Raw genomic sequence first — 72,089 nt, forward strand, 5'->3', positions numbered from 1 at the left:
GAGACTTACATAGCTGGAAGGGGCTTTAGGTGATTGATAAGCTATTTTTATTTATTGAATGGGACTCTGAGACTCTGGGAAGGGGTATAGATTTGCTCAGAGCCACACAGATGTCTTGGGTCAGGCTTGAAACGATGTTTTCCTACATGCATGCTGTCCTTTCTTCCTATCTGAAGCCAAGTCAGTCCCTGTAAAGCTTGGGTTTACATCTTAATTTTCTAGTAAATGGGCTGAGTTTGCATTGTCTTAGCTCCCTAAAATTACTGATGGTGCTACAAATAGAAAATACCACTCCCACCTGGAGTAATTGTTGACCCCTTCAAGGGGGTGAATAGTGGGGGATCTTGATGTTGGATTTTGTATTCTGTGTTAAATGAGTCCTATAACCGCGCTAATGATGTGAGTTTATGAAGTGTGGCATGTTCAATACAAACCTGCAGAATCCAGTCTTATCATCTGAGTTCAAATTTTGGCTCAGTTACTTACTATCTGTGTGACCGTGGGCCAATTAGGTAACTTTTCTAAGCATGAGTGTTCGTATCTGAAGTGGGGAGGTAAAACTGAATCTAACTCGTAGGGTGACATAAAGATGAAATGGAATGATGTGTGTAAGTAGTTGAGCACAATTTTTAGCATGGAGAAAACACTGTCTAAAATAAGTGCTATTATTGTCACTGTCGTTGTTATTGGTAGTACTGTGATTAAGTTGAATGCTTTCCAAATGTGCGTGGAGAGATGTGAGTATTCTTTGTAGAACACAAAACACAAAGATGAAGTAAAAAATAAAGATGTCTGAATTAACAAAGTTCTCAATCCCGGCTAGGATTGAAAAAAACTATGTAGGAAATGTCCAAGAAATCTAATTCTGAGAGAACGGTTTTAAGATACAAGGCATTCTCAGAATTGTTACAGTTTAAACTAGACTTAACTACAGAGATAGTTTTAATATGATGCTGGAATAAGACAAGCTTGCACAAGTCTGTGTGTATGAATGCGAACAAATATATGATCTTGTATGTTCTTTTTAAATCTCATGTAGTAAATGACTCCTATATGCCAGGTGCTGCCCATCTCCGTGGCTCACAGTCTTCCCAAAGTTGAGTTGGTAATGAGACTCAAATATCATGCAGATTGCCTGATACCTTTGCCCTCACCAATTCAACAACTGTGGGATTCTGAACTATTAATAAAATATAATAAAGGATTCCAACATGAATTGTAGCTGGAAAAGAGATTTTAAAATGTCATGCCTTCTCTGTGAACGCTTCGAAATGAAAGATGAAATGATAGGTGGGAGAGAGGCACAAGAACAACTACAGTTTATAGACTTTGGGATAATTTCAGAAGCTTCCTGTTATCTCAGATCATTTTTGATAATTAAAATAGACAATATTATTGATTTCATTTAGTCTGCTGGCACTGCTTGTGAGCATATCTAGGCATGTAATTTGGTTGCCTTACTTATTAGGCTTCATTGGTATCCCTTTGAGAGTTCTCGACTTTTGATTTTTGTGCAAAATATAGGCCCTGTGTTTTCATTTCGGTTCCTGGGCAGGTTTTAAGGATGCCTTGACACTTTATTATAAGCAGCTAAAATACTATGCTGCATTTATATATACAGGGAGCAATACATTATTTAATATTACTTTATGTATTATATGTATATATGTATTCACCACGGTATTGGAATGAGCAACAATTGAAATCCTGCTGTTCACAAGGCAAAGTGCCCTGCTTCTCTGCACAGTAAATAGCAAATCCTCATTGTATGTCATCTGATTGCTCACTGTTCTGATAGCTTCTCATGTAGAAATCAATTAATCCATGCTTCCCTTTAAAGGAGACAGTACGATGGAATAGAATGAGCCCTGGATTTGAAGTTTAAAGAACCCAATCTAACCCACTTACTGGCTAGCTGAACTTGAATAAGACACATTTTTTGAGTCTATCAAATAGAGGTAAAACTATCCTGCCTGCCTCCCTCTGAGAGTCACCTTGAGAATCAAATGAGATAACATATGTGGAATACTTTGTAAAATGGGCAGCATGATGCAAAGGTGAAGTATTATTGGGAGGGGCGAGGGATATGGAAACTGTCTATCACCAGGGTTCAGACATGTCTGAGAATGACTGCTGAATGGTGAAGCAATTCTCCCAGGAGTCTGTTTGCATAAGAGACCTGGCACCTGCTTGAATAGAAGTCATAATAAGAGATGATAAGGCAGGCAGTAAAAACAAAAACAAAAACAAAAAACAAATTTTGATCGCTTGAGAAAGTGAATGATTATGAAACCACTGCAAGAACTGTCATTAGATTTCTCTTCTGGTTCCATCTCTTTGGCCTCTTCTATGAGTCACATGGAAAGAGGGTAGGGAAGTTCTAAAGAAAAGCTAATAGAGCCTGTAAGATATGTGGAGAAGCAGCAGCTCTTGGAGACCATTTATACCCAGTAAAACTTTTAAAGTGGAAAGAGGCATTCTTCTCACATAGCATAAGAGAACATCATTTATCTTTGACAATTCAGATACTTCATCATTGACATGGCAGTACCTGGCATTGCAGACATTCCAAGGTCATTACTGAAATATTGCTGAGCATCTGTACAAGACCTTGGCAGCCACCAAACCTATCTGATGTAATAGAGTTCCCACTCAGAGACGGCTACCTACCTCCTGGTGAGTTCTGCTTATGTAGAATAGCCCTGACACCCAAGTTTGGGCTATCTGTGGTTATGTCTTTGCTTTCTGAACGTCTTCTTCTTGTGGTCTGTTATCTGGGTTTGACATGATTCAGGCAGACAATAAGATTTGCTTTACATTAAAATTAAATTTTATTACTCAGCCATAAAAAGAAATGAAATGGAGGTGTTTGTAATGAGGTGGATGGAGTTAGAGTCTGTCATACAGAGTGAAGTAAGTCAGAAAGAGAAAAACAAATACAGTATGCTAACACATATATATGGAATCTAAGGGAAAAAAAAAAAAAAAAAAAAAGAGGTCATGAAGAACCTAGTGGCAAGATGGGAATAAAGACACAGACCTACTAGAGAATGGACTTGAGGATATGGGGAGGGGGAGGGGTGAGATGTGACAGGGTGAGAGAGTGTCATGGACATATATACACTACCAAATGTAAAATAGATAACTAGTGGGAAGCAGCCGCATAGCACAGGGAGATCAGCTCGGTGCTTTGTGACCACCTAGAGGGGTGGGATAGGGAGGGTGGGAGGGAGGGAGATGCAAGAGGAAAGAGATATGGCAACATATGTATATGTGTAACTGATTCACTTTGTTGTAAAGCAGAAGCTAGCACACCATTGTAAAGCAATTATACTTCAATAAAGATGTTAAAAAAAAAAAAAATTAAATTTAATCTAATTAAAAATGTTGAAAAAAGAGACAGAGTTTCAAAGTCATGGAAGCTTCCTCACATAATTATCAGGGTTTTAGAGAGAGCCCAGAGTCTTTTTTGCTGAATTTCTCTGAATATGTCTCAGTTCTTGCTCTTACTGAAGCTGGTTTGTTCAGTGATTCTTTTTATTCCTAATACAATGATAGAATTATTCCAACAAATTCCATTAGAAAGAACTAATTTCTATTGTTTCCCACCAAGAGAAGCTTAACTAAGACTTGAGGGAAAAGGACTTTACCGGTGACTGGGGTTCAACTTTAGTAAGTGAGGGGAAAATCAGTGTAATATGAATATGAGTTATTCAGTTGTACATTATTCTGGCAGTTTCTGTGAAGGTTGGTTTGTTTTGTTTTTTGTTTTTGGAGGAGATTAACATTTAAATGGGTGGACTGTGAATAAAGCAGACTGCTCTCCTTAATGTGGGTGGGCCTCATCCAGTAAGTTGAAGACCTGAATAGAACAATGACTGACCTTCTCAAAAAAGAAGGAATTCTGACAGCAGACTACATGTGGATTTGAACTGCAACTTTCCCCTGGGTCTCCAACCTACTGGCCTACCCTGCAGATTATAGTTTTGTACCTCCACAATCATAAACCAATTCTTTAAAATAAATCTATCTCTCTATATATACACATGCTGTTGGTTCTGTTTCTCTGGAGAACCCTGACTAATACATGTACTGTTACCTGACTAATTGGCATAGCTATTAGGCCCTCTGAAATAGCAGTTCTCAGCCTTATTGCTGTAACATTGGTGGGAATCAGTTGAAGACAAAGGAGTGAGGCTATTGAAAAATAAATTGGAGATTTTATAAAACCCTCAGCCTCTCTTGTCTATACAGCACACTGGGTTGTGAATGCTTTATAAATGGGTGTGTGCCTATATTATTTTCTATTTCTGCTGTAATGAATTATCACAAATGTATTGGCTTAAGACAACACAAATGTATTATCTTACTGCTGTGGCAGTCAGAAGTCTAAAATGAGTTTGCAGGGCTGTGTGTCTTCTGGAAGCCACAGGAGAATCTGTTTCGTTGCTTTTCCAGCTTCTTGAAGCTGCCCACACTCCTTGGTTTACGGCCTCTTCCTGAAATCACTCCACTCTCACCTCCCGCCATCACATCTCCTTCTTTGACTCTGACCCTCCAGAGTGCCTCTTATAAGAATCCTATAATTACATTGGATTCACATGCATAATCTAGGCCAGTCTCCCCAACTCCAGATCCTTAACTTCATCATATCTGCAAAGTGCCTTATGCCACATAAAGTACCATATTCACAGATTCCAGGGTTTGGGACGTGGACATCTTTGGAGGGAGCCATGATTTTGCTTTCCATAGTTCCACATGTGGGAATGTGATTCTACAAGGGTGTTATAGCTCAGACAAATGTTGAGGAGTATTTTTTTTTTTAACTTTTAAAGGCCATGTTCTTTTTTTTTTTAATTAATTAATTAATTATTTAAAATTTTTGGCTGTGTTGGGTCTTCGTTTCTGTGCGAGGGCTTTCTCTAGTTGCGGCAAGCGGGGGCCACTCTTCATCGCGGTGCGCGGGCCTCTCACTGTCGCGGCCTCGCGTTGCGGAGCACAGGCTCCAGACGCGCAGGCTCAGTAGTTGTGGCTCACGGGCCCAGTTGCTCCGCGGCATGTGGGATCTTCCCAGACCAGGGCTCGAACCCGTGTCCCCTGCATTGGCAGGCAGATTCTCAACCACTGCGCCACCAGGGAAGCCCTGAAGAGTATTTTTATTGAAGCTAAATGAAAGAGAATCCATTAATTTCTTTGCTCGTATTGTCTTCAAAATTTAGATCCAAAATCTTCTTCTCTCCTAACTTGGGATAAGGTAAGTAGTGAAACCAGCCATAGAACAGAAGACATATCACTAGGAGCATAAGAATGCTTACTAATTAGTGAGAATAAGTGCATGAACACAAGGGAGAGAGCCCTTGTTTGTGTGGAAATTAAATTCTTTGTGAAAGCAGAGAAATAATAAGCACACAACAGATTGGAATGTATTTCAAGAGCGGACCCCACAGAATTTGCTGGTAAATTAGACATGGGGAGTGAGAGGAAGGGAGAAAGTAAGACCTTGAGCATCTGCTATGTGGGTAACACTGCATTAGGCTCTGCAGGGACACCAACGACAAGACAGAGACCAGATCCTCCCTCAATGATCAAAGTTTAGTAAAAGGATAAACTCAAAAGTCTAAGAATAGACATGGAACTAGCATCCTGTTATACACAGAAAAGAACAAACCAATGGCCAATATACATTTGAAAAGATCTTAAGTCACTGCTCACCAAAGAAATGTAAGTTAAAATTATGACTTTTTCCCCAGAATTGGAAAACATTAAAAGACTGGTAGTAAAAATGAACGGCATGATGAAGCTACCTGAAAGCCTATCTTGGTCATTAAAAAGACATATCAAAAAAAAAAAAAAAAAGACATATCAAACTTTGGCAAAGTTGTAGGGAATCAGATATCTTCCAATATTGTTGGGGGGAGGGGTGGAAATTGGTATTAGTTTTTCAAAAAAAGTGTTTCTATATCTCTTAAAATTAGAAATGTGCCATTTTCGTGGCCCAGCGATGACACATTAAAATGAGAGGAAAATCACAGAGGTGTACAAAGAGATAAATTCAGGAGGTTCACTGCAGTATTGTTTATAATAATGGAACGAATCAGACCAAAACGTCTCTTAACAGAATACTCATTAAATGGACTATTCATATCCATGTAACAAGTATTCCTAATGAAAAGGAGTAGGTAGATTTATATGCACTGATATATATATATATTAAAAACACATTGGTAAATGAAAATGCATTGCACTGATATATGCACAGTATTATATGTGTCTGAAATCTTTAAAAAAAACAAAACTTTATAATCTGTATGTACATAGGTAAATAGGAGCAGAATTCTATTTGAATGGAGAGTCAAGAACTCTCTATATTTTTTGATTATTGTAAAATGATATTGTACTAATGTAACATTTGTATAATTAAAAAATTCAAACAGAGGGATTTCCCTGGTGTCCCAGTGGTTAAGACTCCATGCTTCCACTGCAGGGGACATGGGTTCGATCCTAGGTCGGGGAAATAAGATCCCCTGTGCCATGCCGCACGGCCTAAATAAATACGTAAATACATAAATAAATAAATAAAAATTTAAGAAGAAAAATTCAAACAGTGACAAAAACTGTTTAAAAAGAGTTGGTTCAATAAAAACAATGGATGGCAAAGACACTGTGCTGTATGGCTACACAAATTTGTCAAAGCTTTGCCCATTGGATAGCCCTAGATTCTCTTGATCATTTAGTGCTTTTTGTATTGATATGAAAATCAGATATTTTTCCAAACCAAAGGCAGTACAACATCTTTGAAATGCAAGGCAACATAACAGTGCAATACTTAAGGGTTTTATTCAATGCGAGGTCAGTAGAAATCAACCCTGTGATGAGGCTTCCTACAAAGATACCTCCATCATTAACTGCATTAAAAGAGACAGAGCCTCGAACAAGAGAAGGAACAGCCCCTGTCTCCTCTATGCTGCGCATGGTCAACCCGAAGCCTTACACGCAGGTGTGTATGCCACATTTGAAGCATGTGCAAAGGAAGAAACCGTGGCTGTTAAAGGCCTGGAAATGATGACTATAGGGAATAGTAAAATGAATGGGGAACTACTTAACCAAGAGAAAAGGGTCCTCAAAGACATATGGTGGTTGACTCTAAGCATTTTAAGACAGCTACGCAGAGGATAAAAGGAACTCATTCAGTTTGCATGCAAAATATGAAAATAATAACTAGTATTTCACAAAACACTGACATGTGCACATCTTCTCAATCCTGTGAGGTATTATTGTCTCATTTGGCAGCTGTGGCAGAGACTAAAAAAGTTTTTCTTTTCATAGTGCTATCCCTCAGAAGTGGCCACCAACCAGAGACAATGTTTCCTAGCCCCCGTTGAAGTTAGATGTGGCCCTATGAATGGGTTCTAGTCAAAAGAACATTAATGAAAGAATTGGGAGCCATTTCTACATGTGCTGTATTTAAACAGACACACGTGTGTGTGTCCCCCACCCCTGACACACACAATATCCTGTGCGCCTGTTTCCATGTGCTTTTCCTCTTCTGGTTAGCTGGAATAAAGAAGAATTGCAACACAACCTTGGAGACCAATGCTAATTATAATGGAGCCTCCATCATCCTGTGTGCCTGACTGAGCATGTGGAAAAGGGCTGCCCCATTAACTTGTTAACCCTGCCTGTACTGTGATGTAGTAAGAACTCAACTTCTAATGAGCTTGAGCCATTGCACACTTTGAAGTCTGTTGTTAAAGCCCTCAGCCTACCTTGATTCATTCAACCGACTCAGAAAGTGAAATTCAACAGATGAGTGTAGAGTCCAAAAACAACTAAGCTATCAAGCAGTTCAATCAGACTTGAACTCAGGCCATCTCATTCTGAATCCAAATCTTTTTCTCTTGCACCACTCTGCCCTGCAACCAAACTAGGATCAATATTATAAATGAGGGGGACAGAAATTATGGCTGCAAATGGCAAAACTAAAACAACTTAATAATGAGGATGATGTACTTCATTCAAAGGAAAACAATCCATGGACTGGGGAGTACGGTGCCTCACAAGCAGTAGAGCACTGTCCCTGAGGGATTTGGGTCAAGAGCGAATTTATAGAACTTAGAAGAAGCAACATGGAAATAGGGTGATTGGTGAGGGATTGTAAGGAATTTCCTTATAAGGCTAGCAGGTTCTGTTTTCTGGGGTAAGGTAAGCTAGCTAAAGTTGGGTTAGAGGATTGTGATTGTTGTATGTTAGGTTTCCTTGACAGTTTGCTTCCCATAAGTGCAGGCTTGGATTTGTGATGTGGGCTGGGCCGCTGGGGTGGCCTCCGTTTTGTGGGTCCCGATATACAAATTAACTTGATCACAACTCAACAGAAGAGTTGTGTAACAGGCCTATATTTGCATTTCTTTTTTTTTAAATAAATTTATTTATTTATTTTTGGCTGTGTTGGGTCTTCGTTTCTGTGCGAGGGCTTTCTCTAGTTGCAGCAAGCGGGGGCCACTCTTCATCGCGGTGCGCGGGCCTCTCACTGTCGCGGCTTCTCTTGCTGCGGAGCACAGGCTCCAGACGCGCAGGCTCAGTAATTGTGGCTCACGGGCCCAGTTGCTCCGCGGCATATGGGATCTTCCCAGACCAGGGCTCGAACCCGTGTCCCCTGCATTGGCAGGCAGATTCTCAACCACTGCGCCACCAGGGAAGCCCTGCATTTCTTCAAGAGGCAGTGTGTGCTCCATCTCAGGAGGTGTTCAAAAGGGAACATCAGAGAAAGAATCAGTGGACGAGTGTCAGAGCTAGATGATTTAATATTTTTTACAACCTGAGATTCCATAATTCAGTGCACATTTGAAGCACTCAAATCATATTTATTATACAAACACTATGCGCTCAGCAGCAATTTGGGAGCCCTGTGGTCTCCTTAGCAAGGCATAATGGAAATGCTAGGAACTGAGCCGGAAAAAAAATGAATAAGGACCTGAACTAGTGCAAGTTCTAACGAATTTTTCATTTGGAAAATTCGTAAGATTGAGATTAATAAAGAACTTCATTACAAACTTATGGATGATTCTTTGAACAAATAATGTTCCTGGGTAATTTGTTGACTATGGAAAAGCTTACACAAATATAAGAACCCATGCTTTTGAGTATCTGTCTTTACTGGGATGAGGATCATGTCCAGGAGACCCTGAGTAAGGGAGTGAAATGTCAGAGCAGATCTCTTTGGTCGACAGTAGTGGGGTCGATACAGGGATAAGGGTTGCAGGAGGCAGATGATGATTTCAAGTCTGAGTAGCTGGACCGTAATAATTTCCACAGGCTCTTATAATACATACTGGGTTGGGTTTGAAGCAAATTCATTTGCGCATGCAACTTCCCCTCCCCACAGCAAAGCTGAACATGGCACCTACTTTCTACCTGTCACCCTGTTCTCTAGAAAGGAAGGGGGAAAGGAATAGAAGAAGAAGCCAGGAGATATTGAGGTGAGCACAAAATAGGCTTATCTCAAGTCCAGGTAACTATCCTAAGTTTTTTGTACTTTTTTGTCCAGACTTCACCCAATAAAGAGACAGCTGCAAATACTTTAAGTTACTTCCATTGGTGCTTGCCATATAAAATTCCAAGGGGATTTATTTGTTCAACAAATACTTTTTAATCTCCTACTATATGTCAGACACTGATCGAAGTACTGGGGAGGCAATGATAAACAGAAAAAAACAACACAGAGCTTATATTCCAGTGGAGGAGAGAGACAGTAAACTACATAAATACAAGGTGCACCGTGTGTGATAGTGATAAATGCAAAAGAAGAACTTTAACCAAGACATGTTGGAGGAAGTTTTAGTAAAGGTCGTCAGGAAATGCCCTACTGAGATGGGGAATTTTGAGCAAGTTGTGAAGGAAGTGAGGATGTGAGCCAGACAAATGGTTGGGGAAGCTCATGCCAAGTAGAGGGGAGAACAAGTACCAGGGTCCTAAGCTGGGTCTAGCATCAGAGCGCTGCATGGCTGGAGGAGAGGACAGTTGGGAGAAGGGATGAGATAATGACATTAGAAAGGTAACAAGGGTTAGAAAAAGTAGGACCTTGAAAGTCCTAGTTAGAACTTTAACTCTGGTCTCAATGAGAACTCTGGTAAACCTTAAGCAGAGGATTGACAGGATCTAACTTACTTTTTAAGGAGATCACTCTAGCTAGTGTGTCAAATAGATGTGGCAAAGGTGGAAGCAGGAAGACCAATTAGATTATTGCAAGAATCTAGGTCTCGTGGTTTGGTCAGGATGGTGGCTGTAGGAGCCGTGAGAATGGGATGAATTCTCAATGTTTTGAAGTTAGGAGTGATAAGATTTCCTGATAAACTGAATATGGAGTGTAAGAGATAAAGAAGAGTTAAGGAATATGTCAAAGTTTGGGCTTGAACTAAAAGAATAGACATTAACCAAGAAGAAGGACCCTGCAGAAGTTTTGACAAGGGGAAAGGGAGTTTGTGAAGAAGCAATTATAAGCTTAGTTACAGTCAAATTGGACTTACCTCTTAGGCATTCATGTAACATTCATCAAATAGGCAGTTGGACATACAAATGTAGATTTCAGACGAGAGGTTGTAATGGAGATAGAAATTTAGGAGACGTCAGCATAGAGATAGGTATTTAAAGTGATGTTACTGGCTGAGATCACCTAGGAGTGACTGTAGATAGCAAAAGCAGAAGAGGTCCTAGGACTGAGCCGTAGGCTCCTACAACATATAGAGGTTGCAGAAATGAAAAAGAACCAGCCTAAGAGACTAGAGAGTAAGTGATTAGAAAGGTAGGAGTCAAATAAGATAAACCAGATGTCTTGGAAACAAAATAAAGAAACTTTTCAAGGAGAGAGAAATCAACAGTGGCACATGTTGCTGAGAGTTTCACATTATGTGGACTGAGCTGTGATCTGGGATTTAGTAACAGTGTGGTCACTGTCAGCATTCAGAAAGTCAGTTATGGTGGAATGGTGGGGCTGAAAACTGACTGGAGTAGTGGCAAGAGAGATGGATGTAGAATAACTGGTCACATAGAATATAGCTAATCTTTCAAGGGAAGAAAAGAAATTGGGTGATAGTTTCAGGGGGAAGTGAGATCAAGGGAGAGAATTTTCTTTAACATGGGATAAATGGCAACATATCAGTATGTTTACGGGAATGATTTGGGACCACCTTGAGGGTTTTGGTGAATTAAAAATGATATCAATCAGAATATTTTGTGTCTTCTCCAGCCAATTTCAGCAGTGCTGGTGGAGGTATTAAGTACCCAAAGATGTGAATTTAACCAGCAGTGTGGTTTTGCCAAGAGAGTAGAGAAGCGTGATGCAGTTGCAAGGAAATGATTGTAGTAGGTTAAATCATAAGAGAAAATAGTAACTGACCATGAAATTTAAGCAGAATGTAGAGGGAAGAGAAGATTTAGTGGGGAGGCAGAGAAGAACAATGAAAACTTGGTGGGATCAATTCATTAGATATTTAGGAGCGGTTGAGTATTATTGGAGCCTAGGTTCTACAAGATGAGAACTAAAAAGTAGAATGGAATGTGATGCCATTAATGGTAAATAACATGGTCAAGAATATGCCAATGATATAGAGGCTCTGGGATAGGGTGTAGGACAAAATCACTGGAGCAGAGGCCAAGAATTTAGGAGGAGGGCATTGGAAAATCATCTGTGTGGCTACAGAAATAATCAAGAATTATGATATCAGTAGTGTTGAAGAAAGTGAGCGTAATAGAAGAAAATTTTTCTAAAGAAAGAGGATGGATGGAACATAAAGAGGAATATTGTATGAGATAAGATTCAAAGCTGAATGTTTAAGATTCAAGAAAGAATGGTCTGGAAGTGTCAGTGCAGAGCAGTAGGACATCTATCCTGCCTCCAGGTGCTATGACAAGAGAATTGGAGGAGGGAAAAGAGTCACCCCTTGAAAGTGCTACAGGGAAAATGGTGCCATCAGAGGAGAGCAGATTTCTATGAGCAAGAAGAAGCGGATGTTTGCGGATGAAGCTGAGAATATGTTTGCTGATGATTGACCTAGAGTTTCACGGCGCTCAATGAAAGGGTTTTAGGAGATGGGGAGGTAGGAATAAAGGTCACAAAAGGCAATGGGGATAGAGTCTGGAGCCTGGATGATGAGCAACAATGTGGGAAACATGGACATCTTGTGATGGTCAACCCAACCCGGGCAAAAGGCATAGTGATTAGCCCCAGTGGTCCCAAGGCAGAGGGGTGAAGAGGCTGCCAGCATTGAGGGAAAAGAGGGATAAAGGGGACCCTTGCCAGAAGGAAGAAGAATTCTGGGGTTCCCATTTGATTCATGCCATTGGAGGCAAGATATCCTGCTGAAGGATGGTCTTCCTCTGAGATTGCAGGCACCTGCTTGGCCCCTGCAGGGCTTGGGGCTTCCTTCAAGCATGGACTCTTTCTGGATTTACGCTTATAGCAGCCTACAAGGGGATGCTTAACAATAGCATATTTGATTCAGTTATAACGAACTATAGAATATCAGACAGAAAGGCATATACCCAAATAAACTCATTAAAGAAGAAAAGATGATATAGTTGATGGGCATATTGGTCAGTGTGGTGAAAAGGAGTAGAACAATTATAATACAGTAAGTCCCCTACATACAAACCTTCAAGTTGCAAACTTTCAAAGATGTGAATGTGGAGCTTACTAATGAAGACCTGATGAATTGGAGGCCCAGAGAAAGGAAGAGAGACAAGAGGAAGAAGAAGTAACTGAAGAACCGAAGAGATTCACCACAAAGGAAATGGCAAGGGGATTTTCTTTATTTGAGGAGGCACTGTTAGTTTATGAGGCACTGGACCCTAACAGAGAACGGTACACAAAGGTTGCAGCAGTCGTTCAGAATGCAATCCAGTGCTACCGTGTGATCTATGATGAGAAAAAATGACCTACTACCCAGACATCACTGGATCGTTTTTTCAAGAGTGTAGATAGAATTGAATCCAGCAAGGAACCAGAACCTGTGCCATCAGCGTCAGACGTGAGTGAAATTGCAGTTTGCCCTCCGTCTCCTATTGCTGACGATCCTTCAGCTTTACCATCTCCCACCTCCTCTCCCTCCTCCAGCCAGTAACTCTTCTTGCCTGTTCACTCGTTGCCAGACCCTGTAGGCCAGCTGTTGTACTGTACCATTGTACTTTTCAAGGTACCGTAAGATTTAAAATCTTTTATTTTTTGTATTTGTTTGTTTTGTATGTATTATTTGTGTGAAAAGTATTATAAACCTATTATAGTACAGTACTATATAGCCGATTGTGTTAGTTGGGTACCTAACTACCCAACTTAGGAACGCGCTCTTGGAACAAAACTCGTTCGTATGTAGGGGACTTACTGTAGTTTATTATATCCTGCCAGCTGCCTTGTTTTAGTCATTTGCTTTGCCTAAGTTTCGACACCTGCCTCATTAATTAGCTGTTGTGACTCTGATGATTCTGATATTGAAATAGACCTAAACTTTATGACTAAACCTAAACATTATGTTTTTTTTCTTTGGCTGTTATTTAATTCCATACAGAAGTTGGACACTCTCAGGAAAGCTGGAGAGTTTCTAGGATGATGTAGAGAAAAAAAACGTGACAAGCACTATTGAGTGATGGAGGAACAAATTACAACATGAAAGCCTTTCTCCTTTTCCTTTTTTTCTGAGGCCTGCAATGTTATCTTTACCATCTTAAATATGATCCTGTATGGCAAAAAGCTTTCTAACACCTTCAAATTATGATTTTGTCAAACTGTCAGAACTGTCAGAACTTGTATGGATACCTGGAATTCAAACCCCAAAACCTAGCAAATAGTTCCATCATCTGTGTTTAAATGGGACTATAAAAGTCAATGGGACTTTTATAGTCCCTTCCCTGGAAGCAAAATTCATGTTCTTAAAGTTCAGCTTACATTTCATGCTAAAAAATTGCAACAAACACAATGAAGTTTTTTACAACCATATAAAATTGAAAGACCAAAGAGAACAGTATTTCAAAGTGTTTGATATAGTGTTTGATCATAACCTGAGGGAATCAATGTACCTTTAAAAAGAAACCCTTGGGGCTCCTCATGCAGCAAATCCGATCATCTGATAATCTCATCACGATTCTGTTGTACACTTACCATGTGCTGTGCTCATCTGAAGGAACTAAACAGGCTCTTGAAAGAGTGGTAGGTAGGAGTAAAACCTATTCCATTTTGAAAAGTCAGTATAAAACATAATACAACACATGAACCATGTATTTTCCAGGTTTCTTTCAGGACATGACTATCATATTAAAAATATATAGTTACCAGTTGTACATCAAAATAATAATGCCATAAAAAATAGATGAAGAGATTCTCATTTGTTCATGAAGAATTTAGCAGACTACTCTATTAGACTTATTACTTAGATGTTATCAGAAAGCCTGCCCAAACTAGTTTAAGTGAAAATAACAATAATAAAAATAGAAGAATACATTGGCTCCTAGAACTGAGAGATCCAGAAGTAGAATAGCTTCAGGCACAGCTCGATCCAGAAACTTAGTGCTCTTTCTCTCTTCGTTAACTTCTCAACCAGTCTCCACTGTTATCTTATGCTTATTCTCCCTAACCATAGGTAGGTTTCTCCCAAGATACTTTGGAAGCTAGCTTCTGAGAAATAATGGCCCACATCAACATAAGTGAGTAACACTAAGGAAAAGTGATAGCTTCCCTACCTCTCCCACTCATCCCCGTCATCTACATAGAAATCCCCAAAAGGGCTCTGATTTTACCTGAGTTATAGTCTTAATATTAGACCAATTGCTTTCTCCAGAAGATGAAATATTAATTCATTCAAGGTCACCATAGCCAGGGATGGGCAATAGATTGTGACTAACATCGCTCCAGAATTAAGGGAATGGCAGCGCCCCAAAAGAAATAATACTAGGGAGGAAATGAAAGCAACACACAACCACTACAGGCATCATGGCAAGAAGAACTGAAGCAACCTAGATATCCAACAGATAAATTAATTATGGTACAGCTAAATAACAAACTCATATGAGTTACTATAATTAGGTTGTCAAAGAATGTCATGTCATGAAAAATATTCACAATGAATGATTCTGTTTAAAAGGTAGTTTACAAAACAGTAAATATAATAGGATCCTAATTGGATAACATTTTGATGTTAGATGAAAAACGTATATATTGTGTATCCAGAGAAAAAATACTGTAAGGAAATACACTAAAACATTAAATGTGACCATCTTTGGGAGACGAGGTTATAGAGATATTTTATTCTTAGTTGTGAATACTGAAATATTTGCTGAGTTCCTATGATGTCACTGGGTTGGATACTGTAGGATACCAATTTAATATTATGAAGGATTCTTCTTTATAGTAAGTTTTCCTATAGAGACTTATTCAAAGGTAAATATCCCTTAGAACAGGAGACATTTTCAGCCATTTCACATCTATGCAACTTTTATTTTGTCTACCATATGCAAAGTGCATGTGAGATAGGAATATGAAGATGATCTAGTTATTTCCACACATGTGAGAGTTTGGAGAGAATGATAGTTTATTTTGTGATGCAATGTAGCTATGGTAATAATGCAAAAACAATGTGTTATATGAGCAGATTGGAAAGAGGAGTCAGAAGTGCATTAGCTGTAAGTAACAAAAGTCAAACTACATTGGCTTAAGTGAACAGTAGTTTATTTTTCTTATATAATACGAATTCCAGATATTGTAGTTAGGGATTGGTTCAGTAGCTCAGTGCTATTAGGATGATGATGCACTTTTCCCTTGGCCTTTCCCTCAAGCCTAGCTCTTCCAGTTCTCAAGATGATTGTTAGATGTCATTTCCACCTTCACAGCAAAAAGAAGACAAAAGGGAATGGGGTAGAACCAGTTGCATTGATTTCCTTTATCAAGGAAGCAAGCTTTTTCTCAGAAACCTCAGCAAACTGTTGCTTACGTCTTAGGTTAGATCTTTGTTTTTTTGTCTTATGTCTTTTGAGCCATTACTGAGACAATTAACTTCACGCAGGTGTGAACTTATAGTACCCCATTTCAGCGGTGCTATGTCTTTAACACTTTCTATCTGGACATGATTAACATAGGGCATAGGAATCCTATGGAAATCTGCCACTTACTCATGTACAAGCTGAAACTATGAAGAACAAACAACCTATGAGAACAATTCTTGGCTAATGGGGACAGAAAACAATGGATAAAGATGTGGTGCTTGTCCTCAAGTCACTGTAGTCAAAAAGGGAGAGTAGAAAAGGAAACAGATATTTTTGATCACTTAAGGTGAGTTCTCTGGGGTAGGCTAACCAGGTGCTGTGGACTGAATTGTGTCCTCTCAAAATTCATATGTTGAAGCCCTAACCCTTAATGTGACATTTGGAGATGGTGCCTTTGGTAATTGGAGTTAGATGAGGTCATAAAGGTAGGGACCTCATGGTGAGATTAGTGGCTTTATAACAAGAGGCAGAGAGTGAGATTGCCCCCTCTCAGCCATGTGAGGACACAGTGAGAAGGTGGCTGTCTGCAAGCCAGGAAGAGAGGCTTCACCAGGAATCGGCTAGCACCTTGAACTTTAAACTTCCTGCCCCCAGAACTGTGAGAAATAAATGTCTGTTGTTTAAGCCACCCAGTCTGTGGCATTTTGTTATAGCAGCCCAAGCAGGCTTATATACCAGGTCTGCTCTGAGAATGCAGAGTAGAAAAAGCTAACCTTATCAGGGACAATTTCCTGGAGGATGGGATACCTGAAATACTTCCTCAAAATTGCATATGTCAAATACAGTTTCCTCTCAAATATGTTTCTATATTCTCTAGTCTTTTCTTCAACACACACACATTATCTTCTAATTAAGTGACTATGATTGTGTGTTTATCCATCTCCCAACCCCAACTACCCACAAGTTCCTTGAAGCCAGAGTGCCATATTGTTTGTGGTCACCTTTGTATGCTGCTTGCATAACAAAGAGTTACTACTCAAGAAATTATACTTCATTGAATGAATGAAGGCATGAATAAATGATTCAATTAATGATCAAATGAAGCATGGTTTGGAGATAGTCAAAGAAAGGAGAACTTTGATACAGACAAAGGAAACAGCTTAAGGAAGGGCATGAACATAGAATGCGACCTGGTACATGCAGGAAGTGACAGGTAGATCAGAATGTTTAAAGCAGAAATTTGGGGTCTGAGAAACATTTATGGAGGGCTTATTCTGTATTAGGTAATATTCTAAGTTATTTACCATATTAACTCATTTAATGCTCATAACAACCTTTTGAGATAAGCAGTATTATAATCCCATTTTATAGACAAGAAAATTGAGGCACAAAGATGTTGAGAAACTTGCTCAAGTTTGCACAAGCAGAGAGTAGTGAAGCCGGAATAAGAAGCCAGTCAGCTTCTAGAGTCCACTCTGTATAGATGAGCCTTGTGAGAGAGGCAGTGACCACACTACTCAGGCCCTATAAGACCATGCTAAGGAGCTTGGATTTTATTAAGTAGATTATTATTGGAAGCCATTCAGTTGTGAGAGCTACTTGGTCAGCTTTCATTTAAAGAGAGATTCGGGGGTTTAAGGCAGAAGGCACAATACTTCGATTGTGAAATGTTGGAAAGCCAGGAATTGTAAATGAGGAGACAGATTTCAGAAATACTTATGGGGTAAAACTGATAGAGCACTGTGCCCATAGAGTGTGAAGAATATAGAAATAGGATGAATCAAGGATGATACTTGGAATGATAATTTGGGTGACTGGGTAGATAGTGAGGCAATTAACTAAGACAGGGGGTCCAGGAAGAAAAGGTGGTAAGGGGAATATGATACATTTAGATTTGCCTATGTTAATTTTGAGGTGCCCTGGGGCATTCACTTGCAGATATCTGAAAAAGTAGTTGAATATAGAAGGCTGAGATTCAGAGAAGAGGTCTCTGCTAGATTTAAAAAGTTGAGAGTCATCAGCATGTAGGTGGTAGTTGAAACATGAGAGCAATGAGATTGTTATTGTCAAATTTATGTGCATGAATATTACCTGTCAGTGCACACACAATTCTGGAAGCCCAATTATTAAAAGCCTTCCACTGGGGCCTGCTCAGTTAGCTGCATCTGCAAAATATATTATAAGATGACAAAGTAGCTGTATTGGTTTTAGTCTCTGCATGTGTCCCTAAAGACCTCTACAGGAAATAGGTAACAGAGTCTGCCTCTCTACATGCCCCTAGAAAAGCGAAAATAGAATAAAAACGAAATAAAACAACAATCTCTTCCCATCTGCCAAACATAAAGGATGCCCAGATAGAAGTTGAAATCTGATGGCTTTTCAGTACTCTATTGCACGAATTTTTTCTTCCATGTATGAATATAGGTTGCCTCAGTTTGTCTCAAATCTTTATCTTTGGTTGTCTCTTATAAAAGCTTTATATGTGGCTTTTAGAGAGGGCCTTGAATAATTTCTTACAAGAGCAGACTTAATTAACGTTGCCAGTTGCATGGGACTTTCTAAGCCCCAGGCAATGAAGATGAATATACTCAATAGGAGGTTGCCCTGTCTTCATCCTTTCAAGCTTAATCGCTCTTGATCCCAGCTCAGGACATTGTTGAATTTGGGTAAAAACCGAGTAACGTTTAAAGCCTTCACCACCCTTCCATGACTCACTTCTTTTTCAGCCATTTTTGAAATTAAATGTTCCATTCAATTATTGGGTTTTATGCTCCGAACAAGATGTGTACTTACAGAGAACAGGGCACAAGACCTGGTAAGGAGAATGTTTTCGGAGTAAAAAAAACATGGGGGTTTGAAATCAAGAGATGTGTTTAAGCCCAATGTGATGCTGATTTGCATGTGATTTTGAGTAAGCCATTTAACTATTTAGGCTCTCTGTATTGTCTTCAGTAAACCATGAAGAGTGCAACACTCCAGCCTATTATACTGCAGAATCTGTTATCTATTGCTAATAGCAATCCATCCCCAAACTCAGGGGGTTAAAAGAACAATTATTTATTATTATAGTTCCTGTAGTTGCAGGGCAACTGAGAACTCCTTAGGTTTGGCTTGGTTGGGAGAGCTTTGTGGGTCAGTTCTGCTCCATATGTCCCTCAGCTGTCTTCTGAAACCAACAGACTAGTCCAGGAATGTCCTCCTCATGGTGGTAGCTGAAGCACAAGAGCACAAGCAGAAACTCGCAAGACCTCCTGAGGTCTAGGCACAGATTAGGCATGTATTCACTCCAGCCTCATTCTATTGGCCAGAGCAAGTCACATGGCCTAAGTCAGAGCCACTCCAGAGTCACATGGCAAAGTGCATACAGACCAGCATGCATACCAGGAGGGGTGGAGAATTAGGACCAGTCATGCAATCTACCATATTTAGGATAGCAGTTAAAATATAAAAGTACTTTGCTAAGTTTGAAAAACTGTTTGAATATTATATATTACAATTAATCAAATTTCAAAGGAGTATAATTAATTAAATTTGTATACTTATCTTTTACCCAAACTTTCAACAAACAAAAAGTTCTAATTTTTAAGATCTACGCTGTTAATATAGATGAATGGAACAAGATAGAAAGCCCAGAGATAAACCCACGCACCTATGGTCAACTAATCTATGAAAAAGGAGGCAAGGATATACAATGGAGAAAAGACAGCCTCTTCAATAAGTGATGCTGGGAAAACTGGACAGCCACATGTAAAAGAATGAAATTAGAACACTGCCTAACACCATACACAAAAATAAACTCAAAATGGATTAAAGACCTAAATGTAAAGCCAGACACTATGCAACTCTTAGAGGAAAACATAGGAAGAACACTCTTTGACATAAATCACAGCAAGATCTGTTTTGCTCCACCTCCTAGAGTAATGGAAATAAAAACAAAAATAAACAAATGGGACCTAATGAAACTTAAAAGCTTTTGCACAGCAAAGGAAACCATAAACAAGACGAAAAGACAACCCTCAAAATGGGAGAAAATATTTGCAAATGAATCAACGGACAAAGGATTAATCTCCTAAATATATAAACAGCTCATGCAGCTCAATATTAAAAAAACAAACAACCCAATCCAAAAATGAGCAGAAGACCTAAATAGACATTTCTCCAAAGAAAACATACAGACGGCCAAGAAGCACATGAAAAGCTGCTCAACATCACTAATTATTAGAGAAATGCAAATCAAAACTACAATGAGGTATCACCTCACACCAGTTAGAATGGGCATCATCAGAAAATCTACAAACAACAAATGCTGGAGAGGGTGTGGAGAAAAGGGAACCCTCTTGCACTGTTAGTGGGAATGTAAATTGATACAGCCATTCTGGAGAACAGTATGGAGGTTCCTTAAAAAACTAAAAATAGAATTACCATATGACCCAGCAATCCCACTACTGGGCATAAACCCAGAGAAAACCATAATTCAAAAAGACACATGCAAAAAAAAAAAAAGACACATGCACCCCAATGTTCATTGCAGCACTGTTTACAATAGCCAGGTCATGGAAGCAACCTAAATGCCCATCGACAGACGAATGGATAAAGAAGTTGTGGTACATATATACAATGGAATATTACTCAGCCACAAAAAGGAATGAAATTGGGTCATTTGTAGAGACGTGGATGGATCTAGAGACTGTCATACAGAGTGAAGTAAGTCAGAAAGAGAAAAACAAATATCGTACATTAACGCATATATGTGGAACCTAGAAAAATGGTACAGATGAACCTGTTTGCAGGGCAGAAATTGAGACACAGATGTAGAGAACAAACGTATGGACACCAAGGGGGGGGAGCGGGGGCAGTGGTGGGATGACTTGGGATATTGGGATTGACATGTATACACTGATGTGTATAAAATGGATGACTAATAAGAACCCGCTGTATAAAAAAAAAATAAAATATAATTAAAAAAAAATAAGATCTACGCTGTTTAATTATCTGCTCTGTTTCAGAAGCAGAATAAGTATTCTTTCATCATCATCATAACACCTCTAATTTATATTTTAAAAACAAAACCAAAAATTCTTGATATTAAAACAGAAAGTTTTGTGGTTTTTAGTAGGCAAATACAAGGTTGCCAAGGGCTGTACAAAGGCAATCGCAAAAATCTCTTGAGTCTGTCTCAGGCACTTTTACCTGGGTGAGCCTGGTTAAGCACCGCTCAGAAACTAGCTTTAATCTGTAACCAGAGTTCTCTGTGCACAAAGCACTTGTGAAAAGATAAGGTATCACAGACAGAAACAGGCTGGGCATTTGTAAAGATAGCTGGAAAGAGTTTAAGTAGCATTCAGATTTCTTATCAGCTTGCTTATAAAGGTTCATTGTTAATTAAATGCATATTTTTTTAAATTAAAGAAACAAATAATGATCCAATTAGAAAATTTCTTTATTTTGGATTTTTTATTTTTTCATTTCCTGAGGCTAAGGTGTGGATATGGGCAGTTTAACCACCCCCATAACCAACCAGTTTTATTTGAGGGTGGCCTTGGAAACCAGCCAGATTGCATTGTTATCCTTCTGTCAATTACAAATGTGCCAGACACCCAAAACATTGGGGAGGAAGTGCAATTATTAGAAGCTACCCAAGAGAATATGCCCAATGTCATCCCTGACTTGCCAGGCAACCTTTAGGAAATCAGATGTGTAAAAGAGGGATGATAAATTGTTCTCTAGGCCAGTCATGCAAATGAGTAGAAGCCCCAAAGATGGAAAGAAATTAGGGCAAGGAGAATTCCAAAGAAACCAATTTTTGTTCATAAAAGAAATGTCTTCTAATACAAAGAGAACGTAATCCAAATAATGGCTAAAGTCCTTCCCCAGATATTGGTCATAATTTACCACCCTATCCCTATTCATGTGTGTTAATCCCAAATACCTTCCTCCTGCCCAAAACCCATGTCTTTAACACCTGTTCTTTCATTTGTTGGTGAAGCACTAATGACTTCATAAAATAAGTTCTGAAATTCCTGATCCCAGTGCCAGAAAAATATTCATTTTCCTTTGGATGTAGGGCTGTGGGGCTCAGAGTGAGAGCAGAAATGAGAATGCAGGGCTTCCCTGGTGGCACAGTGGTTGAGGGTCTGCCTGCCAATGCAGGGGACACGGGTTCGAGCCCTGGTCTGGGAGGATCCCACATGCCGCGGAGCAACTAGGCCCGTGAGCCACAACTACTGAGCCTGCGCGTCTGGAGCCTGTGCTCCGCAACAGGAGAGGCTGCGACAGTGAAAGACCCGCGCACCGCGATGAAGAGTGGCCCCCGCTTGCCACGGCTGGAGAAGGCCCTCACATAGAAACGAAGACCCAACACAGCCAAAAAAATAAAGTAAATAAATAAATAAATAAGTCAGGAGCTCTTAAAAAAAAAAAAAGAAAGAAAATGAGTTTAAAAAAAAAAAGAAATGAGAATGCAGATAAATCCATTTATACTATGTCTCTCTGGTGATAACAACGCCTCTGATCTGATTGGGGTCCTCCGCTGAGGGGACTATATTGTCAGAGCACGTATTTAAAAGGGGAATTTTTCTTCATCGCCAAAGGATTTACCTTTTCAGAGTGTGTGCCTATTCAGAGATACCTATTCAGAGATGCTTTTAGTTATCAAAAGGGTCGAGTGAGAAGAAAGCCAACATGAACTGAGCACTGCCTATGTACTGACCACTTTCTTTGGAGCCTTACATATGTATCAATTGATGAACAACAAAACGACTTTGTAATAACATTTAAATACAAAGTGAAAGGCATTGACTGTAAATCTGTATCATGGACAGAGCCAATCTGGGCATTGTACATTGTTCTCAAAGGATCTTGATAACTTAAAAGAAAAGTTATGTAAAATATTGGGCATTACAAGAAGACATTATCTTAGAATCCCATGTGTCATTCATGTTTTCAGACCTTCATCCTTCGGGTAATGTATACTGAAGCACTACAGTTCAATTCTGAAACTAACCCACTTGGAGTTAGCATCAGACTACCACAGGTTAAAGGGCATGGTCCCCAATAAGACTGTCCTCATTTAGATGCCAGCAGTGATTTTGAGGGTCCCCAGGCCACCTGTACTTCTGATCGACCGGTTACAAAACTAGGAATTTCTTATGATCCCTCCCCATGTTCAATAATTCATTCATAGGACTCACAGGACTCAGGAAAGTGCTATGCTTACAGTTACAGTTTTAGTATAAAGGATGTAAATTAGGATCAGCCAACTGAAGAGACACATAGGGTGATGTCGAGGAGGATCCCAAATGCAGAGCTTCCATGCCTTCTCCCCATGGAATCAGGGCATGTCACTCCCTTTGCACACCGATATGTTCATCACCAAGAAGCTCCACTAAGCTCTGGTGTCCAGACTTTTTAGTGGAGTTTCATTTACATAAACAGTATTGATGGAATCATTGGCTATGCGCTGGCACTCAATCTCCAGCCCCCCACTTCCACCTCTTCGTGGAGGCTGGGCTGGCTCAAAGCCAGCATCCTGTAAGCAAAGGCTGATCTTTCTGATGACCACCCCCCCATCCTGACTCATCTCTTTAGCATCAACTGAGGTGTGATCCAAGGGGCTCATGAATAACAGAGACACTTATTGTTTGGGAAATTCCAAGGATTTATAGCCTTTCTCCAAGTAACCAAGGACAAAGGTCAGTCAAATTCTTTATTAAGCAACAATTAATGTACACATAAATTTACACATATAAACATATGTAAATCTGTACCTGTGTGTGTATCTCCTTTAATATCTATACATAAAATTAGGTCCTATTAGCAAATTATCAGGAAAAATAAAGAAGAAAGCAGTAGAGTTACCAAAAGAGAATTAACCGCAATTAACAAACAGATAAAAATCACTATAATATTTCTATCAGCTGAAACAAATGTTAGGTGGTGTTCCAACAGTCTTACTCCATTTCAAGTTTAGTGATTTGCTAAAGGACCCAGATTAGCACTGTGACTGATTAAAAAAAAATAGCCTGTAAAATAATAAGTTTTAAATGACAAGGGTTTCAGGCAGGTAGAAGCCAAAGCCTGAAGACAGTGAGCTCAACCCAAATGATTAAAATAAAGACAGAAACTGTCCTATCACTTAGAAAACATACCTGAGGGCTTTTATAATTGGAGTACCATAACTATTCAGCCTTCCTTTCTGTCTGTCTGTCTTGTTAAACCCATCTCGTATTATTTTATGCTTATTCCTTATGAATACTAGCATCACCTGGTCAAAGGCCACACCCTTCACATTTCATAATACTTACCGTACTGTACTGCAGAATCTCTTTCTTTCAGTTACCCTCACTGAGCTTCCTGAGATGGGGACATCATCCATAAATGTTTAATTCTCCTGCACATATTACAGAGCTTGACACATAACAGATACATAGTAAGTATATATTAAATGAATGAATGATGCTCTAAGAAACTGGTCTGGACTGTCCTCTGACCTGACTGGAAACTCTACCAGAAAGTCATATTCTCAGAGACTGTAGGAATGAGAGGAGATTTCCTTTTTCATTTTACAAGGATTCATCCTCTCAAAATTAACCTTCTCCCAAGTTGAGTGATGATCTGAACGCGTGGTGAGAACGTCACATAATTCACTTCTTTCTAGCCTAAAAATTAGCACTTTTAAATTCTAAAGTCTGCCAGGCACTTTTCCATGTGCTAACAATACTGATAGAATTAATTAATGAATTAATATTGATAGTGAACTAAAGAGACAGAAATCACTGTCCTCGCGGATCTGTTCCTCTAGAAACAAAAGAAACAACATTATGTTCTTGCAACCTGCTAATCCTTCTCTCTGCCTTAGTCTCTCCCTCTCCCTCTGTTTTTATCATAGTTAAAATCCCCGATATGTGGGACAACTTTGCGTCTGCTAACTGTTCTCAATATCTGGAACTTGTACATTTTTAAAAAGTAGAGAAATACTCATCATCAGAAGAGAAAATATAGAGTAACCTTTGTTTAAATCTCCACAAAAGCCTCAGGTTTTAATGCGGTATAAAAGCCGCTGATGTAATGCTTATATGATTTGCTTAGCAGGAGCACAACATGGAAATTCCTTGAGCAGGGAAAACAGCTGGTTTGCCAAATCTGCACATTTGGCTGTACAACTGGCTCTATTGGTAGCTCCAGGCTAGCGATATTTTTTCCTGACAATTTACATGCTGCTCCAGCCCAAGGTGTCTGAAATGAAGTCTTTGCATACACATAGAAAAGAACTTGGCTCCAGACCCTGGTTGGAACTCTGCTTTGAAAAGGAAATTCACACTGATCAATGGTAATGTGATAAGGCTGTGCCTTTTCAGCACAGATTTGTATGCAAGGCCCATTGTTTTATCTGGTTTTATGTAAAATATAATGTCAATAATCTGTATTGTCTGCATTAATACCATTATTCACATTGCAGTATCATGCATACCTTAGCCACTTTGCAGTCCAGAACCCCACACGCACATTAAAGCAGAGATAACTGTGGAGGAACACGGTTGCATACAAATCGTACTGTGCTGGCAGGCAGTCCGTTCTCTGCCCCTCTCAGACAAAGGTTTTTAATTCCTCAGGTTTTGTTTTGCTTTGGTTTGGTTTTTCAGAAGGAAAAAACCAACAGATCATTTTCTTGGATCTCCAAATTTCCAACTGCTTGAAAGGCAGATTTCATCAAACTAATGAAAATTTCTTTGTGGCTAATCACTTTGGGGACTCAACTTATGGGGAATACTTAAACAGAATTTTCATTTTATCTGATTTCACTCTAAACTGGAATTAAATAGGCATATTTGAAACCAAATATAAGAATGATATATGCTGTCACAGGGCTTACATTTCATTTTGTTAACAGTTGATTTTCCATATTATCCTTAGGTCCCAGGGTACAATGTGTAAACACATCACAGCAAGATATAAAATGAGCTAGAAAAATAATTGAATTTTATAGAAATTCTCTAGGGCGGTAAAAATCTCTGGCATCTATTAAAATTCGGAGATTGTAAAAGCAATCAGAATTATTACAACAGTCTTTAAATTGGGAGAATAACAAATTGTATTGTGAGAAACTCTGATACAAAAATTGTTATCATTTTAAAAAATTTGCAACAACCATAGATTTACAGGAAAAAAAATGCAGGTACATTAAAAGAGAACCTTTTTATGAACCATTTGAGAGTAAATGCAGACCCTATCCCCCAGAATCCTATAAACAAAGACATTCCCCTACCTCATTAGAATACAACCAGCAAAAGCAGAAAATTAGAATCGTTTCATTAACTGGCATCTAATCCTCAGATCCCATTCAGATTTCACCAATTGTCCCAATTATGTTCTTTGCAGTTAGAGGATCCAGTTTGGAATCATTTGGGTGATTGAGCAAGCCACATTTGGGTGTAGAGCAATCCCTCTGTCTTTGCTTGAATTCATGACCTTGACACTTGAAGATCACAGGCCAGTTATTTGATAGACTGTCCGTCAATCTGAGGATGTGTGAAGGCTCGTCATGATTAGATTTAGGTAATGCATCCTTAGCAGGAATATCACTGGACTGCTGCTATGTTCTTCTCCCTGCATCCTTACATAGCTTGTGATTTCTGTTTCTCTCATTCTGTTTGTTCATTTGATCCTTCTTTTAAGATGGTATATTCTATATTTCTCCAATGTAAAGTTACACTTTTTTCTTTGTAATTAATGATTATTTTATTGAGAAATACTTAGAAATTGTGTAAATAGCCCATTCCTTATAAAACTTTCAATTAACTAATTTATTTGTATCTGTATAATGAACTCAGTTTTCTATTGTATTCTATGGTTTACAATCTGTTGTTAGGTTTATTTTGATGCCTAATTGTCTCATTTTGCCAGTGGGAATTCCTTATAGCCGGCTTCTGCACCCTCTTGAAATGTTCCCACCTTTATTTATTTATTTATTTATTTATTTATTTATTTATTTATTTATTTATTTTTGTCTGCACTGGGTCTTCGTTGCTGCTCACGGGCTTTCTCTAGTTGTGGAGAGCGGGGGCTACTCTTCGTTGTGGTGCACAGGCTTCTCATTGCGGTGGCTTGTCTTGTTGCAGAGCACAGGCTCTAGGCACGTGCGCTTCAGCAGTTGTGGCTCGTGGGCTCTAGAGCGCAGGCTCAGTAGTTGTGGTGTACGGGCTTAGTTGCTCTGCAGCATGTGGGATCTTCCCGGACCAGGGATCGAACCTGTGTCCCCTGCATTGGCAGGCAGATTCTTAACCGCTGCGCCACCAGGGACGTCCCTCCCACCGTGTTTTGAGTGTGTCCATATTTTCTGGCATAACAAGATATTCCAGGATCACATTGTACTTTCTTTTCCTCCTTCAGCCCTGGAATTATCCATTTCTCCAAGGAGCTCAAGAGTGATATTTAAAAGCCAAGATTTGGGTGCTCTTAGCTATTGGTGTGTCACTGTAAATATATATACACACATATATACAAAACACATTCACATTTGCATCGATATTCATATACATATCCATCATATGTATGTTGAAAACCATGAGTTCATAGCAATACTGTCAATTTCAATCTAAAACTATATATTTCAATGTAATTCTCTTCCTTATTTGTGTCACCCTTCCTCTGACAGTGAGAAACCTGGCTCCTGTTAGTTTTATATACTTATTTGATCGTTCCTTCTGTATCTAACTAATATCCTGTCTTGGCCAGCATCCTCTTCCTCACATGAATACCCTCCTCAACCCACTTGGACTGAGACACCTTATACTTGGCACCTCTTTACGTGAATACCCTCATCATGCAACTGAGCCCTAAGATCCCCACCAGGCCGCTTTTCCGCATTTGATTCCTTTCTTATCCCAGTCAGGCTCCAACATGTGCTACAGAGTAGCCCTCCTACGTAGACATCCAGTTTGCCTTGACACCCTCCACTGTGGTCCCCACCCACTTACAGTGAACATACTGACTTTGTTCTACTCTATCAAAGTCTTTAAGATTGAATTGTTCTAGAAGAGAAAGAAAGAAAAGGGGAGGAAAGGAGAGGAATAGAAAAAGAAACCGAAAGGGAAAAACAGAAAAGAAAAAGCTAAGACATCTTGTAAAATTCCAACTTATCTCCATTGTTATACATTTTCAATATACAGTACAATGTCATATTGTATTCACACACCAAACTTGTCACGTATAAAACTTCTATAACCTCAGATGTTTCCCTATGTTCCTATAAAAATCTAATATGTGTTTTTCCTGAACTTGTGGCATTAATGAATGTTTAGCTTACTCACATTGCTCTTATTTTGCCAGCTCAGTGTCAAGAAGTCATTCAGATGGTAGAGATCAAGGTGCATTTTAATAATAAATCATGAAAATATATTGAAGGGCACCAGAGTAAAACTAAGCAATTATACAGAGACATCAATTTCCACAGTTCGTGTTGATACCTATCTTACAGATACTAGGAAACAAGTCTTCATTTTCCAGCATTGGTTTGTAGTCACATGTAAAAATAATTTAAAAAAATAATAATAGTAATAATAATAAGGGATAAACAGATACAACCATGATTTACAGCAATCTGACTTATTTTTAATGTACACTAGCATGTTATAAAGCAATTTATCATGTCAAACAAAGCTATAATGTTATGGAATGGGTCATTTAGTATATTATATTATGGCATTTTCTTATTAGAGCTTTGAAACTATTAACATACCTTCTCAGAAAGCACTTTTAACTTTTGAAAGAAACTTTGTTTTCTTTTTATGGAATTTTCAGTGAAGTAAATCTATTTCAATATTTAATCACTGTCTAAAGTTAGCAGGTATAGAAAATTTACGATCTTATCTCACTTCTTTATATTTACAAAGTGTTTTTTTTTCCCTTCCTCATGAGTGCCCAGGCTGAACAAAAAAGAACAATAAAATAGCTAAGCGAAGAGGTGCTATCTTCTATTTAATTTTTCCTAGAGTGTTGGATTATTTTAGGGGGAAATTAGATTCTAATGTGATTAATGTCAAGTTCATACCACCTTAAAAAGTGTTTCTTTTATAAATTATAACTATTCTTCACAAAGTCAAGTTCTTGATTTGTGATTTTATTTTACTGGGTTTAGAAACCCTCACTAAACATGTAATTGGAAGACAAAAGCTTGAATCCCTAAGCCTTTTTACTACAGTAATGTTTTCATTCCAATTTAAACTAAGCTCACACACAAAAAATATCTCTATTCTTTCATAAACAAGGGGAAATAATTACCTAGGATAAGTCTATTGAAAATGTGTTCATAGAACTAAAATACTGACTAGTTTGTCCTCCTTCTCAATCTGTGTCTGGGAAGTTTAAAGATTTACCCCAGTCATTGACAGCATTCAATCATCTCTCGCCCTCTGCTGTCCCCTTCACAGCTACCTTGGTTAATTTTGGATTTATTAGCCATCTTATCATATCCCCCAATAGACCAGAATGTCACTGATGAAGTGATAAAATGACATTGGGAAAATGTCAATGTTTCTCTTTAACCTGTGAAACAGTAGAGTCTGTATCTGTGTATATGTTTCCTATAGAGTTTCTTGTTATTGTTCCACTTTGAAGGGCTGTCATTTTAAAATTAAAGACTTATGGGACTTCCCTGATGGTCCAGTGGTTAAGAATCCATTTTGCAATGCAGAGGACGCCGGTGTGATTCCTGGTGGTGGAACTAAGATCCCACATGTCACAGAGCAACTAAGCCCCCGTGTCGCAACTACTGAGCCCACAAGCCACAACCACTGAGCCTGCAAGCCACAGCTACAGAGCCCACATGCTGCAACTATAGAGCCTGCGTGTTCTGGAGCCCATGTGCCATAACTACAGAGCCCACGCGCTCTGGAGTACGTGTACCACAACTAGAGAGAAGCCCATGCGCTGCAATGAAAGATCCCGCATGCTGCAACTAAGACCCAATGCAGCCAAAAATAAATAAATAAAAAAATTTTTTTTAGTTAAAAAAAAAGTCTCTGCAACTCCACTGCAGGGGGCATGGGTTTAATCCCCAGTTGGGGAACTACGATCCCGAATGCTGTGCAGTGAGGCCAAAAAAAAAAAACCAAATCAAATCAAATCTTCCAGTCTTCTAAATTCATGCAGAAATTTTAGCCACACCACAGATTTCATTTGTGTTTGTGTTGTTGGTAGTGTTGGTACACAAAAAAATAAAATACTGTCTGAGAAAGTGTTTTGTAAAACAATAGGGCTTTGCTAATCTACAGAAGTGGGTGAGGATTTGAGGTAAGATTGTGGTGTTCTACATTTGGTGGACTTAAACTGTTATCACTCCCTGCTGGAACATCCCTGGTCCTGATGCTCCTAGGTTCCCCAGCTACCTTCCCCTCTTCCCATTTCACTGCTCTCTCTCAGGACCTTGTGAGGAGTTGAAACTTATTTTCCATCTTTCTTATTTCTTCCATCAAGCACTTGTTGAAATTTACTGGTACCATGACTCATTTTCTTGGAACCCTCTTTTCTAAAGCTACAGTCAGGTGTTCCCTGACTGCAGGGATGGTGTGTTAATGGGTGTTAATGGATGAATGGATGCTACTCTATTAATGGAGTAAGGTGCAAAGTGATTCTGCCTTAAATGTAAGGAGGGACAGTGATAGTGGGCATTACTGAAGGCCAGGTGGACCAGAAGGCCAGCACTTATAGAAGAAGATACTTCTGGTAGACTCAACTACTCTACTAGCAATGAAAGCCAGACCAAGTAGAAAATACTTTTTTTTTACATAAAAACTAACAGCTTTCTTTCTATCTACTATAATAAAATACATGTAACATAAAACTTACTATCTTAGCCATTTTACATGTACAGTTCAGTGGTATTAAGTACGTTCTGTTTGTGTAAACATCACCACCATCCATCTTCAGAACTCTTTTCAACTGAAACTCAAAACTAACAGCTTACTTGTTCAACAGAACCTGTGGTTGTGCTCCCAGCTGAGGCAGTAGAGCCAGAGTTCAAGTCCTGGCTCCCTACTTTCGCTGACTGACTTTGAACAAATTACTTAATCCTTTTGTCTCTCAATTTCAACACCCACAAGACGGAGAATCAACAAATAGGAAGAGGAAGTGTAAGGGTAATGTCAGGAAATATTATTTTTTAATGGGTCAACTTGTATTTGTTTAACAAATAAGGGAGGGCATGGGGAAAACACTGAAGCAGGACTGCCTAGATCCAAATCCTGGTCCATCCACTACAACATGTAAGGTGTTAGCAAAGTTACTTACCTCCTCAGTGTTTCAGTTTCTTCATTCTTCATCAGTAAAGCTAGGATTATTACAACACCTACTCCATAAGTTTACTGGCAGATTAAGGAAATACATAAGAACATTTGAGCATCGTCTGCCCTGTTCTAGGAGCTCAATAAACATTAGCAAAGACAATAGAAACACCTATATTCAAATAATAGTATCATATACGACAGTAATCAATGTAGTTAAATCTATATAACAAGGCTTCCCTCGTGGTGCAGTGGTTGAGAATCTGCCTGCCAATGCAGGGGACACGGGTTTGAACCCTGGTCCGGGAAGATCCCACATGCTGCGGAGCAACTAAGCCCGTGCGCCACAACTACTGAGCCTGAGCTCTAGAGCCTGTGAGCCACAGCAGCTGAAGCCCACAGGCCACAACTACGGAAGCCCGCGCGCCTAGAGCCCATGCTCTGCAGCAAGAGAAGCCACCACAATGAGAAGCCTGTGAACCGCAACAAAGAGTAACCCCCGCTCGCCGCGACTAAGCCCGCACACAGCACAGCCAAAAATAAAATAAATAAATTTTAAACATCTATATAACAGAATAATAATAAATATTTCTACTTAATGCGTTACATATTGTCTTTTAGCTTATACTTTTTACTTCTTCAAATTTTTCTAAAGCAAAGATGAATCAAATATATAACTCTTTAATGTAAAAGGCATTTACAACAAGAGCAATATTGATGAGGAAAAATACAGGTGAATTCGTTCAAATGCATTAATTTCAGAACTGGTTCTGAAAGGGCTAATTGTTAAGTCTTTTTATACATACGTTGTGTTCACAGGTGGTAGATGTGGCTTTAATCAAAAAGGACCACATGCAAAGCATTATGGATTCTCTGCCAGAATGAGTTTGTGTGGCCATAGTAATAGCTGAAGCATTAAATTCAGTTAAAGTATTTCAACAAGGAGGCCATTAAACCGAGGTTGCTCTAATGCCTCAGTAGCCTATGTAAGCAAACCAAACCTAAGCCAAAGTCAGTGCACATGAATCTTAGAAAACGAAACTTAAGAACAACCAATCACAAACAGCCAACCGGGATTCCCAAATAAGGCAACCACTTAAGCTATAAGCAATTAAATTTCAGCGTCTTCTCTATAAAAACCGTGTCCCCAAGGACTTCCTTGTGGTCCAGTGGTTAAGACTCCTCGCTCCCTATGCAGGGGGCCTGGGTTTGATCCCTGGTCGGGGAACTAGATCCCACCTGACTCAACGAAGATCCCTCATTCAGCAACGGAGATCCCGCGTCAGAGAAATAAATAAATAAATATATTTTAAAAAAAAACAAAAAACCCCCCGTGTCCCCAGAATTGAAGCATTAAATACCTTGCCCAAGGGTTGCCATGATACAAAATCAGACAGTCTGTCTCCAGAGCATTCTTCTGCTATTATTACTTGTCTATATTAAAGTTGGGGGATTTTGAGAAAAGACACTTTTTATTATCCTTAAGGATTGTTCCTCTTACTTCTTATAGCTGGGCACACTATACCTTCAAGAGTTTTGTGCGCGTGTGCATGAGTAAAACAGCTTGAAACAGTAAGGCTGTCTGTTTGCCATTCGGTGGTATGCGAAATCAGCTGGCTATCTTGGTCTAGTAGCTGAGACACAGGTGCTCGTATTACAAATAAATAGTGCACAGATTTAATGGGCATTTAAGTTAGCAGGCAGTAGGAAGAAAGGAAGAAAGATGGGCACACTATAAATTGAACATATTCACCCTTAGCAGAGGTCGCTGTTTTCTGGAGTTATGGGTTAGTGGAATAAGGCTGCTGTTCTTTTTGATGTAGGAGAGATTGCCTCTGTCTTTTTCTTTTTTAACGTCTTTACTTTTTAAGAGCATCTTTAGGTTTGCATAAAAATTGAGAGGGAGGTACAGCGATTTCCCTTATACCCCCTATCCCCACACATGCATAGCCTCCTCCATTATCAACATCACTCACCAGAATGGTACAGTTTTTACCAAGGATGAACCTACATGGACACATCATGATCACTCAAAGTCCATAGATTACTTTAGGGTTACCTCTTGATGTTTATATTCTATGGATTTGGACAAATTTATAATGACATATATCCATTATTATAATGTCATACAGAGTATTTCCACTGCCCTAAAAATCAGTGCTCTGCCTATTCACCTCTCTCCTCCCCAGCCCCCCAGCTCCTGGCAGCAACTGATCATTTTATTGTCTCCATAGTTTTGCCTTTTCCAGAATGTCCTATAGGTGAAATCGTACATGCAGCCTTTCAGATTGCTTTCTTTCACTTAGTAATACGTATTTAAAGTCCCTCCATGTCCTTTCATGGCTTATAGCTCATTTCTTTTTAGTGCTGAATAATATTCCAGAGTCTGGATGTACCACAGTTTATTTTTCCATTTACCTACTGAAGAACATCTTGGTTGTTTCCAAGCTTTGGCAATTATGAAAAAGGTGATGTAAATATTCATGTGCAGGTTTTTGGATGGACATAAGTTTTCAACTCCTTTTGAGTAAATACTAAGGATTTTGATTGCTGGATCGTATGGTAAGAGTATGTTTAGTTTTGTAAGAAACATCCAAACTGTCTTCTGATCTCTGTCTTTCTTAATGTATTTGTAATTGTACAAAAACATGCGAAACAACTCAGCCAAAAAATGAACAACCTGGACTAGAAAATGGACAGAGAATCTGAATAGACATTTTTTCCAAAGAAGATATAAAGATGGCCAAAAGGTATATGAAAAGATGCTCAACATCACTAATCATCAAGGAAATGCAACTCAAAACCACAATGAGACATCACTTCACACTTATTAGAATGGCTATTATCAAAAAGACAAGAAATAACGAGTGTTGGCAAGGATGTAGAACAAGGAAATTTCGTGCACTCTTGTTGGGAATGTAAATTGGTGCAGCCACTATGGAAAACCGTATGGAGGTTCCTCAAAAAACTAAAAACAGAACTACCATATGATCCAGCAATTCCGCTTCTGGGTATTTATCCAAAGAAAACAAAAACACTAGTTCTAAAAGATATATGCTCCCCCCCACCATGTTCATTGCAGCGTTATTTATGATAGCTAAATGGAAATGTGTCCATCAATGAATGGAGAGAGGATTGATATATATATATGTATATATATATATGTATATATATATATGTATATATATATATAACAATAAATGTCAAAGAAAGACAAATATTGTATGATCTCAGTTATATGTGGAATCTAAAAAACAAAACAAACAAGCAAGCAAAGAAACAAAACAAGTTCATAGATACAGAAAACATACTGGTGGTTGTGGAAAGGTGGGAGTAGGGAGTGGGCAAAATGGGTTAAGAGGGTCAAAAGGTACACACTTCCAGTTATAAAATAAATAAATCATGGGGATATAATATACAGCATGGTGACTATATTTAATAATACTGTATTGCATATTTGAAAGTTGCTAGGAGAGTAGATCTTAAAAGTCCTCCTCACAAGAAAAAAATGGAAAAAAAATTTATAACTATATACGGTGACAGATGTTAACTAGACTTATTGTGGTGGTCATTTCACAAGGTACAGAAATTAACAAATTTTTATGTTGTACACCTGAAACTAATGTTATATGTCGATTATATCTCACTCAAAAAATATTGGCATAAAAGTATATATTAAGAAAATTATGAAATTTTATTAAGGGACTTAAACAAGAAAACACTTTTATTTTCTTGGCTGTGAATTCTATTATTTGTTTACTTTAAATAATATATGAGTTTTACATATAGCTAACAAAATTGCCAAATTATTTTTAATTGAATAAAATGACTTTAAAGATTTTAAAAAGTACAAAACTTTGTCCCTATCTCACAAATTAAAAGAATGTCAAGGTAGAGATGGAGGATAGACTAGCATCTCTTAGAAACTATTAGTGTCTAATTAGTCCTGAACAGAAATATTTGTGAGGCCCACCCCACTGGCGCCTATGACCTTATGGCAATTGGCATGACTTTGGCAGATGATTAAAGAAAAAGATTTCTGGTTGACCAGAAAACTGAAGTTGGTGAAGACATACTGGTAAGCTACACTATTTCAACCTGTGGGTTAATTCTAAAACTCTCTCACCATCACTGTAAAATATTTCTTCTATAAATTCCCACATACAAAGAAATGGGAAAGGGAAGGAAACAGCCTTTTTCAGTCAAGGCAATTTGTTAGCATTGCTCAAGTCTGTGCAAGAATGCAAACTAGCACTTTTGTGAAATGTCTTCTAATATATTCAAATTAGTTCTTCCAAATCCTCATGTTCTTTCTGAGTTGATTTAGTTGCGCATTGCTCCTGGGAAAAAACCAGGAGGAGGGTTTGTGAACCGCATACATCTGTAATCCAAATGATAGCAATTTAGTGTGAAATGTTTGACAAATATTGGCAGGCTGATTATTTACCAAAAGCGATTACTGCTTTTGGATCAAAAGGAGACAATCTATTAATTAAATTGGAAGACAAAGGCTTCATTACCCTGCTATTATTAAAATGTGAGTAACCACCTGTTTTCTTGCATTTTAATCAAATCCAAGGTTCTCATTAAGAATAACAAAGCATTGTAATCAAACTGCAACAAAATGGGAATTGGCTAGTTCTATATGTGCCCTATAAATTATAAAATATTTGATATGATAGAAGTGTGAAAGCTTACTTTGTGATGGCTATTTACATACTTACATGCAAGAATTATTAGCTAAAAAAAATTATTTAATTTCCAAAAGCCATCATCTGTCCTTACTTTTAATCCATTTTGACTGAATAGTATAATGAAAATTTATTCCACACCTAGGACAGTCCTGTAAAAACTTGACAGGAATAAATTTATTTAATCCTCAGAACAGCTGTGTGAAGAGCAATATTATTACCCTCACTTTTGCTGATGATGAAATTTAGGCGAATGGTAATTAAGTAACTTGTCCTAGGTCACACAGAAGTAATTTTCAGAGAAGGGGTTACAAACCCTGCCAGTCTGACTCTACGATTTCACTCTTGACTTCAAGCAAAATGTGTTATGCATTCAACAAATATTGAATGAGTTCAGTTGCTGTTTTCTGAACATGGAATGGGGAATGACAATTGTTAAACTCACTACTGAAGACTCTTTAAACCTCTTTTGTCAACATAATAGTTTGTTTTTTTAAAACTGAAAACTATATTTTATTAGGTTATTGGCTGTACAATGACATCTCAAAGATTTAACAGGGAAAACAGTTGAATACAAGGGTATTTAAGTTTCACAAATGATCGACGATAGTAGAGGGTGGATACTGGGCTAGCTAGTCTTACTCCTTTTTTCCTGAACACTCAGTTCTTAAGAAGACATCGGTCTCCTGTAAGCCAACAACTAGAATATGATTCAGGGAAAATCGTAGTGAAGCACTCTCAGCAGTATTCTAAAGAAATCATATCCTACTAGGAAGGTAACTTGAAAATGCGCTGTCCAGAATTTCCCTCATGCCACATTTAATCTCTAATATCTTTGATGAACCCATCTGGTCAATGAGAGCACTTCATAGTATGGCCCATTCTTCTTTGAATAGTCCTAATTATTTTAAAGTATTTCTTAAATGAAGCCAAAAGCCCCTCCCTCTAGTTTCTACCTGTGGTGGAGAAATTCTAAGATGTTCTCCATCTTGCCTTCCTCCTAGTATTCATACCCTCATTGTAATCTCCTCCCTCGAGTGTAGGTAGGGCCTGTAACCTCTAACCAGAAGAATTCAGAAACCATGATGGGATGTCTCTTCTGTGGTCATGGCATATAGGATTGTAACGTTCGTCTTGCTAGAAGCCTCTCTCCCTTACTGGCTTTGAGGAAGCAGGCTGCCAGGTTGTGGGTAACATTATGGAGAAGGCCACATGGTAGCCTTTACCAACAGCCCACAGGAAATCAAGGTCCTCAGTCCAACATGCTGAAAGGAACTGAATTTTTCCAACAAACATGATCTTGGAAGCAGATCCTTCCCCTTTGAGCCTTGAAATGAGACCCCACTCCTGCCTGGCACCTTCAGTGTAATAATAGTTTGTGAGAGACCCTAAAGCAGAAGATCCAGTTAAGCTGTGCACAGATTCCTGATACACAAAAACTGTGAGATAATAAATGTGTGTTGTTTTGAGCCACTGAGTTGGTGGTAATACTGTTATGCAGCAGTAAATAACTAATGAACTACACATCGTTATTTGAATGTTAATTCCCCTAGAAGCTTCATGAATAATAATTAAATTATATTAGTATTGTTAGTTTTACTACAGTAATGATAGAGACTGCCCTTTATTGACTACCTACTAATGTCCCAGACACTTTCACCTCACTAAGTTATTTACACAGATTACCTCATTCATCTTTATAACAACCTTATAAGAAAGGCTTTACTATTTCCAGTTTAAGACTCTCAGGCTCAGAGGATGTAAGCAACTTGCCGAAGGTCACACAGCTAGTGTGTAAGGGAACTGCATTCAAAGCCAAGGTGCACTGCTTTTTTCACTGTGCCACCCTGCTTGCTATTTCTTTTTTTTTATATTTATTTATTTATTATTTTATTTATTTATTTTGGCTGTGCCAGATCTTCGTTGTGGCATGCGAGATCTTTAGTTGCGGCATGTGGACTCTTAGCTGCAGCATGCATGCGGGATCTAGTTCCCGGACCAGGAATTGAACCCGGGCCCCCTGAATTGGGAGTGTGGGGTCTTACCCACTAGACCACCAGGGAAGTCCCCATGACGTGTTTTTGAGTTATTTTATTTCCCTTTACCTTCCTCTCAGTGTTTTCAAGTTTTTTGTTTTTTTTTTTAATTTTTATATCCCACTGACAATGTGGTTCTTCACAAACACATAAAATTAAAATATTCTCTGTAAAGCTAATAGAAATAAAAGAACTTTCCCAAATCACAATGAAAGTCATTTCCCTTTTAAAAATTGACATCAAGTTGACATTGAGTAAAGAAAGTGAACACGAATAATATGATTAATAAATTTTATAGGATTAATAAGTATATCTAGATATTTTTAACTCTAAAAAGAGACATAACCCATATTTTTAAACACAGGAACCAAAAAATGCTCACGTATTAGGTCAAACATAAAAGTCTCAATACAGTCTCCGAAGCAGAAATTATATAGCTTAAATAATCTAATCAAGAGGTAATGAAGTTAGGTAGGAATTAAAGAATACCCAAACATCATTCCTTGAAAGACTGTAACAAGCCACACTTCTAAATAAGCCTTGAAAAGAGAATATGAAATATAGGTATAGATAGATCTTCCTTGATTTATGATGTGGTTACATTCTGATACACCCCTGGAAAGTTGAAACTCCAGTGAGTCAAAATGCATTTAATACACCCAACCAACCAAACATCATAGTTTAGCCTAGCTTACATTAAATAGGCTCAGAACAATTACATTAGCCTATAGTTCGGCAAAATCGTCTCGTCTAACACAAAGCCTATTTTATAATAAATTGTTGAATATCTCATGGAATTTATTGAACAGTGTACTGAAAGTGAAAAACATAATGGTTGTATGGGTACAGACGGTTGTAAATGTATGGGTTACTTCCCCTTGTGATCGCGTGGCTGACTGGGCAATGTGGCTGCCGCTTCCGTCCAGCATCACCAGAGTATCATATTGTATATTGCTAGCCTGGGAAAAGAGCAAAATTCCACGTACAGTTTCTACTGAACACCTATTGCTTTTGCACCATTGTAAAGTCAAATAATTGGAAGTTGAACCATTTTAAGTTGGAGACTTTCTTATAACTGCAAATGGTTTAGAAATGTAAAGTTTTAAGAACACTACATTAGGCCCTGCAGAGTGAAGCCAAGGTGACATCAGGAGAAACACTTATAAACTTAAGAGCAAACACAGATAATAGAAAAAATTTAAAAATAAATGAAGTAAGCATACAGTTCAAGAAGGTAGGAGAACAACAAAGGAAAATCAAACAAATGGGGGGGATGTATTAATAAACGAAAAAGCAAAAATTAATTACACTATGTAAAATGGGCTATCCCAAAAAGAATATGAGACAACAGCTGCACATTGACAAAGAAAAAATACCAAATATCTCCAGCCAGCTACTGAATTTGCTGGTGCCATTGGTCACATTTCCGTGAGATTTCAGGATATTGCTGTCCTATTTCTTCTACACAAAAGCAAGTATGGTGACCCCTCAGCTGGTATTTCTTGTCATATTTTAATATCAACATATGAGGAAAGCTTAGAAAACAAGTGTTCTCTGTGTTAATTACTTTTAAACCCTGGGGATTTCAGTTGCTAAAGCCCTTTCTTCATTATCAGCCATGAAAATGAGCGTTCAGAAAGAATTTTGAAAACCAATCATTCTTAAGTTTGATAATTGTAAATTGGAAAAAGAATTTTTAAAAATCGTTGATCCAAAGATGTTTCCACAAAATACACTGGTGATATTAAATTCTTTCGTGGGTCTATTTCCTTTCTCAAAACGTCTTTCTTTGAGCCTTTTTTCCTAAGGAGACATTTCACTTTAATATGGAAGTCATATTGTGTCTCATCTAGAATATTTGCAGACGATTGTCTTCATGTATCAGGAAGCACATATTTAAATAGTTTCCAGCATTTCAGCTTTCCTTGTGAAGCATAAGTGTTCATCCTACTAGTTAAGGTTTATATTACCCTGTAGCAAAGCAATTTATCATAACCCTACATCAGCAACTTCTTTGATTATTAAGATTCTCTTGCAGAGGTACACTTAGGAGCATACCAAGCTGCTATTTAATGAATTTGCTTTATTATTTGACCTGTAGTGCAGGGAAACTATATATTAAGACATATGATTTGAAAACAGTGATAGAAGATGCAGAACCAGATTAATTACGTTAGTACCAGGGAACACCTTACCAGAATTTAACATAGTACATATGACATGCAAACAACCCCTAAGAAGCAATAGCGTGAATCATCTTTTCTCCTTTAGAAATGATTTTTATTTCCCAAATTCAGGCTGCTCTAACATGGTCATTTTGTGAAGCTCCAGAACCATCAGTTCAATCTTGAATAGTAATTATAATGAAGGGGATGTGTAATTGACTCGTTACTAATGACCACTCTCTTCCAAGTTGTTCAAATGTATTTCAATGAATATTTATTAAGCATTCTTCTGTCGATCTAACACTGTGCTGGTTTCCTTCAGAGATGTGAAAGAAGTTCATACAGTACTTCTGGCTTCAAGGAGTTTGCAGTCTAGCTGGATAGGGAAGATTTGCCCATGTAAACTAAAAGACAACCACATAAGGAAGAAAGTAATGAAATAGCAAAATGTAATGGGAAGTTAAGAAAAGAATGATCAGAGAATGCAAAATATCCATTGTCCACAGGGGCCTTGGCAAGTAACCTGAAAAATAAAGCAGATGCAGTCCTTGGACATGGAGGGTAGGGCAGGAGGGGGGATGCAGGTAGGAGCTGGGAAAAGGGGAACTGCTGTAAACTCAAGACCACAATATCCATCTGAAGGAAGTGTCTACAAGCAATTCTGCTTCACTCAAATTGTTGCCTTTTGAGAAAGAGGATCAGTGTTGCCAAGACTGTGATTTTTCAAGACCCACAGGATATCCTGATTTTTATGTGAAAGTTCTCAATTTTAATATTCAACTAAAGCTTTTTTCCCCTTAATTCTAGCCAGTCAACAAACAGTGAGTCTATAGACAATGAAGAACAAATAATTTCTGATTTATATGATAGCCATAGGTAGAGAGAATGCATGCTCCTTGAGGTTGGTTTTTAGCAAACTGATCTGAAGGCCCCAACCATGCTCATCATCAAGTACTGTTTATCCCAAGAAGGGTGAGGATCTATAGACATTTGTGTAAAAGGGACGTAAGTGTGTGTAGGGCTAGTTCTTGGCCTAATAGGGCTTTATCTCTCTTTTCACTATCCTTCGCACCCATGGTGCCTCTACAACTAAGATGTTGGTACAAATGACTGTATATTTCCATATGAACAAAAATACCTTATAAGAGCGGTGGTCATCAAGTTTTGCTGCATACTAGAATCACCTGGGAATTTTTAAACAATTCTAATGACTAGGATATACCCTTTATCAATTATATCAGAAACCCTGGGGTGAGGCCCAGCCATCGATATTAAAAGCTTTCCAGATGATTCCAATTACAATCATGTGGACGAACAGGTGATTTAATACCAGCGGTACTTAACTTTGCTGCACATCAAAGTCACCTGGAGAGCTTTTAAAACCTTAAATGCTCAGGTCATACCCTGTATCAGTATATAGTGCTACATAACAACGCATCCTGAAACTTAGGGTCTTAAAATAAAAACATATTTGTTTGTAATTTGAGCTGGGCCCAGCCACCTGGTTCTTCTATTCCGCTCACCTATGGTCATTCGTGTAGTCATCTGGCTGAATGACTGAATGTGGCCTCACTAACATGCCTGGTGTTTGGCAAATCATCAGGCAAGGGCACCTCATTTCCCCTTTGTGTGGCCTCTCTAATAGCCTCATTTGGGTTTATTCACAATATGATCTCAGGTTGCCAAAAATAGCCAAAAAGAGCAAGCCCTAATGTGCAAGTCTTTCTAAGTCACTCTTTGTATCGTACTCCTGTTAATCTATTGGACAAAACATGCCACATCATGAAGCCTGGATTTTAAGGGGGAAGAAATAAACTCTGCCTCTTGATAGGTGGAGTGGCAAATAGTCCTCCATAGGGGCATGGGAGATTGTGAAAGCCGTCTTTGAGAACAATCTACAATACCTCTCATTCCAATTGAATCAGAATTTCTGGAGGTAGAACACAGGCAATGATATTTAAAGAAACACTTTAGGTAACTCCAACGTGCCACTGAGTTGAGGACCAGTGATTTTGACTTGTTCAACTGCAGATTTGTGAACCCCATCCCCAGAGAGATTGATTTAACACCTCTGTAGTAGGGGGGCCGACACTTTGCAATTTTAATAAGCTCCCTGGTGATGCTGATGCTACAAGTCCTTCCTCTACATTTGGAGTACATTAATTTAAGCCATAGTGCAAAATTATATTATTAAAAAGCTCTCTACTCATTTTTTCAGATCTCTCTTCCTAGTTTGTCAGTTCAACTACCAATGGGAACTGTTGAACTTCCCATACCACACACTGGGACCAATCTTGCCCAATGGTGTGGGGAAGGATAAGAAGTCCAAGTCAGTAGCTCAAAGTTGAGCATCATGGAATCCTCGATCCAATTTCTACTGTAAGCTCTTGCCTTGTTGCTTATAACTCACTGCACAACCCCCTCCCCTTTATATTACCACTTGGGATCCTACATTGAGGTTGTATTATTCTTGGTATAGCTGATCCTTACCTCTGTTCCCAGTCTAGGAACTGGGATCTCGCATTGTTCCCCAAGTTCATTCAAAGAACTAAGCCTTCCATTCGCTCTTGGCATTCTTCCTGCGGTCTACCGAAAGATTCATGGACACAACCCGCCAAGTTTATATTGTATTTGCCTTCTGGATTTCTTCCCTGCATGCTGATGGTCTCTCACTGTGCTGGCTATTTTCCATTTCCATCCTGAGAATCATATTTTCTCCTCCTCTGCTCTGTGCCTGTCTGGGGAGGGTGACTGTTTATGCACTGCATCCCCTGGGCTTTCTTGCTGGCTGGCTTCCTGTACCTCCATGGTTCTCAGAGTAGGGTCCCTATAGCAGCCACATCACCATCATGTGAGAAGCAGTGCCACAGGGTTTGACTGGTGGCAGGCACTGGCAGCAGACCTACATACATACAGAGAGAGTAGTAGGTTTCTTTTTTCTGTGCTTGCTTGTTTGTTTGGGCTGCATTTTCTTCCAGAGGCTGCTTGCCTCCATAATTACAGCTCTTGTCTTCTGTTGCTGCACAGTTATATCTGACTCTTATCTTATTTCTCCTCCCCTCACCTCGAGCTCAAGTGTGCTAACGGTGTCCTACCATTGCTAGGCTCTAGGCCTGAACATCCACTGTGGTTTCCTTTAACCCATCTATACATCTGTAAATAGTTCCTTCCTTACCTTATCTGATTGGACTCTGCTTCCTATTGGAACCTTCAGATAATGTTGCCTATAGATTTCTGTTCCCTAGTCTTCCTTGCCCTGACCTATACCAGACCATGATGGGTCATGGAGTTGGAATAAATGTCATTTACTTAAATGTCTGGTTTCTTACAGAGGCAATGTCAAGAGCAGAAAGGCATTTCAGGTCATGACACCAGGAATTCAGGGCTCTTCTTCAAGTTCTTGAAATCTCAGTGTACAGGCCACGTCTCACTTAGTGCATACATACAGAATTATCTATGTGTATGCATAATGCATGAGCAGTGTACAGGCGTGCATGCCAAAAAAAAAAGGGTGGGGGGGGAAATGCTCTTTTGGCAAAATGAGAAATGAAACCCTGAAAATCTCCTGGCATCTACTTCAGATGTCAGAATACATTTGTCAGAGAAACAATAGAATCTGGTTTGAAGAGCTCTTCTGTTTGGGGGGGAAAAAAAGCGAGATTTAGCAAGAATATGAACTAGTTCATAAACTCAACTGGATGTTAATGCAGACGGTTTTCTTCCAAGTTCAGTGATCTTGCCTGTTCAGCAATGTTGTGCTTGGTTTGTTTGTTTGTTTGTTTATGTTTTAGTCCATCCGGGCTGCTATAACGAAATACCACAGATTGGATAGTTTATAAGCAACAGAAATTTTTGTCTTGCAGTCCTGGAGGCTGGAAATAGTAGATCAGGGTGCCAGAATGCCAGGTAAGGACCCTCTTCCAGGTCTCAGACTTCTCATAGTAGCCTAATGTGATGGAAGGAAGGAGGGAGCTTTCTGGGGCCTCTTTTAAAGGGCACTAATTCCATTCATGAGGGCTTCACCTTCAAGACCTAACCACCTTCCAAAGACCCCACCTACTAATACCATCACCTTGGGCATTATGTTTTCAACATACGAATTTTAGAGGAATACAAACATTGCATCTATAGCAGTTTCTTTTTTTTTTAATCTTTTCTGTATGAAAGCCTTCAGAAATGGTCAGAGGTAATAATAATAATAATAATAATAATAATAATAAACACAGCAGGGTATTTCTCCCAAAGCAGGTCATCAGTGGCAAAAAATGTACTTGGCACTACAAGTAGATAATAGTCTTAAGCATATCCAAATTAATCATTAGCATGATTCTAGTTTAGGATCTAAGTAAAGAAGAGCTGTAGGTACAGAAACATGGTCTTGTAAAGTTTCTACAATTAAGCAGACAAGACATTTTTTTTCCCTATAAGCACCACGAATACTTACAATGATAGAGACCTTTTCTCCTAAGAATTTTGGACGAAGTTTTTGCAATTATAGATTGCATTTCATTGATAAAGGATCTGAGAGTAAGGAAGGGAAATTCTAGCAGCAAAAATTTAGCAGGAAATGAGCAAAAGAAATTACTATCAGCATATCAAGGACTCACAGCTCTTATAGCCTTGCATGTGTTTTTTTCTAAACAATCTATATGTTTTTGTTTTAATTTACCTGGTTATTTATTTTAGTTTTACTCTGCAAATGTTCTTTATGACAATTTTTTTAAATTTGTAATTGTGCTAAAAAAGAAAATTTACCATTATAACCATTTTTTAAGTGTACAGTTCAGTAATGATAAAGATAGTCACATTGTTGTGCAACCAATCACTAGAACTATTTTATCTTACAAAACTGAAATTCTATACCCACTAAACAACTCTTTATTTCCCTCTCCTCTTGGTGTGTTTTTTAAGTGTGCATGTTGGATATCTTTTTTTTTAATTCATATTTTATGTTCTTGAGTGTTTAACTTTATCATGTGTTATAAATAACCCACCAGAATTAATGTGGATTTAAAATAAATATTTCTCTCTACTAAGATACATTTATTTTACAAATATTTTTTAAATTTGAACTCTGTGAGACACTGTGTCTGCAGCGATGAGCAAAGCAGATGCATTCCTTCTCATGATAGGGCAAAATCTGTGAGGCAGTGTGGATCAAAACATCAAGAATAATGATAATAATTATACTGACTGACATAACTGTACAAATAATAATGAGAATAACAACACCGTACACCCCAGGGTTTGTTTTCTCAAGTGATGTTAAAATTGTGCCTTTTAAATCCATCCCTGAAATTTATAACGGAACATACCAAGGGTAGACTTTGGCCATATATTTTAATAGTAGTCTCACCTGTTCTAGAGACCTGGCCCCACGTAACTCCCTGATCCACATAATCAATGGCTTCCTTTGGCAGCTCTGCTTTGCAGTGCTGTAGAATTTAAGTTCTGTCTTAGGCCAGGAGGAGTTGAATTGCAGGCAGGCATCATCTCTGCACAGGCATCTAATGGAGCCCAAGGATGTCAACACAATCCTGAGATGACTCACCCCTCTAGTGCCCCTCATATCACCATAGATAATTATTACGTTGCTTGTTCAGACCACATCTCATCTACCTATTGAAAAAAGAAAAAGACAAAACAATCAACAAAAAAACCTGTCCTTTGAGATGCTTAAGAGCATAGATACTGCAGAGAGACCTCCAGTTTCCCATTCTGGCTTTCACACTTACTAAGTGTGTGACCTTGGGCAAATTATTTAACCCCAGTTTACCAACCTAGGCTTAAGCTAGTTGACATATGTGAAGACCTTAGAATAATTCTTGGTGCACTGTAAGTACCTGGTAGTCTTATAAACACGGCATTAGTACTTGCTACTAGAAGCTCAGCGATTTGGTGAGCTAAACAGCAGTTTGTAGCCAGCGCCTAGACATAAATCACCATGTTCCCTAATTCTCATTCATGCCCACCTACACTCCATTCTGATGTCCAAGTTTACACAGCTTTTCATACCACCTAGACAAAATTGCACTGAGTAGAAAGAAAAAGCTCTTAGCCAGTAATAATATTCATGAGACTAAAAAGAGTTTGAAACAGAGAAGACCAGATGCTATCTTAAAGCCAGACTACTGTCATAGGAAGGGCTTTGGAGGAACAACCTGGTAACCAAGCTCACAAACAATGTCTTCATATCTATTTTCTTCTAGTTACCCCAGGCACTGAGCAAGAAGGTTCTTGAGCTTTGCCACCCTAATTACTCTCTGTAACTATGTCCACTGCATGAACACTGTTACCAGACAGTTTCTTCTGGGTCCAGGCATATCATTCATGATTCTCATCTGCAAGGGATAATATCCCAGATTTCTTCCAGTTGACGTTCCTTTAATTTTAGTAATTCTTTGTATAGCAAAAGGCTGTCACAATACCTGTGACTTCCATATGTATATATTAATATGATTTCTGTCTTTAGATCTGAATTTAAAACTCATCCTCCAGAAAACCTATGCTAACTCCCCACCTTGGTTAGGTATGGTTATTATATGTTCCTGTAGCCAGCACCCTATACCTCTTCATGGTCACACTGAACACATTTGCATTATTCATTCCACTTACGTCTTCTCATTAGACTCTAAGCTTCATGAGGGTATCAAATTTGCTGGTTTTACTGATCTTTCTTGTGCCCAGGACAACTCTAACTTTGGTCATATTTGCCAATATCTAAAGCCTACTTTAATTCCCATAAAATGCCAGTATTTTCAAGTTTCTTTCCATTATTTTCTTCTTTGATTTTTATTACTACCTAATGTTTATAACCCTTATTTCTAGATTCATTATGTTAGACAGTCCAGATTGTGGTTAATTTTACTATGCAATATGAACTGAATTCAGGCAACTCTTATAGAATGTTACCTGAAAAAGCTCCAATGGTTTTGCTGTTACATTGTAGTCTAACTTGTTACTTTCCAATATGGGAATCTTGCTTTGGCAGGATCCAAACAGAAAGAACATAAATCCTAATAAAATGTATTCATGGGACTCATTAGTCCAGCTCCCTTGCCTCACTTAAATATATAGTACCTGTTAATTCCTACTAGGTTCTTTCAAGTTTTAAAAGTACCCATGAACTCTTAACGTTGGTTATGTACCACCTCCAAAATTCTTCAAGGTTTATGCCCTAGAACATTTTTACAAGGTAATAATTTCTACAGATGTGAATTTTATTTTATTTTACTTATTTATTTATTTTAACATCTTTATTGGAGTATAATTGCTTTACAATGGTGTGTTAGTTTCTGCTTTATAACAAAGTGAATCAGTTATACATATACATATGTTCCCATATCTCTTCCCTCTTGCATCTCCCTCCCTCCCACCCTCCCTATCCCACCCCTCTAGGTGGTCACAAAGCACTGAGCTGATCTCCCTGTGCTATGTGGCTGCTTCCCACTAGCTATCTATTTTACGTTTGGTAGTGTATATATGTCCATGCCACTCTCTCACTTTGTCCCAGCTTACCCTTAGACATGAATTTTTAAAACATTTTATCCTCCTCTTTTATGTGCTTTCCAGAAACTTAGATATAGGATTATTATTATTGTTATCCTTGGAGAGCTAACCATGACATTATATTTTATGTAACTGTTCTTTTGTTTATTAAAAACAAAAATATCAGCAATAATAGCAATAGCAATTAGCATTTACCAAGCACTGACTAAGTGTCTAGGATGTATCTGAGCTTTATATTTTTATGTGTAGATTTCATAATAATTCTGTAAAGTATATATCATTATTCCTATTTATACATGAAGAAATTGAACAGCATATGAGCAGATTTACTCAATATGAATTAGTTGGCAAATGAATAAGAATTCAAAACCAATTCTTTCTGGATCCCCAGTTCATGTACTTTCAGTAAGTGCTACCTCAAATGTGTAAAAATTATTTAAAGTTAAAAAGCAAACTTTGCCTGAACGCTTTGTAAAAATTCACAAACCACAAAAACAGTGACTTGCTTAGTGAGGACAGAAGTGGGACCGAGTATCCAGATGTGACTCCTATGGTGTCTTTTCACAGAATGGAACGTAGAGACAGGGTTTTTATGCTGTTTTTATGTAGTGCCTGATACAGTCCTATAACTTGACATTTCTTTCTATATCTATTCTGAACTTAGAAGGATAAGAACATAGGCAACTATAGTTAGGAGAAAAGAATAGGTTTCCCCTTCCTCCGAAAATTGACATGTTAAAATTAATAATAGGTAAAGAAAATCAAAACTCTTGTAATGATATAAGGCAACAACAAAGGTTAAGTTCAGCACTTTGCTAAATGCAAAAAGAAAAACCAGAATTAGGTTAAGAAATCTAATTCTAAAATATTTTGAATTTGAACAAAATCTAAAATATTTTGTTATATAGTTGACATTAGAAGTCATAACAGTTAGGAATCTGTTCAGCTGCAAGATGCAGGAAAACCAGCCGGAAATAGCTTGAAGCAGTTGTTCTAAAGTACGGCTGACATTGGAGTTACCCAGACATTACTTAAAATGACTGATTCCTGGGCCCCAGCCTTCTCTGTTTCTGACAAAATTGGTCACTTTCAGGGCCATTGCACAGGTATGTTTAAAAAGCTCCCTTAGGCATTCTAATGTCTGCTCATGTATTATTCTCTATCATTACATAACAAGTTACTTCAAAACTTAGCAACTAAAAACAACAAACTTTTATTATCTCACAGGTCAGACATCTAGGTGCAGCTGAGCTGGGTACCTCTGGCATAGGTTCTCTCCTAAGACTAGCCAGGGTGGGGACTTCCCTCGTGGTCCACTCGGTAAGACTCTGCACTTCCAATGCAGGGGCCCCATGCTCGATCCCTGGTCAGGGAACTAGATCCCACATGCATGCCACAACTAAGAGTCCACATGTCGCAACTAAAAGATCCCAAGTGCCGCAATGAAGACCCAGCCCAGCCAAAATAAATTAATTAAATAAATTTTTTTTTTTAAAAAAAAGACTAATCAGGGTGTCAGCTGAGACTGCAGTCATCTCGAGGCTCAAATGGGGGAAAATCTGCTTCTGAGCCCACTCATGTGCTTGTTGGGTAGCGTCATTCCCTGTGGGCTGTTGGCCAGAGACACCAGTGTTTTTACCAAAGAGAACCTCACAATATGACAGCTGGTTTCCCAAGAGAGCAAGAGAGAGAGCCAAATGGAACTTACTGTCGAGTGTAAACTAATCTTGGAAGTGACATCCCATCACTTTTGACATTTTTTTTTTTTCTTTTGGTGTATTCTGTTTTTGAGAAGCAAGTACCTAGGTCTCACCTACCCTCCAGAGGAGGAGATTACACAAGGATTTGAATACCAGGAAATGAGGTCATTGAGGGACTTCTTAGAAGTAGCCTACCACAACCAGGAATGAGAATTGGCTTAAAGAAAGAGACATTTATCCTTCTCACATAACGAGAAGCCGGAGAGGGCTTCAGTAGCTGAATATTTTCAGGGCTTCCAAGAAAAGAGCAGAATGGCAGTTACGTGCTGGCATTTGGTAGGAAGAAGGAGAAAGAACAAGAAAAAGAGGGTCTATGCCAGACATGCCTTTCCCTTTTATTAAGAAAGCAAATATTTTCTCGTAAGTCCCCCTGGAAGACTTCTGTTTATGTCTCTTGGGCCATAACTGGGTCACTTAGACTCTTGTAACTGGAAGTGGAGGCGGGTGGTGGGTATTCATCTCCAACTTCAGTGCGGGAGCCGCAAGGGAGCCTGGGGTTGACTATAGCTTTGGGATACGTGTCATTCGTGTGTGCACATGGTGCATACATTCCTTTGTATCTTATTCTTTACTGTATCTTAATTGAAGTTTATAAATAAAATTATGAATTCATGCTAGTACAATAAATTTAATATAAAAACTCCTCTGGAGGTCGTATTTCCCATAATGTCAAACTTGTTACAACATACTCATGAACTGGAAAGTAGCAAACAGCTTTGAGCAGCTGAAAGAATTGTATTCAAGTTCATGGAGCTAAATGTATAGAAAATCCCTCAGATCTTCATTTTCAGTTTTATTTATTCCTTTTTAATTCACAAGTGTAACAGGATTAATGAATAATTCATTCGACAGCTTGAAAAATACATTTGCCTCAGTTATTCCCCCACAGGGTAATCTCAACATTTTAGCATTTCATAAAGGAACCTTCATAATCTGGCCACAGCTTTCCTCTATGGCCTTGCTCCCCACCACTTCTTCTACACGCTCTTCTCTCCAGCAGCTCACATCCTCTTCTCTACCTCTCTGCTCTCTCTGCCTGCAATGTCCTTCCCAACTCATCTTTCAAGGTCTACATCACATTATACAATCTCAGATGCCTACAGGGACCAGGGAAATAATGTAAATGAGGGGAATGTGCTGGTAGTTACCTATTAAACACGTAGAAATGACACTTGCAACAAGAGATATGCTTGATTCCATTTTTCTTAATATTTTCTCCATTCTTGATCATTTCTTTGTCTTCTTGTTTTGATAAAAACAGAATGATCAGCTTAATCTCATCACTGCCATGAAGGATATGGCTACAGTGCTATCACATCTTCTAGTTCCTTAAAAGATTCTTTTTCTAGAGTAATAAGGGATCCAGATTTTAATATGAAGTGTCCCATTTTAAAATCATAGTGTATATATGGATATACTCATTTGCTTATTTTGATGAGGGCAGAGAATATTCTATGTGCCACATTAAATACAACCTCAGTCTGGAATCAGCCTGCTGACTGCCAGTTTACAAGCCTAGATCAAAATAATTTCCACCATAGAGTCTTTCCTAAATGCCCAAGCACTCTTAAGTGTTCTCCAGGAGCAACAGACTGACCTTGAAAATAACACTTTGCATACTACTCTACACCTGTGACCTATATGTAAGCCCTCATCTGGACTGGGATATTTGAGGGCCAAACCTATACATTTTGATTATATTCCCAGCATAGCACATGGAGTTCATCTCAGAGTTGATGCCCTGTAAATACTTGTTGCATTAATACAACTTGAATGAAGAAATGAATCTTTTAAAAAAGTAGCTGATATGGAGAGGACACTGTCTAATTAGAGAATAAATAAGCTTTGCTTTAGCAACAAAATGCTTGAAAGAGAAATTTCCTGCTTGGACTCCTTGGACAGAAGCACTGGACAGTGGCCCGAGATGCATTCGTTTCACAAGTATGGACTGGAAGCCCATGAGGCAACAGGCGTTCTTCTAGACGCTGGGGACTCAGAAAACAACAAAACCCCAAAGGGAATCTTAGTGAGAAGGGACAGATAAGAAATAAAAGCAACAAATAAAGCAAGTCATCTTTTCTATGCTTATAATGCATGGTTGGAGAAAAAAAATAAAAGTGGGTTGGAGAGGGATGTTAGGGAGAACTTGAGGAAAGGGGTCATTGCAAGTTTCAATAGGATGGTCATGTTAGGTCTCTGTGAGAAAGGCACATTTGAGTTAAAAGGTGAAAGAGATGAGGGAGCCAGCCAAGTGGATATGGGGGGAAGAGTACTCCAGCAGATGGAATAGCAGGTCCTAATCCTGAGGCAAGAGTATGCCTACTCAAAGAACAGCAAGGTGGCTGGCGTGGCTGGAGAGAAGAGAATGGCGGCGGGGGGAGCACATGAAGTTAAAGACTTAACAGCAGGATAAGAAAAAGAGCTTGTGAAGATGTCTTAGGGCATTGAAAGCCATTTTGTGACAAATGTATCCTCTACTCCAAGTTAGATGGAAGCCATTGGAAGAGCAAAAGAGCGATCTATTAGATCTAATAGATCTATGATCTATTGAGATTAGAGTGAATCGGGAAGAGTGGAGCAGGATGACTTCTTAGACAGTGATTGAGGTAATGCAGGCAAATATGATGGTGACTTGAACCAGAGTTGGGGGTCATGGAAGTGAAGAGGTTGATAGAGAACTTTGTTTCCAACCTCATTAGGTTTCTAAAATCAGACCATGCTCTGCGGAGCATTTGGGTCACAATCTAACCTGTCAGCTCAGTCCAAGTATATCTTCTCTGCCATCTTTCTAATTTCAGTACAGCCAAAATGGGAATGTAATTGCCTCATCACTTGTTTGCACTGCAGACCATGAAGAGTACTGGGGATTTTCTGATTTTCTCTTATAATCTATTCTCCACATTGAAGCCAGGGTGATTCTTTTATAATGCAAATCTGATTATGCCTTCCCTATTTGAAACAGTTTAATATTTTCCCATTCCATACAGGATAAAACAAAACTCCATGTTATGGCCCAGAGGACTCTTTTTAAAACTGGATTCTCATTGCGATACAAAACTTCTCAATCTGTACTCCAACAAAGCTGCCCTTTTAGTTCCTTTCATCAAGCTCCCCTCACACCAGGGGCTTACCTATCCTGTTTCTTCTGCCTGGGCTGCTTCTTCACCCTGTTAATTTACTCCCTTGTTTCACATTATCACAGTGCTGTGTTACTCCCTCTGGGACAATTTCACCGAGATTCTTGACTGTGGTGTGTATTCTCCTCTTATGGGCTCTGGTACACATGTACCTCTCCCTCACTGCCTATGTCATAGTTGTCATTTGTGTGATGTTTTGACTAACATCGCCTCTTCCCACCCCCCTCCCCACTAGACCGTAAGCTCCTTGCAGGTAGAGACTGTGTCTGCTTTTCTTCACTCTTTATTCACAGCATTTAGCACCATGTCTAGTATATATATTGTATGTATGTATGAATGAGTGAATGAATGAATGCATAACCTGATTGATTTAAAACATAAGCATTACTTATCTTGCTATTTATCACCATTCAGTGCAATTTGTATTCTTAGAGGCATGAATAAAGAACAATTGCAAGTGTTGATGGTTGCAAATGTGCTGCTGTAAAGCTGGGCTACAAAGACAGCCATTTTGTCCTGTCTGGGGATAAATAGGCATACTCTGAGTAATGGCAATTAGAGCCAGAATTCAGCTAGTGAATCACAGTGACCACCACTTGAATAAACCCACGGATTGAAATCCTGTCTGTTCCTCCTTTGGAAGCCTGGGGCCTAATGCTTTTGTTTGCCTGTGCTTTCTCTGTGGCACAGTCTGTGAGCCCAGAATGAAAAGATTATTATGTTTAACCAGCATCTCATACTCTTTGATTTTCATCAAGCTTTCCACATTTTTGTGTCAAGAAAGCTGAAAATACATAAGCTGAAAATCTTATATCTAAGATTGATTCAATAACATTTTGCAATTAGTTGCCTTTTAAAAAATTACATACCAGAGCTTAAAGAAAAATAAAGTAACAATTTCATAATGCATTCATTCTTTCTCTTCCAAAACAAACTGATGCCTTTATACATATTTTGACCAAAATGACTTTACACGCAGTAAGATAAAATATGTCATCTATTATAAGACCTAAAACAAGATTCCACCATAAATCTTAAAACTTTAAAAATTCTGTCAATATTTGATTACCCAGTTGAAGAAAGATGTCTTATTTTTAGGCATTCCTCGTAAATTCTACCTCGTAATTTTCCTATAAACAGGCTGGTGTATTTTTCTATCAAGCAAAGTAAATATATATTTTTATAGGATGTTCGGTCATTATTGAAACCAGACTAATAAATTGAAAAGTTGATGCTGAGAAACCTTCCAAGAATAAACATAAGAACAAAGGGAGAAGAAAGTAACGTGCTTCTGCTGGAAGGAAAGATACTGGCGAATACTGATTAGGAAAGTGGTCTGGGAGTTGTTGCAGAAAACCTCTAAAGCATGCAGCTTAACGTGCAACTGCAGTGAAAGGGCACAGAGAATGCTAGATCATATGGCTGAGGAAAGACAATATAAATCAGATTTGGCATCATTAATCTAAGCTCGAGTGTTAATGTCACCTAAACAATTGTCCTCTACTTTGCTCCTGGTCAGGAGAGGCCAAAAAGGAATGCATTTGATGCTGAAATGGCTTAGTAACAAGGCAGCTATAGGAATTTAGTGGTCTGAGGTTGGCAAGTAGGAAAAGAAGAAGATTCACAGCCTGCTGGTAAATGTAGACTAAGATGGGTGTCACTGCCCTTTCTTTTCAGATGGGCCACTGGGAGTTAAATAAATAAGAGATATCATTGAGTTCATATTAAACTGAACCCCAGGCCACTTGGGCCAGACTTGATGGAGACTGCTTCATTCCAGAACACCCTCAGATTTCTACCCTGTCAGTTTAGCCCATCTTTCCCCAGAGGATACTTTGCTGCCTCCCTCGACAAGTATTTCTATTGGTTTGTTGTTCGTTCCTTTATCTACCTCTTGAGTTACTGGTTTGCTATGAGACCTAAACAAGATAATAAATATGAAATAATTAACACAATTCCTCATCCATATTAAGTGCTCTATTATGTTTTATATACAAACAACTACCCATTCTTACCACTTTTTTCTTTATCTCATTCCAGTCCATTTTACTCTGGCCACTCTTTCAGTGTATTGTATTGTAGAAGCATAGATTTCTGAGCTGAGAAAAAGCATCTACTGATAACCTTATCTGCAGATGTGGAAATTGAATCTCAAGGGAAAACATAATGAGCCCAAGATCACACAGTTGGTGTTTATACAAAGACTTTTCTCCCAATTTTCCCAATGCCCAGATTGAATCCTTAGTTCAGGTTTTGTATGTGGGCGGTAAAGACATCAGGTTCTCCCGATTCTGTCTTTGAAGTGTCACACCACCAACCCCCCGCCAACCCCATCTGGCCACCATATCACAATCATGCTTGTATCATTGCGATATCTTCCTAGCTTATTTCCCAGCTCGTCTCTCTCCTCTAATCCATCCTACTCACTACTGAAGGTCACATTTCTGGAGCCATGCCATTTCTGCTGTTGCTCAAATCCTTGCTAGGTTCCCACATCTAAATACATATAAATCCAAACTCCTTTGCCTCTCTTTGAATACTCATCATTGACTGCCTCTCTTCCTGCTACCATTCTTCTCCAACACATTCCTTAAGTCCGGATGGCCCACTGTTCTCAATGTATAATAAACAAGCTACAATTATGCCCATCTATATGCATTTGTTTAAGTGTTCCCACCACTGGATTATATTATATATTATATTATATTAATAATTTCTTTCTTATCTAAATTCTATTCATCCTCAATGCAGGTAATTTGGAATTGAAAAACTGAGTAAAAATGCCAGAAAACTCCAGGAAGTTTGCATGGAAAATTCCATGGAAGTATGCATCCATATATACAACTATGTATATACTTGTATACAAGCATACGAGCATATGTGTGCTTTCTTTGAATTATTCTTGTTCCGGAAGTAATCTCCTTCACCATTTTGTAAATAAAACCTTCATGTGAGTGTAGGTTCAAAACTGAAGAAAAATCAAATCCATTCTTATTTCTAAATTTTTCCTACCTGCACTGTGAGTTCTTTGATATGATACAAGTTGTATTTATTTAGCTTGATTCATTTTCGATAAATCAGAGTTGGCTGTTACCAATACCTTGATATCCTATCTGTGCTTGCAAATTGATTTTCTAATGAATTGGTACAAAGCTTCTTTGAATCCTTCTGATGTCATTACCCTTTTACCTTTGCAAATGTGAGTTGACAGTGCTACAGGATGCAAAGTAAAACATTCCCTCATTGGACTGGTTGTCTTGTCCATACACAGCCAAAACCATCAACAGGTCACCATAAATCTCCTTTTCTGGGTACTTTTAGCACATAAGCTCTTCCTAGAGTCTTCAGGACTATTTTCATGGTTTGCAGATGTTATGCAAAATATCACTATGCAGGGTACATTTGTAAAGTATGCACTTGATATCATTGGATCTAACATATATAGACAAATCTAAAATGATCTTTAAAGTATTGAAAATATTAAAGTCATTATTGACAGAGACAATTTCACTCCATCTGAAAACAAATTTTAAAGGTGTAATTTTTTTAAGTTTATAAAATCCTCAAGTGTTATAAAGTGTACTCTGGGATGGTGGACTGACATAGCTGATTATTGAGTCTTTTAATCTGAACCAGATCCACTGCATGTGGTACTCTCTTTCCAAGTTCTAACTTGTCAAGTGAGTTACCTTGAATTGTTCTCAGCTCCAGGCTTCTAGAGCGAAAGCCCTAACTGATAGCAAATGAACTCTGAGATGATAAACTATAAGATACCTCTTTGAAATTTCAAAGCGTAGTTCTTAACATTTTATCTGACATTAGAGAAGGCGTGCCTCAATCTGAAAGTAGACCTTTTGGTCTTCAAACAGTAGCTATGAAATAAGATATACATCTCATTCCTACCAACTTAGCAAAATGTATTTTTATTTTGAAATATGACAGTACTCTCTGGGGTTGTATTTCACACTGGACTGCAGCAATATCATTAGGATTTTATTAATACGTTCATTAATTTGATTTATAGCTAATGCTGTTCTGAGCTTATATTTTGAATTTAAGGTGAAATACTAAAGAAATTTCTTTTTCTTATGGATATAACTTTGAATGTGTCTGTACATTTTCTGGAATTGGAATTCCATATTACAAGTTGAGATTACAAATTACAAATTTTCACATTATTAAAGAATTATTTAAATATATAAGATATAAAGAATCCTGGTAGTTCAGGGTGTGTTTTTTCCTGAATTAAGTTTAATGAATTCTATCCAAATCTAATCTTATTCAGAAATAGAGCCATCGGTGAGAGAGAGCAGTGTACATTCTGGTGTCCTGGATTGAATCCAAGCTCAATAATCTTGTAGCTATGTTACCTTGGCTGAGTTATGTATTCTCTTTCAGCCTCAGTTTGTTCTTCTGGAAAGTTTGTGAAACCACGTTGCTTAATTGTGTGCTGCACATAATAGGTTCTCAATAAACGTGAACTACTGAAATTGTTATTGTTGTTATTTTTTCTGTTGCATGCAATCTCATTCTCTGTTTATCTTCATTTGCCTTTTGTTTTTTCCTGGATTCTTATAATTCTGTTTCTTTTACTTATCACTCTCCTATGAACCTGTTTAAATCCTCAAACCTAGAGCAAAAATTATATTCTTATTTCTTATGCTTTCCTTATGATGTCTAAATCATGACAGTGATTTAGCAAAGCAAAGGAACAGGAGCTTCTTAAAATCCAAATGTGGGACGAAGAAAGATAAAGAATTACAAATCTTAATATCTCTGGTCTAAGCATGAGGAAGTAAGTGGTCTTTGGGAATGAAATTGTGATTTGTGTCTTCTGCATATTACTCAGCTTGGCTCATTAAACAATTGAAAATAAACCTTCATATTTCCTTTTGTTATTTGAAAATTTCAGAATAAATTAACTTAAGCAAGCTATGCTCAGAAGCTTCTAAATGAACAATGATCTTAATAATTTCTACATGAATGTTACTTTATTCTAATTTGAATTTGTGTTGAATTTATGGCCACTCAGGGTAAAAAAAAAAAGATGACTTGCTGTTAAGTAATTTCCATGTTAACAATGCACATTGTATTGATTAGTATTCATACACCTTACGAATTGTTAATTCAAAGGTAATTTGACCAGTTAAGGAAGGTCATTAAATAGTAATATTTCTATTCTGTACCACTTCTCAATAATAATATCTTACCCAACATACATGTAATACCAGAAATTTCTTCTTCAAACACCTCTGTTTATAATACTTGGACATAGTCTATAATAGCCAATATTTAATATAATCTGCAACAGTAATAAACTGTAATAGCCAATACTGTAAAAAACCTAATAATTCTCAGAATGTATCAGCTAAATTTTCTCCAAAATCACGAAGAATTTGAAAGTCAATATTATAAAGTAGTATCATGAAGTAAGTAAATAAATAGCTATTTTTTCCCAGTGATTCTCATTTTATTACCCAAATAGTCATCAGAGTAAAATAGCTTCAAAGGTGTTATGAAATATCACCTTGAATTAATTCTTTCACGTAACAAATCAGCATGAAGAATGTTTCAAATTATTTGTGAAGAACTAGTCTGCCTTTAGCTTGCAGATCCCAGGATAGATAGTACATTTCCTAAGACATGGAGGAGCTTTTGTTTTTCACTGCTTTCTTCCACTGATTCTCCTCTGTCTCCATTTTCTGCTGTTCCTTCTCATTGCTGCTTTATTTCCTCATATTGGTTCTCTCTCTTCTCTCTTCCTATTTCATCTTCTCTTAAGACAATTGGTGGCATTTGAAGATGGATTTAACTATTAGCACAATCTTGCCTTTGCATGGCTGCCTTTCCCCCAAGGAACTGGCTTTCCTTTGAAATTGGCTTTAGGTCTGACAGGGCCTCTGCGTTTCACATTACTGCTAGCCCAATAGAGAAAATGAAGCCAAGAAATGTGATCAGGTTATCCTAGGGCAAAAGAAAAGGTTGGTTTGGGGAAATGCTTAATTTCCATGATTCAGCAGGGATTTGCAAGCTTGACTCTCCTGAGGAAATCAGAGTCTGGTTTTCCATTTATCCATCCGGCTTTTCCGAATTACCAGCTCTATTGGTTTTAAAGATAAGGAATTGGAATGGATTCTGAATGTTGAATTTAATTCCTGATATGAGGTTATCTTAAAACATGGGTCAGAACAGCAAGCCCTCACACCTTGTGCCCCCCTGCCCCAGCCAACTACCACCCCCAAACAATCTATATCTTTCCGAGGTCTTTAGTAGATTTCCTGCAGGAAAATCTTGGAAGAAACTTAAACGCTTCGCGGTAAGGTACTATGTTAGCCAAAATACAGGAGTCAGACACTAGGTTAGTTGAGGAAGGATTTTCAGAATCTTATATTCTTTTTATTTTTTCTTGTTTCAGAGAGGGGATGTTGAACAACGGCTGTTTCTTTAGGCAGTAAGGAAAAAATAAATCTGGCACCCTCTCCTTACATCGTTAAACATAGGATGAATTACTGTGCATAGACTCTCAAGGGCTATTACTGCACAAAGCCTTTGAAACCGATCAATATCCACCACACTTTTTCTGCTGTGTTTTTTAACATTGTATATCCTTTGAGTGATAGAGTCAAGAGTGAATAATTTAATTTTGTAAAGGAATTAGAAGTGCTATATTGTAACATTGGCCAGCATTCTTATGACTTTGCAATACAAATTTGAGTTACTTGTGAAAATTTGAGGCAACATCTCTTTCTTCGTTTGCATGGTACCAATTTAAATTTGTCGTTCTCATGTCCTCAGTGCAGAGAGAAGGAGCTCACCTTTTGAGACTTAGCTTTGTATTACTCAGACTATCAAAGCAAATGCGGGGATGTCACACCAAATGCAGGTGAAGAGGAAGATGCTAATTAAGAACCATCATTCAATGTCATTTCTACATCGGATTAAGAAAAATCCATTAGAACACTCCATCTTATTTTTCTCAAGAGGTCATGATCCAGGCTACTAACCTCATCAGAACAAACAGCCATAATCACTCTTTATCCGCTTCACCACAGTTCAAGCTAAATTTAGGTCTCATTTGCCTGTCACCAACATGCTTTCTAAATGCATTGTAAGCATTTCTTCATTCTGAAGAACTTAAGGCACTAGCCCACATACATCTTTGCCCTTATGTGTTTTTGTCAAACTAAGACAGGGCATTGGAAATTTGGGTCCAGAGACTATTTTTTCCTGCTATAGACTGCCCAGAATATACCTGAAGTAAAGAAGGTTCATGAATTGACTCTTTGTACTTGCTAACCTACTAAGAACACCATGGAAAAAGTGAAATTCAGACTGTCTTTATGCAGATATAGTTTTGTTGTTTCAACTAAATCAATTTGGATGATCATATTGAGATTTCTTTTTGTTACTGCATTGATCATAAAATTAGTCTTTTGATAGAGTCAACTCCTTATGCCCATGGTCACTGCCTCATGTGTAATCTCCTTCTGAACTCAGAAAATGTATTACTAATTAATGATCCAGACTTAATAGTAATAGAGATTTGGAAATAATGCTGTTTCTTCACAAATACAGTGAAGTTCAGAGTACAAACAATTAATAGGATAATTCAGAAAGGAAAATTGCTTGAATTTTTATACTAAAGTTAATTTGAGCTGAATTATTTGGATGACTGCCTCAGTTATTCACTTTACTTGGTGTAGATATGATTTAAGTCATGGTAGTAAAATGAGTGGTCATGATTTTTAAAATAAATACGCATTGTTATTTAGTTTAGATAACACCAAATTTCTAATTTGTTGAGAAATATATATATGTACATATATATATGTACATATATATATGTACATATATATATGTACATATATATTACATATATATGTAATATATATTACATATATATTACATATATATATATGTAATATATATTATGTACATATATATATTACATATATAGATAACACCAAATTTCTAATTTGTTGAGAAATATATATATGTACATATATATGTACATATATATTATCAAGCAAATATAAGTAGTTTATATAATTAGTGTCTGTAAGTACTTTAATTTGTTCACTCTGTTTAAAAAGGTTGGAACATATTTTGAAAGCCATATATGTCTGACATCCTAAGAGGAGAGAAATGATCCAGAGCAAAAATATAACACAAACTTTAATTCTGTATAGGTTTTCCTTTCCTTTCTTTTTTTAATAGATGGCAATCCATCATATGTGAGAATATGGTGATCTTCTTGGTTGAAATTGATAATACTCTTCATTTTTCCAATTGATTTGTGCATCATTTTGTGTAGTATATACATATGCAAGACACACCAGGTAGTAGACAATATGGGTTACAAAGGTGACTAAAATATGAATAACTCTATCCATAATTGAAAATGGGCTGTATGTGAGCACAATGGCAGAGATGAAAGTGACCCTATATCACATGCCATTTGTTGGCAGCTGACAGAGTTGATATGCTTCTGTTTTCTAAAATGGCTTTGACCACATCCATGGAAGTTCATAAGTGAGATGCTCACAGATAGAAAAACTTCTGTATAAGTATGCAGAGGTAATATACTATGTGTTTAAAATCACTGGAACCAGAGCAGACAGACTTAGATTCAAGTGTGTGCTCTGCCACTTTTTACCTGTGTAAACTTCAGGAAGATAATGAACTCTCTAAGATTCATTTTTTTTTTTGTCTGTAAAATGGGGAAAAGAATTACAGATATTAAGGATGAAAGGGAAGATTAATGAGGTAATATATGTCAAGCATTTTGCACAGTACCTAATGTAATAATTATTACAGTAATGATAAGACAAAATGGAGTTCCACTAGTGTAAGTGAAACTGAAGATGTGATGGAAGTTCAGAAGGGAATTTCTATGGAATAACTTTGGAGATCAGAAGCATTCTGTTGGAGAGTTTAAAAATACATTCAGTTAAGGTAGATCAAGATAACAGCACAGGTTTTCCAGGAGCAAGGAGTAGAGAAATTAAATGCTGAGTGTTAAGAAAACCAGATTTGATTTGGGGGAATATATGTCAAATTTGAATGAAAGCAGGTATTAGGATAGAGGCTAGAAACATAATCTTCTATGAATGATAGACCTAAAAGTATGATCTTTATTTCATAGCGTAGTTGAAAACCTTTGTTGATTTTTGAGCAGATAGTGGGATGGTTTGAAGATGCAGGGAAGTAAATACAGAAGGACAGTTTACTGAAGTTCAGACTGAAAGAAATTAGGTTATGGACTCGGTGGCAGTAGAAATGGGGATGAAGGGACAGAAATGAAAGACAATTCTGGGATTAACTTAATCAGACTTGGCAAGTATATGAGGTGACGCAGGGGAAAGGAACAAGGGTCAAATAATGAATGATTCTTGGTGCCTGTTATAGGCTGAATTGTGTCCCCTCCAAAATTCATATGTTGAAGCTTTAAACCTCAATATCTCAGAATATGATTATATTTAGAGATAGAGCATTTAAGGAAGTCATTAAATTAATATGAGGCCCTCAGAATGGGCCCTCATCCAATCTGACTAGTGTCCTTATAAGAAGAGGAAAGTCAGACACACAGAGAGACCAGGGATGTGCACATACAAGAGAAAGATCAGGTGCGGAGACAGTGAGAAGACAGCCATCTGCAAGCCAAGGAGAGAGGCCTCAGAGGAAACCAAACTTAACAACACCTTGATATTGGCATCTGGCCTCCAGAACTGTGAGACAATAAATTTCTGTTGTTTAAGCAACTCAATCTGTGATATTTTGTTATAGCAACCCTAGCAAACTAACACAGTGCCACTCACAGAAATAGAGACTATAGAAACAGCATTTTTAGATAGATGCAGATAATTAGTATTAACAGGGGCATGTTACCGTAACTCAGGCTTTGTAAAATCAGATCATTAATAACCGTTTTCTAATGATCTGATGGTTATATTATAAAGGTTAAAAACATAATACTATCGTTTTATCTGGTGGAAAACTTATATCTTATGGGCCTTATTAGAGCAATTAATGCTTGCTGATATAACGAAATTTTTGTCCCTTCTCCAAAATCCTAGTGGCTTCACAGAATCTGTTCCTTGTTCATATAAATTCACTGTAAGTGTTCCAGGTTAGGTGTCTCTTCTCTAAAAGTTAATCCAGAGAGCCCAGGTTCTTCCTCTCTTGAAACACAGCTGTTTTCCCCTTTGCTTTCAGCCCCAAAGGTGGAAAGAGAGCAAACTTGAAAGATTGTTTTATGACCATCCTTGGAAGGGGCACATATTTCTTCCTCCCGTATTCCATTGACCAGAACTCAGTCACGTGATTCCACCCAGCTGCAAGGGATCCTGAGAAAACTAGCTCAACTGCATGCCCAGGAACAAAAGGAGAATAGAGTACTGATTAACACTTGTAGTCTCTGCCTCATGGCCTACCAAACTTCTATTTTGCAGAGTTATGTATAATGGAAAAGGAGAAAAAGGAGTAGTTAGGTTGTTATAGTATATATGCCTATCTAGATAACTTAGAGGACCATCTGGATTTGGGGATTTACTATTAACACTGTAAACATTTGCTGGCAATCCCAAAGGTCCAGGACAGGGGTTGAGAAATTTTCTGTAAAGGGCCAGATACAAATATTTTAGGTTTTCAGTGCCATATGGTCTCTGTCGAAATGACTCAACGGTCATTGTAGCACAAAACCATGCATAGGCAATATGTAAACAAATGAGCATGAATATGCGCCAATAACACTTTGTTTACAAAACAGGTGGCAGGACAGATTTGGCCTACAGGCCTTGGTTTGGCGACCCTTCATCCAGCATATTAGGTAATCTGTTATTTTGCAAGAATTTCAGTCTCATGCCCAGATAATTTTGCATAGACAGTGAGCATAGGGGACTGCCCAGCAGTAACATCAAAATATGGCTTTGCTGTGCTGGAATTTACCTGGTCAGACCACAGGGAGTATCACTTGTAGCAGGAGAGAACAAAGTTACTTTGTGAAAACTGGCCTTGGAATCAAAGGTAACTACTTGAGCTGGTTATGAAAGAAAAGAGAAAGTGACAAGGGGAAGACAGTGGTGGAACACAGCTAGATGTTATAGTGAATTTCTCTTAACTTTGATTTGTCTTAGAGGAAGGATTGGTTTTTCTTGCCTGTAGAGATAACCTTTCTTGATTTCACTATTTCTTAAATCCTGAGGAATCTCATATTCACCCTTATTTTTACCAGTCATCTCCACTTTATCCTTCTATACCGGTCTATCTCCTTTATATCATAAGTGCCTTCTTGAGATATTGTTGTCTCTTCTAATTAGATCTGCCAAATGGTGCAATAAAGCATATATGAATCACACAGATCCAAGTTCGAGTCCCTGATCTTTCACTCCCTAGCCCTGGGATTCGACACTTCACCCTCAGTCCCAGTATCTTCATTCTTAAAGTTGGCATAATCATAGTATCAAACTCAGAGCTTTGTTTTTGTGTAGATTAAATGTTAGTCTATATAGACCACTGAGTTCAGTTTTTGGTACCTAGTAAGCCCTTGTAAACAGTTTATTAATTTTTTTTCAATAACCCGATTTTTAATGAAATAAGATTTCTAGAACCATAATTCTACCAATGTTTCAGCAAAGTCAACAGTTACTTTATTTTTTTTTTTTAGCTCCAAAGCCCTTTATTCATTTGATATTGTTAAATACCATTTCCTTGACATACTTTTCTGCTGTAATGTTCATGGCATTGTACTTTTTAGTTTTTCTCTTACTTTTTTATACTTTATTCTTCATGTGTTTTGATGGCTTTCTTTTTCTGACTCCTAAAATGTGATGGTGGATGTGGTTTATTCCCGTACCCCTTCCACACGCACCCCCCCCCCCCGCAGCTCCCACTCTCGAGAACACTTACAGAGCAACAACTCTCAACAACCCCCAAAACAAAACAAAATCCTTAGGTTCAATGCTTCAAAATCTCTCATTTGCAACTTTATGATTAGCTGATATTTCCATGAGTTTCTTATTCATATCAAAGCATGTCCAAAACCAAACTGAATATGTGGTCTGAAACTTGATTCATCTTTCTAACTTGCCACCATTGCTTCAATTTCCCAGTCTTACAAAGTTTAAGTCATGTTCTACTCTCCCACTTCTCCTCTCATATTTATTCGGTTCTCAAATCCTGTCCTTCGTGCCAAATATCCTATCTTCACCATCTGTTTAAAAGAACCTCAGGTCTCATCCCTGAATTAATTCCTGCCCTCAGTGTCTCTCCATTTGTCCTTCCATCCATCCATCCATCCATCTATCCATCCATGCATCGATTCAACAATCATTAAGGCCTTACTATGGGCCAAATAGTCTGCAGGCTTCACTGTGAGTGATACATGAAATATCAGACAACTCCTGGCTTTTCAAAAAGTACCTTCTCTTGGGGAACACTAGGCATTGATCACATCTATATACTATGGACTCAAACTGTCTTATACTAAGATCGTGGCTCCATCACTTTCTATGACCTTAGACAATTTGCTTAACCTCTCCATGACTCATTTTCTCATGTGTAAAATGTGGATAATAATCGTACATCCTTGAGAGATGTTTTGTAAGTACAAATTAGAAGGTGGCACATCTAAACCTTAGCACTGTGGCAAACCTATAATAAACCCTCAATAAATGTTAGCACTTATTGTTGTCATTATTATTATTATTAATGAAAAATGAAAGGATAATTGTGACAATAAGGCCACACATGTTAAGAGCCAAGATGGGTCGTCTAGAGTTATGGTGATTCAAGGTCATGGGTGAGCTATGGTCTTTGTGGAATCAGTTTATTTAACATCCCAGCACAAACATAGGCTGTGTGCTTGTGAGTGGTGCTGGTAAGACTGAGTATGATTGGTGTTGGCCTCTAGTAATAAGCCAGGACATGTGGACTTCCTCCTATTCATGATGGGGAGACATTTTAGATTTTTGAGTACGGGAAAAATTTGATGGAATCAGTGTTTTAAAATAACTTAAAATCTTACAATGATCCTCTATTCCTGTATGCTTGACCCTTATAAAGGCCAATTTTATAATTTATCCCCATTTATATATTGCATTGTCCCAAGTGGAGTAAGAATGAACTATGCATTATTTCAGAGTTTTTATTTTTGGTACATAATAAGTATTCAGCAAATACTTGATCATTTACTGAAATATAACTTCTTTGATTGAAGCAAATGATTTAGGAATTTTCAGATCACTTTATTTTATGAAGATATATTCATGTTGTCACTTTGTTCCATGGTTACATTCAGTACTATCAAATCAAGGCTAATTTATTAAAAATGCATGTGGTGCTTTGTTACAAGACAAAAAGTCTGTAGATACACCAGCCAAGTCATCTCCACTGCTGTAAAATTAGAGAACAAAATCAACTGATTATAATTCTGAGATACAGTCTTCAGAATGATTAAGAATTTGATTATTCTACGGAATTATGCTTATATATGAACATCACCCCTGTTTTCCCCATCGGGAGAAAAAATCAATTGAGATGGAAACATCTTATTTGGCTCTACTTTGGTGGTTTTGCTGTTTTGATCAAATACTGTGATTGTAAAGACCAAGGAGCTATTTTAAATAGTTTACCTCTCAGAATAAAATATATTTGTTTCTAAACTTGGCCAGCTACTATGCCAAGCCAGTATTTACCGAGGGCCTTAATGAAATGGCTATTTGGACAAATCGAACTATAACCACGTCGATGCGTGGAGGGAAGACAAATGAGCCTTAGGGAATGCATTGCACCTGGCATGAGTTGTGTGTACCTCTAATAGGAAAGAGCCCTTTGTTTTTGGAGCCTTGGCGTTGGCCTGGCAGAGTGGTGAAGATCCTGCCTGTGCTTTCCAGCTCATAGCAGGATGCTCCACTTCTATTCAGTTCCTGAGTATCCTGTAAGCAGCACTGTTATCAGAGCTACATTTGAGATGAAAGGAATCCCTATTATGGCAGATACTGAACATCTCCACAGGATATCACTTGGTAAGGATTAGGCTGTTATGAAGGCAGTGAATCTCTCCAACTTTAGATACAAAAAGGAGCTATTGCTTCCATAAGGTATTCAAGGTGGTCTTTAAAACATACTAAAGTTCCATTTATTCCAAATATTAGAAAATTGACTATTCTGGTTCAAAGAGAGTTTTCCATGTTACATGTTTCCCATACGCAGATTATGTATATATGTGTTAGATAATGATTCAGGTAGCATTACAGACTCTTTCTTTCTCCTAAGATAATTTATATGAACAATGGTATCACTGTACAATTGAACTGTATTCTTCACTTGGAGGGCCTCCGAAATGCTCGCAAAGTCTAAGGTTCACAAAAGCATCTGGTTGTCAATTATGTGCCTATGCCTATTTTCCAATTCCCTTTTAAAATCTGAATGATCCTTTTAAGTTCAGTTTACCGCTTTGACCCTAGAATACCACATATTTTATTGATAGGGTTATTTATTTCTCAAGGAATGTGAAATAAAGGTATAAAAATGTGTTTTCTAGATGAAGCAATTTTAGTATGCATTATGCGATTTATGTTTTTTCCCTTTCTGTCTCTCTCCATTACTCCTGCTTACTTAGGGAAGCAATGTTTGCTCATGTTTTAGGCTTGTTATTTTCTGACTTTATCATGCACTTTTCTGAGTTTAATGTGCACCGTAGATGCCCCGTTTAATGACACTTTCTGTACCCTTTTACAGAATTTCAGTCTCTGGGGAATCAAGAGCACAAAGTCATCCATCTTCAACAAATATACAAGATTACACCTCCTGATGGAAGTAAGTACAAAATTGGTGATGCTCTCCACGACCAGAATTACATTTAACTACCAATTCCCAAGGAGGCTAATTCATTTGCCAAAGGATATGAACAAAACCGCAGTCACCATTTCAGAGACCATATTTATTTTCCCTCTTTGAGATAATTCCAACAAGGGCCCATTTCACCTTACATTTTAGATCACATGATGGTGAGAAAATTCTATAACTTAAAGGATAGGAGTTTATTATGGTAAGTATAAAATAGAACAAAACAGTTGGGTTTCTACAGCTTTTTACGGGAAACCTCTTCTGACCTTCTATAAACAATTCCTTTGGTAAAGTCCCCATTTTATGTTGGTTTGCTCTGTCATCAGTGTAGAGTTATGGCTTGAATAAATTCTTGTTGAGGGTTGAAGGTTGGCATGGGAATGTCTTTCTATTCTAGATCTTATAATGGATGTGTGTAATTCGTCAAGTGTGGAACATATGCCTTGCTTTATTCACAAACTTTCACAGAGTTTAATTGCCAGCTATCACCTCCAAAATCGGGCAACAGTCTTTGATATTTAAATCATTTGAGTAAGAATTAGTCAGTAAGTCTTTGCAATTTGTCCCTAGTAAATATGTTAACTTACTTTCAAAATGAAAATACTTCAATAGCATTTTAAATTTTTCAAAAGGTTACTATTATGCTTCATTAGATATCTTGGTGAGCATTTTTTTTTTTTTTTTTTTTTTTTGGCTGTGTTGGGTCTTCGTTGCTGTGCGTGGGCTTTCTCTAGTTGCGGCGAGCGGGGGCTACTCTTCATTGCGCTGCACCGGCTTATTGTGGTGGTATCTCTTGTTGCAGAGCACGGGCTGTAGGCACGCGGGCTTCAGTAGATGTGGCTTGCGGGCTCTAGAGCGAAGGCTCAGTAGTTGTGGCACACGGGCTTAGTTGCTCTGCGGCATGTGGGATCTTCCCGGACCAGGGCTCGAACCCGTGTCCTCTGCATTGGCAGGCGGATTCTTAAACACTGTGCCACCAGGGAAGTCCCTTGGTGAGCATTTGATCTTTTCACTATATCTAAATTTTGGAGTGAGTGTGTGAATTAAAGACATGATTAGGCTGCCAGATAATATCAGTTTATAAAAACTTTATTTGCAATTTATTTCAGTAGCGTTTAGTGGAAAATTGTGTTTTCTGTATGTACATTAGATTTGTTGTATTTTTATGTGTGTTAAAAACATGGTATCCTCCAAATATTTATTTTATAAAGAAAAATGTTTAGGAATATAAAACAAACTTACTTTTATTTATTCCGTCTTGTCCTCTTTTTTAACTGGACTCTTAATACTTACCTGTGCCTTGAAAACTCACAAAAATTGCATTATACATTATGCTTTCATAATTTCTGATTATTAGATAATTATGAAAAATAAAAAATATCTTCTGCTCATGATAGCCAATTGTTGCATGAAAGAACAGACATGATATGATATTGGTTGCAATACCGTTAAGATAAATATTTTTTTGGTTCATAATAATTGTATCTGGTCCTGGAATAAACATCAGTCTAATTTTGAGAAACAGAAACAAGTTTCCCCAAAATGTATTTTTCATTGGATGAAGCAAAGAAAACATGTTTGGTATACAAGAATTGTTGTTAATTACCTTGTGTGTAAGATATTTATCAGTTTATCAGCCCTAGATGTTTCCACCAAAACGAGTCTTCCTTTGAGCATGCATAATAGAAAAAACACACTATACTGGGCAGAGAGTTGTTTTGTACTTCCTCTTAAGCAATTCATTAAAATTTAGATAAATTTTAAGCTCTTTTGTTTTAAAGTGGACTAGCTATATATATTCCACTTTGTTTTCAAATGCAAATGGTTAAGTGCTTTGCATTCTAATCAGTAAACAGCCCTGTGACTAGATCAGAATTTAATGATCTCTTCCTAGAGAGATAATGATGCAAAATTTAGATCTGAAAAGAGGATTCTCATTTTTATCTAATTGGGCTGATCTTTCTGTAAAATCTCTGCAAGCTTTGTAGTTGTGCTAATAATAAAACCCTGGATGAAATCTACATTATGAAAGATGCTATATTTTTGTTCAGGAATATAAATTATTGAAACATATCTTTATATATGAAATGGTATTTTTTTGTACGTGTGATAATGTGCATTTTCTCTTGAGTTGGGAGAATTGTCTCAGTTTTATTGGAAGTAAGAGCTAGGGCTTTTTGTTTAAACAGTCACGTATACTTTAAATAAATTGGAAGAAAAAAATAGTCTTTTACATCTACCCACATATTTCCATTTCCAGTTTCTTTATTTCTTTCTAAAGATCTTAGTTTCATCTGTTATCCTTTCCCTTCAGCCTTAAAAACTACTTTTAACATTTCTTGTAGTGCAGCTCTGACGGTGATAACCCTCTTTAGTTTTATTTTATCTGGAACTATCTCTATCTTGCCTTCATACTTGAAGAATACTTTCACTGGATCTAGACTTCTAGAGTTTTTTTTTTTTTTCTTTTAGCACTTTAAACTTGCTATTCACCTGTATGTTATGTGTTGCTTTTCTCTCTGTCTTCTTTCAAGGTTTTCTTTTACTCTTTGTTTTTTAGCAGCTTAATTACTGTGCTCCTAGGTGGGGTTTTCTTTGTATTTATTCTGCTATAGCATTGCTGAATTCCTTGAATCTATACATTTCTGACTTGCATCATGTTCGGTAAATTTTTGCCATTATTTCTTCAAATATATTTTATGCCCCATCTTTCTCTCTTCTTTTGGGACTCCAATTATACACATATTAAGTATTTTGAAGCTGCATTCATTTTTCTCCCTCCAATCTTGTCTCTCTGTTTGAGGTTGGAAAATTTCTGTTGATCTAGCTGGCAGACTGGGTCCTGCCCTCTGGTTAAAAGCTATAAAATAGGAAACTCATCCAGTGCTGTTTCCTTCCTCTGGGTTTCTACCCTTTCCAGCATCTGCCTGTTTGGGGAAACCTTCCAGCGCTTTCAGTTATTATGTTTATATTCTATCCATTCTTTACAGTTTTTTTGTTTGCTTGTTTGTTTTTATTTTATTTTTAAGTTTTTATTATGGAAAATTCAAGCGTAAGCAAAAGAGAGAAGAGTTTGAGGACCCCCTCCACCATGACCTGTCACCCAGCTTCCAACAGTTAACTCACAGACAATCTTGTTTCAACAATAATGCTACTACTCACCCCTCCTCCCAGATTATTTTGAATGACTCCCAACATCATATTATTTTGTTTTAAATATATCAGCATGTATCTCTAGATAGGGATTAAAAAAAACAAACCCACAATATCATTATCACAACAAAAAAATTAACAATAATTCCTTAATATTACCAAACATCTAATGAGTATTCAAACCCCCCAATTGTTCTACATATATATAATTTTTTAAACAGAAAAATATGGAATGCTTCATGAATTTGCGTGTCATCCTTGCGCAGGCGCCATGCTAATCTCTGTATCGTTCCAATTTTAGTGTATGTGCTGCCGAAGCGAGCACTCTTTACAGTTTTTATCTACAGGAGGGTTGGTCCTGAAAGGAACCATAACTAGGATTCCACAACTTTACATTGGAAAGAATTTCTTATATTACAAACCTTTAAAAATATAATTTTAGACTGTTTAATCATCATAAGGTTGCAGAATAATTTTTCAGGTTGAACAATGTGAAATCACCATCTTTGCAGGACTGACATAGGAACAATTTCATATAATTCAACCTAGTAATTATGTTCTCATGTATTTATAATTAATTTTATCATTGAGTATTTATGGGCATATTGAGCTACCTGTATTTCAGGTTATTTACATTGTATAGAGCCGTAGAATTGGAAATCCTGGGTCCAAATTTATGGACATCCTTAAACTTATTGAGTATAATTGCTAATTTTATTATTTAATTTTAAAACAGTAATACATAATGTAATTATTTTTTCCTAAAATGGTTGCATGAATTAATGGTGTCTAAAATGGCGTCTGTCCTAAAATTGGGTAACGCAATTATATTTGGGCTTTGCTTTTTTGTTTTGTTTTGTTTATTTTCATTAGCCAAAATATTGTCAAGTTATTTACTTTGATTTATGTTCTATGGTTGTTCGTTATTATCTACATTGCATATATTCATTGTACTTGTCAATTCATGTATGTTTTCTTTGGGTACTGTATCAGAATATTTTAGGAACCCTGGAATATTCCAGACTTTCATCATCAAATTTCTTCCTTTACTTATATTTGAGGATATTAAAATCTGCTTAATTTTAGGAAACTTTTATGCTGGCTTCTTTATACAAGATAGGAAAAATTTTAAACGTGTTTCCCATTTGTATTGGTGCGATGGACTGAGCAATAGGAAAAAGAATATGAGCCAATAAATTTTGCTTGTTTGGAGGAAACACTATATATAGGCAATATAAGGGTTATGTAAAACTCGTGCTTATAGTTTTGTGCCCTTAAATGTTTTAGCATGAGCTGGCAAAAAACTACCTGAGTGAGAAACACAAAAGATATAGCGGAAGATAGAAGAACTAATGCCTATACGATAAGGCAAATCTTTTGTGTCAAACAGGGGATTCAGAATCCTTGCTGTGGGCTTATTGTACTGTGGCATAGGGTTTGGAATGCCTTACTGAGATTGTCTGTTTATCATATTCTGAAAAACAACATGAAAAAATCGATTGATAAGTCTCATTTAACCCCTGAAAGAAAATAAATCCAGTGCAATGACT

General features: G+C 37.7%; 1 non-coding gene across 1 annotated transcript; it reads right to left on the reverse strand.

Annotated features, from left to right (window-relative positions):
- Window positions 1–70,760: 70,760 nt before the first annotated feature.
- Window positions 70,761–70,864, reverse strand: LOC133095870 (U6 spliceosomal RNA). Its single transcript, XR_009701725.1, has one exon. It is a non-coding gene; the product is annotated as a U6 spliceosomal RNA (small nuclear RNA).
- Between the last annotated feature and the right edge of the window lie 1,225 nt (window positions 70,865–72,089).

Source organism: Eubalaena glacialis, chromosome 7 (assembly GCF_028564815.1).
Source record: "Eubalaena glacialis isolate mEubGla1 chromosome 7, mEubGla1.1.hap2.+ XY, whole genome shotgun sequence".
Lineage (NCBI taxonomy): Eukaryota > Metazoa > Chordata > Mammalia > Artiodactyla > Balaenidae > Eubalaena > Eubalaena glacialis.